This window comes from Leucopleurus acutus (assembly GCF_964270905.1).
Source record: "Leucopleurus acutus genome assembly, chromosome: 20".
In the NCBI taxonomy this organism is placed as follows: Eukaryota; Metazoa; Chordata; class Mammalia; order Artiodactyla; family Delphinidae; genus Leucopleurus; species Leucopleurus acutus.
The window spans coordinates 53635545-53694387 of NC_139162.1; the positions used below are offsets into that span (position 1 = coordinate 53635545).

Here is a 58843-nt window from a genome sequence, read left to right on the forward strand (position 1 = left end):
GGCACCGCCACCTGCAAGGGCCCCACCAACCACTCCGGTCAGGGATGCCGGTTTCCCTGCAGAGGAGAGGGCTGTGAGATGAGCTCACTCCCAAGATTCAGTCTCTTGCCTTCCCACCTCCTTGCAGAACTTGCTGGAGAACCCCTTCAGGTCTGAGATGGGGCACCCTGTCCTAGCAACCACCTTCTGTCCAGGCCCCAGCCCCTCTCCCTCCAAGCATCATCTTCTAGGACCTTAACTCCTTTCCCCCTAAGCCTCTGCCCTCAACAGGTCCCCTAACCTGGCAGCAGCAGGACAGTGGCGCTCTGGGCCCCGTGGACGTTCAGGGCCTCGCAGCTGAGTCTGAGGCCAGAGCTGAGCCCCTCGCGGAGGCACAGGGAGCTGTTGGCCCAGGGCCCAGCCGAGCTGGAGGTGACCTTGAAGGAGGCGTTGCTGAAATTCCCCTCCAGCAGCCCCTCCCCCAGCCGCCAGCGCAGGGAGGGGGCCGGCTGGGCTCGGGAGGAACAGTTGCAGTGCAGACCCTCCTCCTCCTGGGAGCAGGAGGGTCCCAGCAGCTGCGGGGGGTCTGTACAGAGGGAGGAGAGTCAGCGGTGCCCCTCCCCTCACCTGGGCCCAGGTGTCCTGCCCCCAGGGGTCCCCGCACTCACAGACCACCGAGAGGCTCAGAGACGTATTCTGGGAGCCCAGAGGGTTCTGAGCTCTGCAGGTGAATTCTCTTTCTGCAGCGCCTAAGCCTGGCAGCTCCAGGATCTTGGTGCTGGAGATGCGGGTGGCGTTCAGGGCTGGGGACGTCCGGAACCAGCTCAGCTGGGCAGGGGGGTTGCTGTCAGCCACACAGAGCAGCTGCAGAGCCTGGCTCTCCGAGATGAGAAGGGATGAGCTGTTTTGTAGAGCCTTGAGGGCTTTGGGGGAAAGTGCAGTGAGAGCTGGGGAAGGCTGAGGTCTCATCCCTCCCGCCTTCCTAGGATCTAGTTGGCCTCTCCCTCTCCTCCCCTGGCCCGCTAGCTTGCTTCGGTGTGGGTTCCAAGGCTGGACCCTCACACCCTAAGGAGGTTGACACAACGTGTCTGGGCCTTGTATCTTCAGGGGAGGCTCAGTGTCTCAATGGGACGTGCCTGGGCTGTTTGGTGGAAAGAGCACAGAGAGCCTCAAGCCTTGGGAAACTGATTCAGTGAAGGCACCAGGAAATGGGACGCAGGCGGTTCTGTGGAGGAAAACCACAGAGCACAACCATGGTGAAGTGAAACGGGCTTTGAACAGAGTGTGTGAGTGCGTATGTGTGTGGTGCGTGTGTGTGTGGCCTGTATGTGTATGTCCATGCGTGTGTGGGTGCATGTGCGTCTGTGCATTTCTGTATGCATCTGTGTGGATGTGTAGAGACGTGGATGTGGATGTGTGTGTGCGTGCATGTGTGTGTGTGTGTGTGTATATGTGTATTGAATCTGTGTGTGGACTAGCGCCTGGGGGGTGGGGGAGAGGGTGGTGATTTTTATCCTCGCTCTTCCCATATGTGACGGCATTCAAGCCCTAATCCCACCCTCTCTGCTTGGAGGTGGTCCCAGGAGCTGGACCCAGCCCCGGAGAAGAGAGGTCCTTTCCTACCTGTGACATTTCTGAAGCAGAGGTTGATACTGAGGTTCCACGGAGCATCTAGGATGGAAAGATATGGCCTTGCTTCAGAGCTGAGCAGTGGGATGGAAACTGACCCAGCACCCAAGGAAGGAAACCAGGAAGTGGGCATGGCTGTCCTCATGGCCTCTCCCCACCTCGGCTCCCAAGGCGCAGATCCATAAAAGAGTGAGCTGGCCCTCGTTCTATCCCTGCCCTCTACACACACACACACACACACACACACACACACACACACAGCCGACTGCCCTCAGGGACCCAGCCCCCCTCCAAACTCACATGACACATTGAGTCGGATGGTTCTCTCCATGGTCACTTGATCTCCTTGGAGTTCCACTCGACAGGTGAGGTTGGTGCCGTGGTCCTGGGGCCTCGGGGTGAAGGTGAGCACCGAGGAGTGGAGGGTCTCTGGGTCCATGGCATCAAGGGCATCCCCCGCCCAGGAGAATGAGAAAACTCTTCCCCCATCACAGACTAGTGACAGGTGGCAAGTCAGGTTTGTGGGGCGGCCGGACTCCAGAGCCTCCAGAAAATGGATGTCAGGTTTCTCTGTTGGGGCTGACGAGAAGAGAGGGAGATGCCTGGGCCCCAGGGGGGTGGGGGCCCAGAATGTGACCCTGAGAGGGACCAGTGCTTCAGAGCCACATCTCACCCCAGGTCCTGTGTCTCTTCTGAACCCCTAAACCCCAAGACCTGGAGTAGGGAGTGGTCCTGTGTCCTGTTCCTGTTCTAATACGGGAGTCTCCACGTCCCAGGGTCCTCTCCTGGGCCCCTGCCATACCTGTCACCTGCAAATTCAGCTTCTTATCTCTGTAGCTGTATTTCCTATCACCTCTCTCCACTCGGAAGAAGTAGACTCCTGTGTCGCTCATCCTGGCATCTCTGATGTTCAGGGAGCAGTTCTTTTTCCTGTGGTCCCGGAGGAGGTGGAATCGGCCCTGGGTCTCTGGCTTCACTTGTCTACCTGGGTTGTCTGTGGCCACAAGATCACTGCGGTGTATGTTGTCCCCTTCCCGGAACCAATAGACGAAGGGTTCTCCATAGGAGTACCACGAACTCCAAGGGTAGGAAAAAGAGCAGGGCACGTAGACATCCAGGCACGCCTGCACCGTCACTGATTCCTGCACTAGGAGCTGGTACCCCCAGTCCTCCTGCAGGGACCCTGGGGGACACAGAGGCTCCGCTGAAGCTCCAGCCCCTCCCCCACCCTTGCCGCCCCTCCTCCCTCGGCCCACTCACCCCCCCAAAGCAGGGGCAGCAGCAGCAGGGGCACCATGTCCGCGTCCGCCAGCGCAGAGCCTGGGTCCAAGTGCCTCAGTCAGGGAAGGAAGCGCCGCGAATGTGGGGAGCGACCGAGGAAGCCCCAACAGGAAGCCAGTGGGTGACAGCGACAGCCTTGGCCAAGCAGAAGGGGAACTTGAACGCCACAGGCCACAGGAGGGGGCAGGTCTCTCCCATTTGCAGCTGCAGACTGCGAGCTACTGAAATGTGAGGCTTGTCTAGGCACCCAAGGCCCCACAGCTGTAGCCCTTCCACTGTTGTCTACACGGGGAAGAGAGCACCACCTGTCCAGCTCCCTGGGGATCAGGGCCTCTGGGAGGTCAAAGAGCAAATTCATTATCACATGTTGAAGGGAGCCCAGGCTGAGGGTCCAGGTGATGGAGGCCTGCCCCCAAGTCAGGAGAAAGGTAAGTTCTCAGCAACAAGCATGTCAGTTGGACATGACTCGGTCCACAGTGGTCACAGAGCTGTGGACACCACCAGTCACCCTGGAGCCTCCTGACCCCATGGAGTTAGGTCCCCGTTCCCATCACTGTCCTCGTCCCAGGCAGCCTCAGACTCTGGTCCTGGTGTTGATGCCCAAAGCAGACCGAGCACAGGGTGTTTCGAATGTGGGAGTTGAAGGCAAGGAGTGCCCGGGTTGGAACCCAGACACCTGCCTACCTACCAACTCACCTGCCACCTGTTCAACTTTACCAAAGTTACTTAGCCTCTCTGTGCCTCAGTTTGCTCATCGGAAAAACAGAGACACTAGCAGAAATGCTGTGTGAGGATTAGATGAGTTCATATGTGTCAAGCGCTTAGGACACAGCCTGGCACCGATACTCGCTCATTCAACTAAGGCTTTGAGGACACCTGCTGTGTGCCATGCCCCCATGTAGCGGCTATGCAGGGGCTGGAGATATAACACAGGATAAGCTCCTAGGTTGGAAAAGGTGAGCCAAAAATCTGAGTGGGGAGACTAACATTTAATAAGAAAATTAAGATACGCAGTCTCAGGGCTTCCCTGGTGGCGCAGTGGTTGAGAGTCCGCCTGCCAATGCAGGGAACGTGGGTTCGTGCCCCGGTCCGGGAAGATCCCACATGCCGTGGAGCGGCTGGGCCCGTGAGCCGTGGCCGCTGGGCCTGCACGTCCGGAGCCTGTGCTCCGCAGCGGGAGAGGCCACAACAGTGAGAGGCCCGCGTACCGCAAAAAAATAAATAAATAAATAAAATAAAGATACACAGTCTCTTGGAGAATAATGTAGTCTAAGGAAACAATTAAAATCAGGAAAGCAGGAACTCCCCTGGTGGCGCAGTGGATAGGACTCCGTGCTCCCAGCGCAGGGGGCCCAGGTTCAGTCCCGCAGGGAACTAGGTCCCACATGCATGCCACAACTAAGAGTTCGCATGCCACAACTAAGGAGCCTCCCTGCCACAACTAAGACCCTGTGCAACCAAATAAATAAATATTGAGAAAAACAGGAAAGCAGAAGAGGAATAATTGAGAACTGCTGAAAGTTTTTAAAACGTGGCTGGGGCAGGCCTCATGGAGAGGGTGACATCTGAGTAAACACATGAAGGAAGTAAGAGAATGACTCCCGTGGGTATCCAGGCAAAAGTGATCCACCCCGAAGGAAGAGCACATTCAAAAGTCCCAAGGTGGGAGCCTGCGTGGTGTGTTTAGCGCAGCTGGATGACGGGGTAGCAGAGTGATTAACGGGGTAAATAAGGAGAGTAGGTCTGAGAGGTATCATAGGTCAGATTATGAAGAAATTTTGAGACTGTTGTAAGAATTTGGCTTTTACTCTGGGTGTATTAGGGTTCTCTAGAAACAGAACCAACAGCATGTGTATACATACATAAAGAGATTCATTATGAGGAACTGGCTCGTGTGATTACAGAGGTTGACAAGTCCCAAGATCTGTGGTCAGCACACTGGAGACCCAGGAGTGCTGATGGTGTGGTTCTAGTTTGAAGGTGTGCAGGCTTAAGACCTAGGAAGAGCTGTTGTTTCAAGTTCGAAGGGAGGAAGAAAACTGATATCCCAGCTGGAATGCATTCAGGCAGGAGGAGTTCCCTTACTCATGGGCGGGTCAGCCCTTTTCTTCTATTCGAGCCTTCAACTGATTGGATGAGGCCCACCCACATTCGGGAGAGCAATCTGCTTTACTCAGTCTACTGATTTAAATATCAATCTCATCCATGGGGTGTATATATATATATATATATATATATATATATATACACACAATGGAATACTACTCGGCCATAAAAAAGAACAAAATTTTGCCATTTGTAGCAACATGGATGGACTTGGAGGGCATTATGCTAGGTGAAATAAGTCAGACAAAGAAAGACAAATACTGTATATCACTTATATGTGAAATCTAAAAAAGAAAACAAACTAGTGAATATAACAAAAAAGAAGCAGATTCACAGACATAGAGAACAAGCTAATGGTTACAATTGCGGGGGGATATAGAGGTGGGGGAGCAGGTTCGAGCCCTGGTCTGGGAAGATCCCACATGCTGCGGAGCAACTAAGCCCGTGCGCCACAACTACTGAGCCCGTGAGCCACAACTACTGAGCCTGCGTGCCACAACTACTGAGGCCCGCACGCCTAGAGCCCGTGCTCCGCAACAAGAGAAGCCACCACAATGAGAAGCCCGTGCACCACAACAAAGAGTAGCCCCCACTCACCGCAACTAGAGAAAGCTGGTGTGTGGCAACAAAGACTCAACACAGCCTAAAAAAAAAAAGGATGTATTGTGCATTATGGAAAATATAGCCAATATTTTGTAATAACTGTAAATGGAAAGTAACCTGTAAAAATTGTATTAAAAATATAAAATTTTTTCAATAAATAAAATAAAATTAAAATGTAAACAAAACAAACAAACAAAAATCAGTCTCATCCAAAAACACCTTCACAGAAACACCCAGAATAATGTTTGACCAAATGTCTGGGCACCTCGTGGCCCAGCCAAGTTGACACATAAAGTGAGTCACCACACTGAGTGAGTTGTTATGATTTCAACAGCGATACTGATGTGTGTGTGTGGTTTTCTTCCACATCACCAAGCGATTAACTCAATTCTGACGCCACCTCCCTAAAGATAGCATCCGATCCCACAGGTTAAGGGCTCAGTCCCACAAAACTGCCTCAACTTCAGACACCAATTACAAGTCCAGGTTGTCACCTGTGCTTCTGATCCACTGGTTACTAGATTATTACAAAGGATATTAAAGGATACACATCAACAACCAGATGAAAAGATGCATAAGGCAAGTTATGCGGGAAGGGGCATGGAATTTCCACGCTCTCCTGGGTACACCATTCTCCCTGAATCTCTACCTGTTCACCGGCCTAGAATCTCTCCAAACCCCATGCTTTCGGATGTTTTGGCGACTTCACTACATAGTCATGATTGATGAAATCAGTGGCCATTGGTCATTGATTCAACTTCTGGGGTCCTCTCTCTTCCCTAGAGGTCAAGGGCATGGGACTGAAAGTTCCAACTCTCTAATCACCTCTAGGGCTTCCCTGGCAACCAAGCCCCATCTTAAGTGCGTCTCAAAAGCGGCTTCATTAAAATAACACAAGACCCCTTTATCCCTCTTATTACTTAGGAAATCCCCAGGTTTTTAGGAGCTCTGTGCCAGAAACAGGGATGAAGACCGAACGTACATATTTCTTATTATAAATCACGATATCGCAGGGGTGAAGGCAGTTCAGGGCTTGAGCAGAAAAGGGGCAGGCTCTGATTTACTTTCACCTGATCACTCTACTTGCTGTTCTGAGCCTAGACTCCTCTGCCAGGGCTGTTGCAAATGCCTGGGATGTGAGATGGGGGTGGCCAGGTCAGACCAGGTGGAGTTGGTGAGAAGCAGACCAGAACCTGAACACCAGAACCCTTTCAGAAGCAAAGGGCCTGTGGTCCAGGAAGATCTGGAGCTGAAGCACCCGTTATATATACCTTACCACAAATGACCTCCAATCCAGACCTCCCCTATCACTGGTTCTGCATACCAACCTCCTCCCCTAATTCATAAAACTTTGACCAAACCCCACTTGGGGAGACAGATTTGAGCTTTGCCTCCTATCTCCTTGCTGGTCGACCACTCAGTCAAGCTTCTTCTTTTCTCAAAAGCCGGTACCATCATACTGGCTTCTAGGTGCATCGAGCAGTGAGAACTTTGCTTGGTTACAGTTGCCGACGTGAAGCCACCATTGCCACAGAGGCAAAGACTTCAAGGGATTTTTTTAAAATATTTATTTATTTATTTTGGCTGCGCCGGGTCTTAGTTGCGGTCCGCGGGATCTTAGTTCCCTGACCAGGGATCGAACCCGGGCCCCCTGCATTGGGAGCACGGAGTCTTAACCACGGGACCACCAGGGACGTCCCTAAGGGATTTTTAAAGAGGATTGGGCGCTCTACTGGGAATGTGTGGAGTGAGAAATGCATATTTGACGCACAAATGGAGAATCAACAGAAGGCACTCATTCTATGAGTCTGGAGTTTAAGGAAAAGTTCTAGCTGGACACACAAACTTGGCCTGTCACCGTGCAGACAGCATTTCAAGTCATGGGCCTAAGAGAGATCAGAGAGGGAGCGAGTTTAATTGGAAAAGATAAGGGAGTTCCCTGATGGCGTAGTGGTTAGGATTCCAGGCTTTCGCTCCTGTGGCCCAGGTTCGGGGAACTGAGATCCCGCAAGCTACACTGCGCTACAAAAAAAAAAAAAAAAAAAAGGAAGAGATGGGGACCATCTCCAGGGGCTCTATGAGCTGCATATCAGACCCAGCTTCCTGCTGAAAATAACTAAAATTACAATTTCATTTTAAAATAAATAATCATTGTAACTGTTCTGAAAATCCTCGAAGCGCTGGCAGGAGAGAGGAATTTTCAGTCCGAAATCTAGGAGAGGGTGGAAATCCAGAGAGGGAACCCAAGTCACACATGCCCTGGGGGAATTCTGAACATGAAAAACTTGAATTTGGGGCTTCATGGACATGAGGATCAAAGTCAGACTAGACGTCAGGGAAGGGAAAAGCGTGGGACTCGCGGTCACACATAGCTTCTGCACACTCTCAGGCTCTGTCTAGGGGGACGGAAACTAGAGCAGGGCCAGCCCTGCAGGTGGGCCTGCACTCCGCACTCCCCCCCCCCATCCCCGGGGTTACCCAGGGCAGAAGCACCTCTAGGCTGGAAGGTCAAGACCCTGCCCTTGAGACACTTGGTGACCTGGCATCTGGAACCTGGGACCATTTACTGAAGTGCTTGCACCTGAAGAAATGTCTCACTGACCAATAAAATACTGAGAAACTATAAGGGACTAAAAATAACTGCATGCATGGGCAAGTGGGGCAAATTATGAACAACAAGATGCAAAAAGACCAAAACCCAACTGCCACTTCTGAGGTGTGGGGAGCAAAAGCAGGGTCCTGCGCACGATCCCTGCACCCAGCACCACCAAGGGGGTGGGCGGACCACCTAAGCTACACCTCTGGCCCGACGCGCCGATCTGCCCCTACCCTCACCCCCTTTAAGGGACCAGCTTGCCCCCTAGAGAGTGAGCAAGGGTACCTTTCTGCAGCACAATAAAGCCCAATACAGCCTTACCTGAATTTCTCATCTGGCCTCTCATCAATTTCTCTTTCTTCTTTTTAACGATTTTTATTTATTTATTTTTGGCTGCCCTGGGTCTTCGTTGCTGCGCGCGGGCTTTCTCTAGTTGCGGCGAGCGGGGGCTACTCTTTGTTGCGGTGCGCGGGCTTCTCACTGTGGTGGCTTCTCTTGTTGCGGAGCATGGGCTCTAGGCGCACGGGCTTCAGTAGTTGTGGCACGTGGGCTCAGTAGTTATGGCCTGCAGGCTCAGTAGTTGTGGCGCACGGGCTTAGTTGCTCCGCGGCATGTGGGATCTTCCTGGACTAGGGATCAAATCCATGTCCCCTGCTTGGCAGGCGGATTCTTAAACACTGAGCCACCAGGGAAGTCCCTCATCAATTTCTATTGATTAAAGGGTCTAAGGACCTGGGTCTACAACACCCTGGTATTACTTCATTCTCTTACCCCATGTTCTGATTCATCTATCAGGAATGGGAGCACAGACACAATCGGTGAGCGGGAAGGAAGCTGCAGCGCATGGACGGAAGGACTAGACGGAAGGATGCTGACTGAACAGAAAAGGAAGTTTCCCCATAACATTGTTACCAAACGCAAGTTCATGTGCCCGATGCACAGTGAAGACAAACCCGAAAGTCAGAGTTTGGAGAAAGGTTTATTCCAGGGCAACGCAGGGCGATGGGTGACTCATGCTTAGAAAAACCTGAACTCCACGGTCTCAGCAAATTTTTTTTTTTTTTTTTTTGCCGTACGCGGGTCTCTCACTGTCGTGGCCTCTCCCGTTGCGGAGCACAGGCTCCGGACGCGCAGGCTCAGCGGCCATGGCTCACGGGCCCAGCCGCTCCACGGCATGTAAGATCTTCATGGACCAGGGCACGAACCCGTGTCCCCTGCATCAGGCAGGCGGACTCTCAACCACTGCGCCACCAGGGAAGCCCTCAACAAGGCATTTTTAAAGGCCAGGTGAGTGAGGGGTGTCCCAGGGTGTGTGATCAGCTCGTGCACAATTCTCTCATCGGTTGATGGTGATCAGTACTTAGGCACCAGAAGGGGGCTACAGAGCTCCTGATCATCAGGTAGTTAATTTCTCCCATTTGGTGGTGGTCTTTAGCATCCGGAAAAACTCAGGAAATATACATGAGATACTATTGTCAGCGTACTTCAGAGAAGAGCTACAGCGGAGGGTATGGGGGAGGGGTCTTTCCCAGGAAGGCCCCGTAGGGTCCTGCTCGGTTGCAACATCTCTGGGGAAGGAAGAGGCTGGACTGGACATCCTCAGAGCTCAATACTTGGCGAGAGCCTGCCTGACAACAAGGCCAGCAAAGCTACAGGGTTAATGATCCTTTTTTCTGTTTTTGGCTGCGCTGCCTGGCACGCGGGATCTTAGTTTCCCCTCTCCCCCCACCCCCTCCCACTCCCACCCTCGCATGGAACTTAGATCCCTAACCAGGGATCAAACCCATGCCCCCTTCAGTGGAAGCACGGAGTCTTAACCACTGGACTGCCAGGGAAGTCCCAACAATTTCTTTTTGAAAATGGAGTTCGATGACACTGACCAAGTTCCGAAACCCTCAGTGCCTGAAGCCAATATACTTCAGAGCTTTTCAAGCGAAGCGAGTCAACACTTGGAGTTGTTTTGTTTTCTCCATCAGGCCAACTTGGGCTGGAACGATCTCGCGTGTGCCTAACACAACCTTGCCCCTCACTGTCAGGCACACACACCCTTACCTACTCTGTCTCAGCCCCTGAAGCTGCCCCAAACCTCCCCGTGAGACTAGTTTCAATGTCCCCGTTCACAGCCCTTCTGTGGACTCCTGGGAAACACGCTGACCTATGTTCATAGTTTTTAGCAACTCCTTCTCTGATGCCCATTAATATAAAATAACAATGACCAAAACCTGCCGTAGAAATAAACAAAGACCAACGTCTTCGTTCAGGCTGCCATAATGAAATACTGGGGGGCTTAAACAAAAGGAAGCTATTTCTCACAGTCCTGGAGGCTGGAAAGTCCAAGATCAAGGGGCAGGCTGATTCGGTTCCCTGGTGAGGAAGACCCATTTCCTGGCTTGCAGGTGGCCACCCTCTCACTGTGTCCTCCTGCAGCAGGAAGAGAGAGATTGAGAGAGCAAACACTGTTCATTCTTCTGATTATAAGGACACTAATTTCATCATGGGGGCTCTACCCTCATGGCCTCACTTAATCCTGTTTACCTCCCAAAAGCCCTACCTCCAAATACCATCACTTCGTGGGTTAGGGCTCCAACATACAGATTTGGGTGGGGAAACAAACATTCAGTCCAAAACAACCAACCAAATGAGAACAAGCAGGGGCTACTTAGAGCTTGCTGTTGTAACTGGAAGTGGGGTCCAGCTGCTCGCCCCTCAAAAGCCAATAAAGAGGTGAGGTTGGTGGAAAGGAAAGTTTGCTTTATTTATTTATTTATTTAATTTTTTTGCTTTATTTTTGATGCTGGTGGGGAGGACACCTGTCCAAAAGCCGACTCCCTGCCTCTGACAATCAGGGGGTGAGAGCTTTTATATACAGAGGGAGGGGGCTACATGCAGAAAGAGCGCTGTCAGCTCGGACAGTCATCTTGAAATTGGTCATCGGTGGTCTGACCAGCATCATCTTAATTGTTTTAGGTAAAGTTAATCTTCAGTTCCAGGGTCGGTTTGTTTCCATTTCTTTGAGGCCAGTTCTCGGAATTGTGGCAGCTTAGGTCATGGCTACAGTCTGGTCATCATGTAGTTCGCTTCTGCCACCTGGTGGGGCTTTCGGTATCTATAAGACAGCTCCCAGGATACGGCTCAGAATGTTACCTGTAGCCCTTCAGGAGGAACTAAAGGTCCTTGACTGTGCTTAATGACTAAACTATTATTATTTGGTCTCCTTCGACTGTCTTCCTTTGTTTCTGCATTTTCTCACTTCTCTGAATAAACTTATTATCTGGCTAAAGTCTTTCCACAGACAAAAGGCAGGTGGAGGACATGGCGGGCATAAACCATAGGGTCCTGCCTCATTTCAAGCAGGGGCTACTTACCCAGAGCTTGCTGTGACAAGGGAGTTGGCCACCAGCAAGTACGTTCTGGCAGACACTCAAAGGCAGACAGAGGAGTGGGGAAGATTCATAGAGGAGAAAAGAGAAGGCTTCAGGTGTGCTCTGATTGGGGCTGTGGACCTGGGGGGCTGCGTAGAAGTGGCGCATGCTCTGTGATTGGTTGGGGGTACATATCTGGCTTGTTGTGATTGTTTCTAACTTGGGAGCAGGGACAAAAACTAGGGAAACTGCCATCAAGTTCTGTCCGTCTGGGGCTGATTGATACAGGGGTTGTTGTTTAGCTTCCTGAAAGGTTGCCAGAGATACGGTCTGACTTTCTACAAGTCTGACTTGTTGATAGCAGGCTGGCCTCATGGGCTGGTTTCTGTAGATGATGGGTTGGTTTCCTGGGCTTGGTGCTGCCCATTGTGCGTTAAGGTTCTATTCTGACCTATGGTCTGAGGTCATCCATTGGTGTATTCAGACTCTCACAGTGTTGTAGAACAAACTCCACATTCCAGAAGAGCTGCAACATCATCTCAGGCAAGGACCTACACGCTTATGTTTTCAAAACAAATCAGTTACCTTCTTGAAAGTCTAAACAGAAGAGGCAGGACTAATCTGGTGGTTGAGCCAAAGAACAGGCTAAAATTTCTCTGCCTGGGCTTCCCTGGTGGTGCAGTGGTGAAGAACCTGCCTGCCAATGCAGGGGACACATGTTCGAGCCCTGGTCCGGGAAGATCCCATGTGCCGCAGAGCAACTAAGCCTGTGCGCCCCAACTATTGAGCTTGCACTCTAGAGCCTGCAAGACACAACTACTGAGCCTGCGTGCCACAACTACTGAAGCCCGTGCACCTGGAGCCCGTGCTCCATGACAAGAGAAGCCACCACAATAAGCCCACGCACTGCAACGAAGAGTAGCCCCTGCTCACCGCAACTAGAGAAAAGCCTGCACGCAGCAATGAAGACCCAACACAGCCAAAAATAAATAAATAATTTTTTTCTTTTTTTTTTTTTGCGGTACGCGGGCCTCTCACTGTTGTGGCTTCTCCCGTTGCGGAGCACAGGCTCCAGACGCGCAGGCTCAGCGGCCATGGCTCACGGGCCCAGCCGCTCCGTGGCATGTGGGATCTTCCCGGACCAGGGCACAAACCCGTGTCCCCTGCGTTGGCAGGCGGACTCTCAACCACTGCGCCACCAGGGAAGCCCTAAATAAATAAATTTTTTAAAATTTCTCTGCCTAATTAAATTATGTGAAGCCTAAGATTATGGCTTAGGGAAAAAAGGCTGGGCAGCGTTGGTCTCAGTGGCAATGGATGGTGGGGACAGGAGCTCATCTTCTTTCACGAGAGATGAGGTCCCAGCAGCATGGTGACAGGAGACTCACAGCTGGTATGGGGCTTCATGGCGTGGAGATGAACAGTGGGGATTAATATCCCATTTAAGTTGCTTCATTTTTTGTGGGGTCATTCCCTGCTGCAGTCCCCAAACTTTAAGTATGTTACACATAATCCCATTGGACTCATAGTGCTGGAGAATGCAAGAAAGAAGTTTTTGTTCCCATATTGGGAGAAAGGACATGGCTGCAGATGATAATTAGGAGAATGATGTCATCCATAGAAATCCTCTCAAATAAGATGCAGGGCTGGCAGTCTTGCATTTCCTGTACTTTTTTGGCATGGGAACTTCAGTTATATTCTCCCGATATTAAAATCCTGGAGGGGGGTTGAGAGTCCGCCTGGTGGCGCAGTGGTTGAGAGTCCGCCTGCCGATGCAGGGGACACGGGTTTGCGCCCCGGTCCGGGAAGATCCCACATGCCGCGGAGTGGCTGGGCCCGTGAGCCATGGCCGCTGAGCCTGCACGTCCGGAGCCTGTGCTCCGCAACGGGAGAGGCCACAACAGTGAGAGGCCCGCGTACCGCAAAAAATAAATAAATAATAAATTAAAAATAAATAATAAAATCCTGGAGGGCTGCAAGATTTGGAGGACCTCGTTTCGTACCATGCATGATGTTAAAATCCCTGAGGATATCGATCTGTAATACGACAATTTGGACATAATTGAAGGAGGACAGAAGGAGAACCAAGAACAAAGGCATAAGCACTGTCTGAGGACATGGTATGATGTAGTGAAGTTAAAGAGTGGGGAGAAAATTATGCAGGGCTCCATTTAGCAAGGATGTCAACCGTGGGAAAGATGGCATCCACACTCGAGCAGCAATGACTCCAGGGCTGAGGAAAAAACGGGGCACCTGTGAAGACCTAGCTCTGATTTGGCTTCTGGTGAACAGGCAAGGTCTATCTCGTATTTGTGTTTCATTTGGCTGAAACAGTTTGGAAACATTTTAACTAAAAAACGTAGAATATTTAAACATTGGGAAATAGCTCACCATAACATGAAAGCCTTCTTGAAAAAATCGGAAGGTCTGATATTCTCACAGAGTAGCCATCAGCCGAGGCTGAACAATAAATGATCTCCTTTACTTTGCTCTACTCCCCACCATGCACTATTGCCTCCCTCCACTAAAGCCAAATCCAGGTACCATTTGTCAGAACACGTGCCCAGTTGTCTTCCTTACACTAGTCTACTTCACTCATTTACCATAGCTGTCTTGTCCACGTAGAGATTTGATCTGGGAGGCCCTAAACCTACCAAACAAAAATCCCACAAGCTGTAAGGTGTCTCTAACTGGATTTAGCCAAGGTCAAGCACTCCTTGAGAAAGGGGAAGAAACCAAAGTTCAAGGGCTCCCCCTGCTGGACTTGAGGAACTTAGCACTTTTAACATATTTCAGAGGTTAAGTTTAGGGAAACCATGTTCCCAACGTGCAGATGTGATAGGCCCAGCCTCCAACAAAAAGATGACACACACACAGAAAGAGAACAAAAATGACATAGCATAGAGGACTTCTGGTTTCAGTCCTAACATTAAAATTGATTGGAAGTTGTCAATCTCATTCTTACAATGAGAAAAATGTGAACAAACTGGGAATCAGTGATTTTTCTCAGACCCATCAGAGAACTGAGATCACAGAGCAAGCCACCACCCTGAATTCTAGAGAGACTGGAAAATCCAGACAGTTACAACTGAGATCTTTCTCTTCACTTTCTGCTCAGCTTTGCTGTGAACCTAAAACTGCTCTAAGAAACTGTCTATTATAACAACACCACTACTACGGTCTAAAGAGACAAACCAAGCAACAGAACAAGACTCTGAAATGACCCAGATGTTGAAATGATCACACAGGGGATTTTAAATAGCCATTATTACTATGTTAAAAGTTCTAACAGAAAAAAAAAAATAGACAACATGCAAAAACAGATGGTAATGCAGCAGAGAGATGGAAGCTCTAAGATAGAATCAAAATGAAATGCTAGGAATCAATAACACCGTTAACAGAAATGAAGAATTCCTGGTCTGTCTGACTGACAGCAAAGTAATGCCTCCCCTGCAACACTGAGACGTGGGTGCAGGAGAGAAAATCCCTCAGCTCCTCGGGTCCTGGCTTGGGGAAGTATTGACTTTTTGAAAATATTGAATATTCTAATTCATGAGCACGCTATATCTCTTATTTAGGGTTTCTTTAATTTCTCTCAGCAACATTTTCCAGTCTTCAGAGTAACAGCCTTGAAACTATTTGTTAGTTTTACTTTTAGGTATGTTGTGGATTTTCATTCTTTTTCAAAAGATACTGTATTTTTAATTTAATTTTCTGCTGTTGCTAATATGGATATAGAAGTTATTTCTGTGTATTGATTTTGGTTACAGCTACTCTGCTAAATTACCTACTAATTCCAATAGTTCGCTCGTATATGTTGTTTGTTTGTTTTGGTTTTTGGCCACGGCACGCAGCTTGAGGGACCTTAGTTCCCCGCCCAGGGACTGAACCCGGGCCCATGGCAGTGAAAGCTCAGAGTGCTAACCACTGGACAGCCAGGGAGTTCCCTCACTTCCATACTTTGTGTTTTCTCTGTACACTGTCTTGCCATTGGAAACAATGATGTCTTGCTTCTCTCTTTCCAATCACTATGTCTTTTATTCCTTTTCCTGTTTCACTGCACCCTCTAGTAATTTCATTACAATGTTGAATAAAAGTGGTTGGAATAGACATCCTTGTCTTTTTCTTGACCTTAGAGTAAAAGTGTTCAGTATTTCACTATTTAATGTAACTGAAAGCCCATGTTACATAAGTACAGTGAATCCAGGGCTACTCACCAAAAAAAATTCTAGATCATAGTTTGTATTTAGTTTACATACACGTTTTAAAAACTGTTTTAATTCATCAGTCACAGTTTAACACTTGGAGATATCTCGCAACAGTCTGAATGGCTAACGTCTCTTGAAAAATTTAAATATCTGGCATTCCCAAGCGACAGAAATCAGCTGGGGCTGAGTGGGAGCTGCCCAGTTTTATTTTGCCACATTCTCCCCTGCTGTGGTCTCCCCTGCACGGAGGCCAGAGTTCAGGTACCATTTGTCAGTATACTTGTCCTGTTGTTTTTCTAACCCCAGGCCTCCTGCACTCACTTTTTTAATATATATTTTAAAATTTCTTTATTTTCTTTATTTTTTTCCCGCTGCGTCTGGTCTTCGTTGCAGCCCGCGGGCTTCTCTCTAGTTGTGGCTTTTGGGTTTTCTCTCTCTAGTTGTGGTGCCCGGGCTCCAGAGCTCATGGGCTCTGCAGTTTTTGTGGCACGCAGGCACGCGGGCTTGCGGACTCTCTCGTTGAAGGCGTGTGAGCTCAGTAGATGTGGTGCGCGGGCTTAGTTGCCCCGTGGCATGTGGGATCTTAGTTCCCTGACCAGGGATCGAACCAGCATCCCCAGCACTGGAAGGCGGATTCTTTACTACTGGACCACCAAGGAAGTCCCTGCACTCACTTTTATACCTGCTTTTCTACTGTGGGGACTTAATTTTGTATCTCCTGGGAAAATAGATGCACTGACCCATCAAACAAAACTTCCTCCAGCCAGAGGCTTACTCTCTAACTTCATTCCTCAAGAGTGGATTTGCTCAAGCTGAGGTAGGAAAACAATCAAACCGCCCCCTGCTGGACAAGGCTCACTCAGCAAGCTTGACTGGTAAATTCAAGGAGAGACCAAGATCTCCAATTTCTTCCAAAACCCTTTTGACAAAATTCTTTAGAAATTTATTTTATTGAGGTATAGTTGATTTACAATGTTGTGTTAATTTCTACTGTAAAGTGATTCAGTTATACATATATATATTCATATATATTCAGTTATACATATATATACATTCTGTTTCCTATTCTTTTCCATTACGGTTTATCACAGGATACTGAATGTAGTTCCCTGTGCTATCCAGTAGGACCTTGTTGGTTATCCATTCTGTACATAATAGTTTGCATCTGCTACTCCCAAACTCCCGATTCATCTTTCCCCCACCCTCTCTCCACTTTTTACAAATAATAAAATATAAAAGGAATATAGCATGAAAAAATTAGAGAGTATTTTAATTGATTAACTGTATCAAACAAAAAATGGTAGGCTGTAGCAGGTTCCCACTTATTGGAAATTAAAGAAAATTTTCTTTTTAGATATAAGCAATGATAAGACACCAAAATCAAAACAGAACTAGAAAACCTAGGGGAAATAATTAAGGAAAAACAATGACAATTAAAAATTGAAATGGACTTAGGAGAATAAAATACAGTATTTGGCACACAGAAAATAAAAACCAGTGGCGTAGACTCCAGGGTTGGGACAATCACACAGGATGCGGGGGAACGAGCCAAGCGTGAAAATGATGAGAAGACAGGGGATAGCTCTGGAGGAACATAATTACTCGGAGAATTCTTTGTTCGGTTCATTGTTAATAACTAGAAAATTGGGGATAAATGGATGATTTTTCAGGAACATGTAAATTTCAAAAATTCTCAAGAAGAGATGAACATATTAAATAAATTAGTAACTATAAGATGAACTGACAGAATCATTAAATTATTTCAAACTAGCTACAAACAGACAATGCTGATTCAATGTAAACTAAAGATAAAAATGAAAAGTTGGGGACTTCCCTGGCGGTCCAGTGCTTAAGAACCTGTGCTTCCACTGCAGAGGGCGCCAATTCCAGCCCTGGTAGGGGAACTAAGCTCCCACATGCCGCAAGGCACAGCCAAGAAAAGAAAGAAAGAAAGAGAGAAAGAGACAGAGAGAGAGTGAGAGAGAGAGAGGGAGAGAGAGAGGGAGAGAGAGGGAGAGAGGGAGGGAGGGAGGGAGGGAGGAAGAAAGAAAGAAAGAAAAAAGGAAGAAACAAAGAAAGAAAGAAAAGAAAGAAAGGTTTCCCAATGATCTGTATAGAGCCAGCATCATGAAATATAAAAACCTAATATGGTAACATGAAAAGCGTTAACTACAGATGAATCTCCCTTTTGAACATTGATGGGGAAATTCCAAAATAGATAACTAGCAGTAGAAAACTCCAGTAAATTAAAAATATATACCGTGGGGAGTTCCCTGGTGGCCTAGTGGTTAGAATTCCGGGCTTTCACTGCAGAGGCCCAGGTTCAGTGCCTGGTCAGGGAACTGAAATCCCGCAAGCTGTGGGATCACACACACACACACACACACACACACACACACACACACACACATATATATATATATCATGGCTAAATGGATATTACCTAGGAATACTGACATGATTGAATATTTGAATATCTATTAAAATAAATTTTCATTTAAATAGATCAAAGGAGGCTATGCATATCACTGTGTTACATGCTGAAAGGGAGCTATTAAAATTCAGGTATCATCTGCAACAAAAATCCCCTTATATAGAATTATTTTCTTAATCTAGAATTCTATTTACCTACCTACCTATCAAGTCACATAAAACCAAAAACAAGCTAAATGCTTCTATGTAAAACACCGTATTGGCCTACCCTGGGATTTCTCTTTTCAGTCTTTACTCATTTCCAAAGCAACCTCATCTAGTCCGAAGGCTTTAAATACTATCAAATATTGACAACTCCCAAATGTATATCTATGTATATCTTCATCCTAGCCCTCTTTGCAGAGCTCCAGACTTATAATTTTTTTTTTTTTTTGGCTATGTTGGGTCTTCATTGCTACATGCGAGCTTTCTCTAGCTGCAGCGAGTGGGGGCTATGTGGTGCACGGACCTCTCATTGCGGTGGCTTCTCTTTGTTGCAGAGCACAGGCTCTAGGCACATGGGCTTCAGTAGTTGTGGTTCGCAGGCTCTAGAGCGCAGGCTCAGTAGTTGCGGCTCACAGGATTAGTTGCTCCACGGCATGTGGGATCTTCCCAGACCAGGGCTCGAACCCGTGTCCCCTGAATTGTCAGGCAGATTCTTCTTTTGCGGTATACGGGCCTCTCACTGTTGTGGCCTCTCTCGTTGTGGAGCACAGGCTCCGGACGCGCAGGCTCAGCGGCCATGATTCACGGGCCCAGCCGCTCCGCGGCATGTGGGATCTTCCCGGACCGGGGCACGAACCCGTGTCCCCTGCATCGGCAGGCGGACTCTCAACCACTGCGCCACCAGGGAAGCCCTTTGGCAGGCGGATTCTTAGCCACTGGACCGCCAGGGAAGTCCCTGTAGATGTATTTCTGATGTATTTGTGGGGGGAGGTGAGCTCTACATCCTACTACTCTGCCATCTTGATTCTCCCCCCACTTCTCTTCCTCTTCTGATCAGTAGAGCTCAGGTGTGGCAGAGCAAGATAGATACCTGTGCAGAGAGGTGACCTGAAGTGCAGTGTCTCAAACAGAGTGAGGAGAGTGTCTACCCAAGAATATCAGAGAGAAATGTCAGAACCTCACCTAGGCGAGGAGGGCATTTGCGTGTTGAGAGCGTCAGGGTTGGGTGGGGACATCCCAGTAGGGGAAGGGAAGCCAAGCAGGATAAGGACCACTGCACTGGGAAGGAATAGTGGCTGAGATGGGGAACTAGTTACACTCAGAGGAACTAATCAAGGGAATTCCCTGGTGGTCCAGTGGTTAGGACTCTGCGCTTCCACTGCAGGGAGCACAGGTTCAACCCCTGGTCGGGGAACTAAGATCCCACATGCCATGCGGCAGCCAAAAAAAGAAAAAGAAAAAAAAAAAAAAAGAGGAACTAATCAAATAAGTAAACACATTATGGCTAAGGGGAACAGATTTCCCTTTCTCAGGGAAGGGATTTACACATATGGGAAGGCAGAAAACCAGAATGACCCAAGTGGTATTGGGTAGGAACTAGAGGTAAAGGAGTGAACTCATGAATTTCAATATGTGTTTTATGAATAGATTAATGAATGTGTGCAGACGAGAGACTATTTCCAACTAAGTCAGGAACGAGACAATAAGCTCCCACTGACTGTCACAATTATTATTTAACATTCTAACTGTGGGGTTCTTGGTTGTGAAGGAAACCAATTTGGGTTAACTTAAGCAAAAAGGGAATTCATTCATAGGACATTGGGCAGCTGACAGATAGGATGAGAAAGCTTTAGTTCCAAGTTTAGAAAATGGGTCAAAACCCAAGGAAACAATGGAAGGAGAATCATCGCCAAGTTTGCCGAGGGACAGCCTCGTTCAGTGCCAAGGCCATCAGAGGGAGCACAGGACCCTTCATGATGTCTTTATACACTCTCAGTTCATTCAGACATGTGCACACTAGCCACTAGTTTCAGGGAAAGCAAGTATCTAGCCTTCAAGTCCTTGGTGGTGGGAAGTAGAACCTCCCCCAACGATGGAATTCCCAAACAGAGAAATATAGTTCAGCTCCTCAGTGCAAACTATATTTGCACACCCTCGTTGTTCTGAGAGTGCTAGCTAAATGCAATTATAAAACAGAAGCAAATAAGAGGTTTAAATACTGGGAAGGATGTATCCTTATTATTTGCAATTAGTGTGATTATATACTTAGAACATTCAAAAAGTAACTGGAAATCTATTAGAAGCATAGGATGACGCATTAAGGTGTCAAGTTATACCACAGTTTTTCAACTTCAACACTATTGATATTTGAAACTGGACAATCCCTTGTTCTGGGGGGGGGAGAGGGAAAATGTCTTGTAGGATATTTTGCAGCATCTGTCTTCCACTCACTAGATGCCAGTAGCATCCCTCTCCCCGACTCAGTAAGGACAAGCAAAAATGTCTCCAGACTTTGACAAACGTCCCCTGGAGGGAGAACAAAATCACTCCCATTTGCATCCGATTAATTAATTTATAAAAGTCAATAACTTTCATCCATTAAAAAAGGACCAATGGAAAATTCTTTTTGTTCTATCTGGAGTGACATTGTGTATGGTGTGAGATAGGGATCTAATTTTACTTGTTTCTTCATCAGATCTTGATTAGTGTATATAGCTTATATCTTGCCAAGTCAAAGAACTTGATAATGAGTTGTGTTTTTCTGTAAATTCTCTGGGGTTTTCTAGGTAGGGGATCCTATCATCTGTAAAAGATGACAATCTTGTATTTTCATTTCTCACTTATACACTGCTTGTTTCAATTTCCTGTCTAGCTTCCTTCCCTGGTACTTCAGGAGCAATTATAATTGTGTTAATAGAGAGACTCTGCCCCAGTGTTCATAGTAGCACTATTTACAATAGCCAACACGTGGAAGCAACATAAGTGTCCATCGACAGATAAATGGATAAAGATGTGGTATACACACACACACACACACACACACACACACACACACACACACACACACACACAATGGAATACTACTCAGGCATAAAAAAGAATGAAATAATGCCATTTGCAGCAACATGGATGGACCTAGAGATTATTATACTAAGTGAAGTGAGTCAGACAGAGAAAGACAAGTATCATGTGATATCGCTTACATGTGGAATCTAAAAAAGTGATACAAATGAATTTATTTACAAAACGGAAAGAGACCCATAGACATAGAAAACAAACTCATAGTTACCAAAGGGGAAAGGGGAGGGATAAATTAGGGGGGTGGGATTAACACATACACACCCCTATATATAAACTTGATAAACAACAAGGACCTACTGTATAGCACGGGGAACTGAATTCAATACTTTGTAATAACCTATGACGGAAAAGATATAATTGAATCACTGTGCTGTACACCTGAAACTAACACGACATTGTAAATTGACTATACTTCAATAAAATTTAAAAAATAAAAATAGGGGCTTCCCTGGTGGCGCAGTGGTTGAGAGTCCGCCTGCCGATGCAGGGGACACAGGTTCTTTCCCCGGTCCGGGAGGATCCCCCATGCCGAGGAGCCATGGCCGCTGAGCCTGCACGTCCGGAGCCTGTGCTCCGCAATGGGACAGGCCACAACGGTAAGAGGCCCGCGTACCGCAGAAAAATATATAATAATAATTTTAAAAAATAGGGACTTCCCTGGCGGTCCAGTGCTTAAGACTCCGCATTCCCAGTGCAGGGGACACAGGTTCAAATCCCTGGTCAGGGAACTAAGACCCCACATGCCGCATGGCGCAGCCAAAAAAATGAAATAAAATAAAGTAAATTTAAACAAATTTTAAAAATAAAATACAATAAAAATGAAAATAAAACTTTTTCAAAAGATGAAAAATAAAATCTTAGATTCTAATCAGCTCTGTTGGGGGACCACACATGAATGAATGTTCTGTTCGGCCTGTATTGGGTCACATGCCCAAGCTATGTGTTTTGGGGGAGGGAGGAAGGGCGTTTTGCTAGAATATTCTTGTTAGAGTCACCTGGAGTGGTTGTCTCACAGGAAAGACAGGCTCTATTACCAGAGGAAGGGGAAGTGGATGGCTTGAAAAAACGGTACCCACTCCCACTCCAGTCTCCTTGAACCTCAGAACCACCTTCCCTCCGTTTTGCTGAGATGTGTAGAGTGGAGCGGCTGAAGGCTTTCGCCAGATGACTAGAAGGCATGGCCCTAAGGGGAAAGAGTTAGGCTGTGCAGAAACCCTCCCTCAAAAATCACACCAACCCCCCAATCCAGGAAAGGGTTAATAGTGGGAGTAAGATTTGTCATCTTCGTCCCACCCACCACCACCACACACACCAAGGAAAGGTGGCCCTGTCCCCAGTTCCTGCAAGTCCACCAGGGCAAACTGCCACTTGGGATTATTTAACGGCACGATGGGAGTATCTGTTGCATTTGGATCCTCTGGTATTTTCGTGCTCTGCCAGTCTGGGGATCATCGCACCTGCGGGGATTAAGTGGTGCTGCAGGGGATTGTCTTGAGTTTGGAGTTTAACCCTCACATGGCAGCACTCTCTGACGGTGCTGTAGGATTATGTCCGGTTGGGGGTTGATTCCTCCCATGGAAGGCTACTCTGCTACTTGGAAGTTCTTCATAACCTGGTGCCCCCTTTTCTACAGCATTAACAAAGGAGTCCTTGATCCAGACCTACTTCAGGGCGGGTTGAAATGTCTTTCTGGCTAACAGTTCCTGTTCCAGGAATTTGGGGATGGCCTTATGAAGGGTGGGGTGTTTCTATTTTCCATTGGCTTGCTGTTCTGAAGGATAATAGGAAAGGTAGAACTTGTGTCTCAGGAATTGATGGGAATGGTGGTCTACCTGTATCTTAAGGGGATGGGAATTATGGATGTTGGGTACCAAGGTCTGACAAGAACTGTAGTACTTGTGTGCAAACGTCAGATGGGAGTGGTGGATCCCAAGGCTCAGGGGCTAATGGGAATGAATGGTGAATCCTGAGTCCCAGGGGTTTATGGGAATAGTGATCCTGAGTCTCAGGGGCTGATGGGAAAGATGGATCCTGAGTCTCAGGGATTTGTGGGAATTGCAGTAACTAAGTCTTAGGTGCCAAGGGATTTGTGAACCCTGTATATCAAAGAATGATGGAAACAGTGGTTCCTGTGAGTCACTAACCAATGGTGGTGGAGGCCTTATGTTTAAGGAACTAATGAGAATTATGTTCTTTCATCCCAGAGGCTTAAGCAAGTCCCAGCCTAATCCATAAACCATTTGCTTTTCATCAAACCCTCCATTCATTCATTTAGCAAACATTTTCCTGAGTCTCTGCTCTGAGCCACACCCTATGCTGAGTGATACTGAGAACAGAGATGACTCAGACCTCAATGTTGCCCTCACTGAATTCTCAGAGACAGACCCAGACATCGAGAATTACAGCACAATGGCGGAGGGCGGGGTGGGGGGACCACTTCCCTGGCAGTCCAGTGGTGAAGACACTGCACTTCCATTGCAGGAGGCGGGAGTTCGATTCCTGGCAGGGGAACTAAGATCCCACATGCCACGTGGCGCAGCCAAAAAAAAAAAAAAAAAGAGAGAGAGAGAGAAAAAAAAAAATACAGTGGGATCAGGGCCAGTACCAGGAGACAGCAGGGTGACGTGGTTACTATCCTGACCTGACTGCAGGGTATCTGGGGTGAGTGTAGACTAACAGTAATTCTGGATACCAAATCAAGGTACAGGGTGTGACAAAAGGTCCTTTTATCAAACGTGAATTTGTGTGCATGACAAGTCCAACCTCTGCTGGAGAGCAATCCCAGGTGAGCTGCACATTTTCCCAGAGGCAGCCCATCTCCAAAGAAAGGGCATAGAACTTGGAGCCAGAGAGGCGTGGGTTCGAATCCTAGCTCTGCCATTCACTTTGTGAGCTTGGGTAACTCACTCTTCAGAACTCAGTTCCCTCATCCTTACATGAAGATAAAACAGTTCCTAAAAATAAGACTGCTGTGTTAACTGAATGACATAATGTATAACAAATACCCAGCCCAGGGCTTGTCCCTAAGTAGACGTTCAATAAAAGGTATGGTTGCATCATTATTATTCCTATCATTAGTAATTAATGACAAAATTTAAAGGCCCTAGAAGTATTTATCAAATATCTGGGTTCAGCAGCTTAAGAGCATTGTAAGAAGTCAGTTCTTTAAAAAGCCCAGTAATTTGAATATTCATAAGCATTAGTTTCTTTATGTAAAAAAAACCCCTCTTAATTGATTGAATAAGTAGGGCTGAATAAATTTATACAATGGAATACTATATAGCCGCTAAAATGAACGAGGTACCTCTATAAGCTCTGTAGATATAGGAGGATCTTCAGGATATAGTGTTAAAAAAAAAAGCAAAGTATAGAATAATATGATCCCACCTGGGGACAAAAAAGGCGGGGTGGTATAATATATGTGTGTAAATGTATAGACTTTCCCTGGAAAGATACACAAGAAACTGGTAAGCATAAGCTGTCCCCAGAGAGAAGTGGGTGTCCAGGGACAGGGCGGGAGGAAACTGCATTTTTCACCGTCTGAGCTCCAGAACGCTATACCCACCACATGTCTTCCCTAAATGTCCTCTGGCCTTTAATGTCGACAAGGTCCCAAGCTGCACACAGCATCTTCCCTCTCCTGTCCTCCCTTCTTCCTCTTGGTTCCCCATCTGGAACAACTCCTGTCCCCTCAGTTTCAGGGCCAGACTTCTGGCTGTTGTATCTTCTTCACCTCTTCCATCACGCCCCTCACATTCTCTGCCCCACCACCTCCTCTGGGTCCCCAGGGTCCCAGCCCCTGATCAAGCGTCCTCCTCCCCAGCCTCCCAGCCTCCAGTAGTCTCTCCCCCTCATCTCATCCCCCACGGCCCTCAGAGGGGTCTTTCTGACACCCAGCTCTGACCCTGTCCCTCCCCTTGCTCACAGCCCTCCAAGGATCCGGGTCACCCTCACGGGAAAGTTCCCAGCCCGGTCTTCCGAGCGAAGAGGAACCTGGCCCCGCCCACCACCTCGGCCTCCTCTTCCAGGCTCCTGGGCTCCCGTCAGACCTGACTGCCTGCCCTTCCCCCAGAATGGCCCCTGGTTTCCTGCCTTTGGGTCTCCGCTCGAGCTGTGCCCTCTGCCTGGAACGCCCTTACTGCTGTCTCTCTCTCCCTCTCTCTCTCAACAATTCAGATCTAACTTCTCCCAGGTCTTGGAGGTCATAACCACGGCCTTCCCTGGAGGTCCTTTCCTCCCACAGACGCTGGGTCCTCCCTCTGTCAAACCCCGACCGCCCTGAATTGGAACTGTCTGCGTCTGGGTCTGTCTCCTCCGTAAGACTGTGAGCTCCGTCTGCAAGGGCAGATCTGGGTCTGATTCACCCTTCTCTCCCCAGTGGGTGGGTGGGTGGGTGGAGAGCCCGAAGCCGAGGGAGGGGAAGGAGGCTGGGAGAGCAGGAAGGGGGAGAGAGAAGAGGGGGGAGAGGAGCAGACCCTGATTGGGGGGGGTTGATGTAAGGAGAAAGAGAGAGACGCGGAGACGAGACAGAGGGGAACGCACAGGGCCAGGAGGAGGCAGGCGGGCAAAGAGAAGGAAAGGGAGGAGAGGTGGAGGGGACGAGAGAAAGCGGAGAGAGAGGAGAGAACCGGCCCCGGCCGAGGGAGGAGGGAGGAGGGAGGAGTGCGAGCGCTGCCGGCTCTGCAGCCTCCCGGCCCCTTTTGTCCCTTCCCTCCTCCCTGCGTCACGCTCCCCGGCCCGGCCTCTCCTCCCTGCTCCCTCCCCCGCCCCGCTCCTCCTCCCCAGGGCTGGATGGAATTTTTTCCCCTGGACCGGGGCCAGCTCCGAGGCGGGGGGGTGGCGGGGGGGGGGGAAGCCAAGCCGGACTGGGCCTGGCGATGGGGAGGGGCCGGGGCGGGGGCCCCCTGGGGAGGGGGCTGGTCCGGCGGGGTCCCGGGCGGGGGAGCCGGGCCCGCAGAGCCGGGAGGAGGCGCAGGCCGGAGGGAATCGGGGAGGAGGGAAGGAGGATGGCGGGGACGCCGGGAGGAAGAGGAGAGGCCGTCGGGCGGCGGAGGCGGGGAGAGGATGGAGAGCTGTCGGCGGCGGCGGGGCCCGGCTCAGCCCGGCCCGGGCGCTGCCCACCGAGACCCCTTCCCCCCGACGCTGGAGCTGCGGAGCCGTGAGTCTGCGGAGAGGGAGGGGGATGGGGCCCGGGACCCGAACTCCAGGGTCCCTAGGGGGAGGAGGCAGCCGGGGGCCTGGATTTCTGGGTTCTTGGAGGAGGAGGGGGCTGGGAACCCAGACTCCTGAATCCTTGGAGGAGGGGACTGGGGGCCTGGATTCCGGGATCCAGGAGGAGGAGCGGGCGGGGAACACCTCCTGGTTTCCATTGGGAGGAGAGAGATGGGGCTGGGGTAGCTGGGTTCGGAGCTGGAGCCGACTAGGGCGAGATGCCCTCCCGCGCCCTCAGGGGAGGTGGAGGGAGAGAGTCTGGCTTTGGAGGTGCCTGTGGCAACGGAAGGGTTAACGTCTGGCTGGAGGGGAGGGGGAGGGGCAGGGAAGGGGCTGCGGGGCTTTGAGGGGTCAAGGGTGAGCCGTGCAAGTGGGAGGGGGCTGCAGAGGAGTGGGGGAGGCTGTCTGGGCTGCCAGACAGGCCAGGGTCAGCGGCGGGGGCAGGGGATGTCTGGCGGAGGAGAGGCCCAGCATCCAGGCTCCCCTGGGGACCCGGGATTCCAGGCCCCAGCCCCCTCCTCCCTTAGACCTGGGAGTCCGCGACGCAGCCCCCTCCCTCAGAATTCCGAGTGCGAACCCCTAGCCCCCTTTACCCCAAGATCCAGGAGTCTGGGCCTCCAACCTCTCCTCCCCTCAGACCTGGGGCTCCACGTTCCATCCCCCGCTCTCCACGAAAGCCCGGTGTTCGGGCCCCCAGCCCCTTCCTGCCCAGAACCCAGGAGTCCCCACCTCCTCTTTAGCCCCAGCTGGAGTCCAGCCCTCTGGGGGTTAAGGGGGCGGGGCCAACTGGTTGCCATGGTGCCAGACTGTTTGGGTCTGCTCTCTGACCCTTGGGGGCTCCCCAGGGTCTGCAGAGAGGGAGAGGGGGACCCAGACCTGGGGGAAGTCCAGTGCCAACCTTTTCCCCAAATCCGGCCTATGGGCCCAGGGAGTTCGGGCCTCCACCAAGGCCTTGTCCAGTGACCTTGAACAAGTCCTGACCCTTCTCTCTGGGCCTCAGTTTTCCCGAGGAGAAATGTGTGGGAGGAGTGGGGAGATGCTCAGGTCCTGCAAATCTTTAAGATTCTCAGCTTCCCCTCTGCTCTCACCCCCCTCCTCAGGCCCCAGGCAGCCCCGGGGCATGCTGGGAACCCAGGCCTGGGCTCTGGGCCAGGTTGTTGGGTGGGGGGGCGGCGGGGGCAGCCTCCTCCCTTCCCCTTCCTCCCCACCTTGGCCTGACTCTCGCCCCCGCCGGAGGGTCTGGGAGGTTGGGAAGGAGGGAAGGGGAATGAGAGCTGGGACCGTAGACCCGTCTCTGGCCCCTTCCTCCCCCCTTGCCGCCTCCGCCCCCTTCCCGCCTCTCCTCCCCCTCCTCAGTAGGTCGCTACCCCGGCCCTGGGCCCCTTCTCCAGCCACCCCAGCTCCAGACCTGGCTCCGAGCTGCTGCGAGGGGGAGGGAGAGAGGGAAGGAGAAAGGGAGAGAGAGAGAGAGAAGGGGAGGGAGGGAAGGAAGGAGAGAGACCTAGGAGGGAGGGAGGGAGAAAGGGAGAGAGAAAAGGAGAGAGACAGAGACAGAGGGGAGCGAAGGAGACAGAGGGATGGAGAGAAGGCGGGCAGCGAGAGGGAGGCAAACAGGAAAGAGGGGGAGAGGAGAGTGAGACAGGGAAATTGAGGGAGAGAGAGAAGGAGAGGGACAAAGACGGGGTGGCAGGGAGAAGAGGAGGGTGAAAGACAGAAGGGAAAGGAAAAGAAAGAGAAAAGAGAGAGAACCAGGAGGCGGGGAGAGGAGAGAGAGAGGACTCAGCAAGGAGAAGGCCGAGCTGAGGGGGAGGGTGGGCAACGCAGAGCGGGGAGAAGCGTGCAGAGGCTGGAGGAAATGGAGACCAGGTAAGACGGAGACTGAGCCAGCGGCAACACGGCAGGATGGGGAGAGAGAGCCAGAAAGATGGAGATGGAGCCGGAGACAGTGAGAGCAAGACGGACGAGGCGGAGGCTCTCGGGTGCACAGACTCAGCCCAGGGGTGGGGAAGCGTGGGTGCTGGTCCCGCCACCTTGCGGGCCTGGCCCCTCCCACTCACCAGCTGACTGGGGCTCAGCCTTCCCACCTGCAAAATGGGGGTGCTGATGGCACCTTGAGCCCCTGCCTGCCACATGACAGAGGCCTGGGGCGGTATCAGCGCTCAGGGATCCTAGCTGTCAGTGTTGTGCATGATGAGAGGCCAAAGGAAGGGAGGAGAGAGGGGAAAAAATACCCAGAAAGGCACGACGGTTTTGTACCCCGTGGGCGGTCTCCACACCGGCCCTGGATTTCTGAATCTGACAGGTAGGTAGGGAACTGTCTTGTCCAAGGGACCAAACTCCAAAACAGGTGAGGTTCCCTCTGACCCGGGATCCAGGAAGCCAGGCTGTGTCTTCTCCAAGGAGGCAGGCCTGGCCGGACTCCCAGGTCTGAGGGAGGGGGCTGGGGGGCCTGGCTTCCTGGGTCCCCAGTGGAGAAGGGGGCTGTGGACTTGGACTTCTGAATCTGGGGGAGGAGAGGAGGCTAGGGGGCCTGGATTGCGGGGACCTGTGGGGAGGAAGGGGCCTGGGGCCTGAATTCTTGGGTCCCTGGTGAGGAAGGGGCCGAGGGGCTGACTCCTGGGTTCCTTGGGGAGGAGGGGGCCGGGGGCCCGCATTCCTGGGTCCTGGCACCCACCCGTAGAACCGACCTTGCGGGGCCTTCGCCGCACACAAGCTCGTGTCTGTGGGTCCGTGTCGGGGGCTCACCATCGCGGCTGGGGCCTCCCCGGCCCTCCCCGCCCTCCCTGGCCCCCGTCTGTCCGTCCAGTCCATCCGTCTGTCTGTCCACCTGCCGCGCCCCCCGGGCTGAGGTAGGAGGTTGTATAGTTGAGGAGGACACCCACGGAGATCACTATACGGCCTCCTAGCTTTCCCCAGGCTGCGCCCTGCACGGGACGGCCCGGCGGGGACCCCTGACCCCGGTCCCCTGCCCCACCCCGCCAGGCTGGGGAGAGGGGCTGCCGCAGATATCGTGGGAGGAGAGGCTGGGCTGTTCCTCGTGTCCTCGTCCCTACATTCCTTCCTGCCCCTTCCCTCAAAGAGTTTCTCTCCCATCAAGATATCTCTGTTTTGCTTCCTCTCTGTCTCTCCATCTCCGCTGGGTCTCTGCACAGTGACCTCTGAGACCCTGTCTCCATCTGTCTCTTGTGGTGCTTTCTGGGTCTCTGACGCTCCCCATGTCTCTCCATGGCTTGGTTTCTGTCTTTCGGGCCCTCACGGTGTCTCTGTGCCATGTCCATTTCTGCTGCACCCCACTACCACACCCCAGGGCTTGGCGGGCCCCCGCACACCGTACTGCCGGCCTCTGGGTCCCTGAGACCCTTTAACCTGTGAGGACGTCCAGGGTCACAGGTGAGGTTCTTGGGAGCCTGGCATCCGGCCCAGCCATCAGCCTGGGGTCCGACCCCTGACCCCTGACCCAATACACCCTTCCTCCCTGAAAACCCTGGAACCTGACATTGGACTGGAGACTGCAACCTGACCTCTGACCCTGTATCTTGAGCCCCTCCCCCACACCACTGTGACCTCACAAAAGTCTCCAGCTTCTCCACAGGCTGAGACCCTCCGCTATGGCCCTTCTGGCCGCAGGGAGCGCTGTGCCGTCCGCCCTGGTGGCCCTCACGGTCTTCCGGGCCTCTGCCTGGGCCTGTCTCCTCTGCTTCACGTCTTACAATGAGCGCCTCCAAATCTGCCAGATCTTCGTCGGCCTGGAGAGCCCCGACCTTGGGAAGTGTGAGGAGGCCTTAACAGATGCCTTTAAGGGCCTCCAGGACACTGAAATCAGTGAGGAGACACCCCACATCCTCCAGGGCCCCGAGGGGGGCATGTGGAGGGAGGGACCAGAGAGGCCTGGAGAGACTGAGGGGAACAAAGGCTCAGAGACGGGAGGATGGAGACTTTGCGGGGGCCAGAGACTCAGAGACGGGAGGACAGAGGCTTTGCGGGGGCCAGAGGCTCAGAGACAGACGGGAGGACAGAGGCTTTGCGGGGGCCAGAGGCTCAGAGAGAGGCAGAGGAAGGTCCACTTTGGGGATGTGGTGTTGGGGAACCGCTTCGCCCCAGCTCCTGCCTCCGACCCCCAGACTACGAGGAAAGGAGCCATCTGCACGACGCCTTCACCCAGATGACCCACTCCCTGCAGGAGGTGGCCGCTGCCCAGGGTGAGTGGGGCGGGGCTGGCAGCGGCGGGAGATGCGGGCTTGGAGCCCCCAGGAGATGGATGTTTGTGCGGGGAAAGCCCAGAACTTGACAGCGATCTCGGAGGAGGTGACGCTTGGAAGCTGAGGGAGCTGGGCAGCCTTGTCGGGGAGAGGAGATGGGCAGGGGCTGGTGGAGACAGTGCAGAAGTAACTTAGAGTCTCAAGCCAGCTGGGATCAGGGAGATGTGCGTTCTGACCTCACTGTGTGGCTTGCCCTCTTCCTGGCTATGAGATTCTGGATGCATCACGGCCCCCCCGCCCCCCCGGGCCTCAACTTACCCATCTGAGAGATGGGACAATCTCCTTGCCTCCCAGGGTGGCCTCAGAGCTCAGTGAGAGGCAGGGCTTCCCCAGTGAGACAGACTTCAGGGAAGAGATCTTCCTCTAGGATAAAACACACATATTCCCTACAGTTAACAAAGTAATTCCACATTTTTGACATGTGAGGCTATTAGGGGGCCGGAAGACAGGTAGGAACAGGGAGAGAGAGGATGATTCAGGTGACAGCTGTGAAGGGAGACAGGCACACGTGACAGCCTTGGGGTGGGTGAGACACACACTCTAGAGAAACACATGCATGTGCCGGTGGGGAGGGACCTCAGGGCTGGGGCGACCCTTGCAGCAGGCCACCGTGGTCATGTGACACAGGATCCCCCACCCCCACCCCCATGCCCGCAGTGTGCTGGAGACTGGGGATGGGAGCGCTCACTGCTTTGCAGCATAAACCGGCCACGTCAGTGGTCTGGGGGCTCTGCACTTATTTCTACATCTTAGCTGTTACTTCTTTCGCTTCCTGCTCTTGCCACGGAGCTTCTTTGACAAAGATCCCTAAACGTGAGGAGGTTCCCATCTATCCAGGGGGCTCCCGGGGGGTCCAGCATGGAGAAGACTTCAGCTGCGGATCCCCCACCCCCAAAGGGAGAGCTGAGGAACTCAGAGCTGACTGGGGAGGAGGGAGGAAGATTCCAGGAGATGCCTGTTCTCCCCGGTTTAGGCCAACTTGTCACACAAGGTTTTGAAAAGAGCAGAAACAAGTCCAGCTCTGAGTGTAGAAGACCCTGGCAAGGGCTGTGTGTGGGACCGACTGGAGCAGGGGAGAGCGTGGAGGCTGGGAGGCCTGGGTAGAGGCTGCTGTGAAGGAGGCCAGAGCTGGGGTGGGGATTGTGAAGTTGGAAAAGAGGGAATCGGGTAGACAGAGTCAAGGGCAGGAGGGATGGGGCTTGGATCTGATGAGCTCTTCAGGAAAAGGGGAAGAGGAGGATTAGGGGCCGTGTCCGGGGTCTGCCTCCATGCCTGAGGGGGCAGAGGGTCATCCCTGAGACCGGGAGCCTGGGAGGAAGAGCAGGGGTGGGGGCAGATGGCCAGCTGGGCGAGGATGTAATGACTGCGAGGGGCCTGGGGGACATCCAGGGTTCAGCTGGGAGTCAGGGAGACTTGACACTCTGTCCTGAAGGAGCAGGGCTGTGAGCCGGGGAAGGGCAGGGTCAGCTCTGCGTGTAGAAAGATCCTTTGGGGCCACATGGAGGACGGACTGGAGGGAGACTGGAGGCTGGGAGAAGCTGGTACTCCACAGATATTTATTGAATGTGCCAGGAACACCACCGGGGACACAGCTGTGACCAAAACTGCAAGCCACCTGCCCTCAGGTTGCTTATGTTGATTATTAAACATAACAAGTGAAATGCCATTGATGTCAGTTGGTGATCTGTGCTGTGGAGGAAAACAGAAGGGGGACAGAATGGGGTGGCCATTGGGGTGATCAGGAGAGTTGCAAATGAGAAGGTCCAATTGAGCAAAGACTGGAACGAGGGGACAGTGAGAGCCATGCGGATAACCTGGGGAGAGAGCTTCCAGGCAGAGGGGAGAGCCAGTGCAAAGGCCCTGGGGCCAGTGGTTCTCTAGCCCCACAGTGTATGTCAGACTCTCCTGGGAGCTTATTAAAATGCAGACTCCTGGGCCCCTCCCTCTGTTTCTGAGCAGTAGGTCTGAGGTGGGGCCCAGAAATGGACATTGCTAACAAGTTCCCGGGAGCTGCTGCTGCTGTTCTAGGGACACACTTTGAGAACCACTATGGTGGGCCCTTGGTCTGACCTTAGCCAAGGTGGCTCCTCTTTCCAGCTTATACTCAATGACCATCACTTTAGCCAGTCTCTTCGGCTTTTGCTCTTGATATGGGGAAGCCATTGGAAGATTTTAAGGAAGGAGGGGGTCTGACTAAAGCCACGTGGGTCAAGGGCAGAAGCAGAGAGACCAGTGAGGTCAGTGGTGGCTCGGACCAGATGCGGTGGTTCAGGTGGGCCCAGACCAACCTGCCCCTTATATGGAAGATGCTGTGTTTTGTTTATATATTTTTTTGCTGGCCACGCGGTGTGGCATGCGGGATCTTAGTTCCCTGAACAGGGATCGAACCTGTGCCCCCTGCAGTGGAAGCTCAGAGTCTAAACCACTGGACCACCAGTGAAGTCCTGGCAGAGTTACTTGTTAATTATCTTCCTAAAGGATATCCTTGTATCAGCCCTAGGAGGTGGAGTTTTATAGCCCCATTTTCCAGATGGGCAAGTTGGGACTCAGCTAGACAGGGAGGATGCACCCAGGAGATGTCTGGACCAGACATATATGGGGTGAGGGGTATGGGGAGAATCAAGGATGACTCCCGGGTCTCTCCCAAATGGAGGACCTGAGAGATGGACGTGCTGACTCAGAGTGGCTCCCGGTGGTGGCAGGTGACACTGTTAGTGCATATAAACCATGGAATGGATAATATGGTGTCAAGGAGGGCAGTGTGTGTACCACAGGTAGTGGTCGCATGTGGAGGCTCTGGAGTTGGACCACCTGGGTTCAAATCTAGCTATGTGACCTTGGGCTGCCTTCCTAACCTCTCTGTGCCTTGGTTTCCCCATCTCAAACTTGGGGATGGTAATACCAGGAGTTGACCCTTCTATGACACGGTGTGCCAGGCACCATTCCAAGCACTTAGAGACATTATCCCACATGGTCATTAAATGGTACCTGGCACATAGTTTGGAAGGGGAATGCTTTTATGTTGTATGACATTAAATCCTCCCCGCCAACCCTGTGAGGTAGACGCCAATATTGTCCCCGTTTTATGAACGAGGAAACTGAGGATCAGGAAGGTTAAATACTTGGCCGAGGTCACATAGGGAGGAGGATGTGTGATGGCTAGCTCAGGTGTGCGACAGGTGTGCTTATCATCGGAAGAGACAGGACTCAAACCCAGATGATCAGAAACAGTTGAAGTTCCTAATGAAGCACCTCTTTTGGGGGAGACTTTATAACATCCACCCGCGCCCCCTTGTGGTTCAGTGGATATAGCCCCTGCCCCTTGGCCTCTCTGGTTATTTCACTCCATCCCTACTTTACTCCCATGCTTCTCCCCTGCCCCATGGCTGACTTGGTGTATCCCTTCCCCGTGAGTCATTTGGTCTGGTCCACAGATATTCCTTAGATGCCTCCTCCAACATCCTGGCCTCTCATTTGAGCACCCGACTCGGACCACATCCTCCCGACCATCCTGCCATCTCCAGACCACATGCCTGCCTTGTGGCCAAGGAGAGACCACTAAGTCCTCGACCCCTCATTTTGAACCTGCTTCCTGGCTTCAGCGCCCCCTCCAGCTTCTACCCAATGATCATCACTTCAGCCAGTCTCTTGCCAATATTCTCAATTCCGTCCTGTTTTGTACGGTTTTAAATTGCAGAGAAACCTGCACTGGCTTAAGTAAGCTAGAAGTTTATTCCTCCCATAAAAAATAAGTCTTGAGTTAGGCACTTAAGGCTAGTATGGCAGCTCCATTTTCCTGGGAACCCAAGCCCCTTCCAGCTTTCTGCCTTACCATCTTAGGGTATACCCCCTTATCCTCATGGTCCTTTATAACTGCTAGAGCGCCAGCCATCAAATCTAAGTTTCAGGCAACAGGATGGAGGAAGGGGAAGGGGTCAATAATATGTCACCATTTCTCTCTTAAGCCTGCTTTCTGTAACTCACACATGACATTTGCACTTAATCTCAGGGAGCAGAAGTTGGTCATATGATCACAGCTAAGTCACATGACCACAACTAGCTGCAAGGGAGGTTGGGAAATGCAGTCTTTTAGCTGAAGCCGGGAAGGGTGCTTTCTCAGCTAAAATGCAGTATTATGTTACTAAAGAGAAAATAGATATTTTGAGGCAACTGGCAATCCCTGTGTATTTGTTTGCTAGGGCTGCTGTAACAAAATACCACAGACCGGGTGGCTTAAATAACAGAAACTTATTTGTTCACAATTTTGGAGGCTAGAAGTCCAAAATCAAGGAGTCAGTGTCAGCAGGGTTGGTTTCTTCTGAGGCCTCTCTCCTTGGCTTGTAGATGACTGGCTTCCCTCTGTGTCCGTGTCCAAATTTCCTATTCTTCTAAGGACATCAGTCATATTGGATTAAGGCCCACCCTAAAGACCTCATTTTAACCTAATTACCTCCTTAAGACTCTATCTCCAAGTACAGTTACCTTCTGAAGGACTGGGGGTTAGGACTTCAACATATGAATTTGGGAGGGAGACAATTCAGCCCATAGGACCCTGCCACGTTTCTTGATTTCCAAAACCGCCTCCACCTGTAAATCATTCCACCCATCCACTTTGAAAAAGCCCCAAAACATTATAGCTTGGAGGCCATTTCAGTGGTCAAAACTCAAACATCCATAAGGACAGAGAACATAAAAAGAGTGAGGGACTTCCCTGGTGGTTAGGACTCCACGCTTCCACTGCAGGGGGCACAGGTTCGATACCTGGTCGGGGAACTAAGATCCCGCATGGTGCCATGTAGCATGGCCAAAAAAAATAAAATAAAAATAAAGAAGAGAAAGAAAAGAAAGGGGAAAAAAAGGAGTGAAAGAGGGATAGAAATGAAGAGGCTGGGAGCTCTGTAAAAGTGGGTGTGTGCCCTGTCTGAAGGGGGAGGCTGCTACTACGCTCCGGCCAACTGCTGCCTCATGGAAGTACGGTCTCTCTTACAGCTCTTCCAAGTTTCTTAAAGGGATGCCAAACATTTTATGTGACTTTTCCCCAATTTTATATGATGGCAACTGGTTCATTTTAAAAAACACTTTCCAGGCCAAATATAACACATCCAAAGGATGGATCGGGGTCACTGCCTCCAGCTGTGGTCTCCATTCCAGTTGGATCCTGGAATTCATTCTACACATACTTATCTCTAAGACTCAGGGCCCTCTCCTGGGTTCTGAGGACATAGCACTAAGAGACAGACTTAAATGATCGCTATGTATATATAAAATATGTATTTGCGGGCTTCCCTGGTGGCGCAGCGGTTGAGAGTCCGCCTGCCGATGCAGGGGACACGGCTTCGTGCCCCGGTCCGGGAAGATCCCACATGCCCCGGAGCGGCTGGGCCCGTGAGCCGTGGCCGCTGAGCCTGCGCGTCCGGAGCCTGTGCTCCGCAACGGGAGAGGCCACAGCAGTGAGAGGCCCGCGTACCGGGGGGGAAAAAAAAATGTATTTGCAAACTGGTGAGAGCTATAATGGAATGAATGCAGCACTACTAGAGACAAAAACAGGGGACTGGATTAGATTATACTTGTCAGGGAAAACCTCTAAGGAGGTGGCACGAGGTGTGGCATGAAGGATGAGTAGGAGCAGCGGTAGAGACGTGCTGGAAACTGAAGGCGGCACGCGCAAAGGCCCTGAAGTGCTAGAGAATATGGTTCTTTTCATATTAGGGGAAACGAAAGGTGGGTATTAGGGATGGAATAGAGAGGGAGAGTAAGCCAGACCATAGAGCCTCGGAGGCCTTGGAAGACATGTGACCTTTATCCTCCCCTTTCCCCTCAACAAGATAACACAGATGATGCTGAGGGGTTCCATCAGAGAGGTTAGTCCAGAGTCAGCAGAAGGAAGGAGATTTGGGGATCTGTCAGCCTTTGGGGTAGACAGGGTAGGAGGATGTGGCCTATACCAGAGACATGGGGGTGGAGAGGGGTTGGGGGAGGGGCACAGGCACGATGACGGCGAGTTCTGTCAAGCCCGGCCAGCCTTGGGGAAGGGTCTTTACTACAAGGACTCCCTCTACGCTCCAGGGTCCTTTCGGGTTGCCTTTCCTCATGCCGCGGAGAAAATGCAGAAGATTATATTACAGCTTAAAGAAGGTAAAATAGACCATCTCCTTCCCTCAGAAACAGACAATTAGAAAACCCCACTCCCGAGACCCCCATCTGCTCCCTTCAGCGCAAACCCCTGGTCCGATCTCTGAGCCGAGCTTCCGTTGGTGGGTCACTCGGGACACAGCCTCTTCCTCTGCTTGGACCACTCTGGGTCCGGCCCCGCCCCTCCGACGGAAGGTTATCTCTAGCTGGAACGCTTCTTAGGACGGTCCTGTCCCAGATTAGCCCGGGCCTCTTCCTGGATCTCTGTGTCTGGCCCTGTGCACTCTGAAAGGTTTCCTTTCCAACCGGGCCGCCTTAGGGGCTACTTCCAGCCCAACCACACCTCTAACTGGGCCCCCTAGTTAGACTTTGTCCCCTCTGAGCATCGCCCAGGATCTAAGCCCGCCCCGTTTGACGGAATACACCGGAACTGGCCCTGCTTCCTTGGTGAGAGCAGCAGGCCTGCCGCCCTTTTCCCCCCACCCCTTCTTAGACGCTAGCAGCAGGCCTGTGCCTGACCTCTTAGTGGAATGCTGCAGGCCTGGCCCCGCCTACAGGTGGAATGCAGCAGGCTTGGCCCCGCCCCCTAGGTGGACCGCGTCAGGCCTGGCTCTGTCCTCTTGGAGGAATGCATCCGGCCCAGAAACGTTTCCTCTAGGGGAACTTAAGGTGGGCACCTGCCGCGACTTCCAGGGTAGTGACGCTTGCTTTCTCTCCGCAGTCCAGGCCTGCATCCGTCCCTGCGGTAAGCACATCATTCAGAGCTCAGAATTGCGGGGGAAGCGGGGTGGTAGGTGTCGAAACCTGGGACAAATGGGAGAGGACGGGTGGGCCTCTGATCCGAAGGGGGCCAATACGAGCCCCGGGGAAAAGTAAGTAAACCAGGTATTGTTCACAAACCTCATAAAAGGCGGGTCCGAAAACCAAAGCAAACCAATAGGGATCCTAGAGGCTGGAGCGTGGTGAGAGCTGGCCAGTGAGCACAGGGAAGGCGGGGCCCAGATTCTGTCTGGCAGGTAGAATCCAAGGAGGTTAAATAGACCTTAAGGTGGCCGAAGGGACCCGGACTAGGGGAGGCAGATGGAGTCCAGATCCAGCGTTCCCGTCCCATAGGACTCCAGGAGGTCGCCCGGCGTTTCCGCTGCCGAGGATGCTACTCTACGGTCTGCGACCTCCCGTTAGACTGCCCAGGTGAGGGGCGTGGCCTTGAAGGGCAAGAAACCTGAAAAACTGGAAGAGGGAGCTGAGTGCGGAGGAGGCGTGGTCTGGGGGCGGGGCCGGACGTGGGCGGGCCGAGGCGGTGATGAGGACTTGTCTTCAGTTCAGGACTTGACGGTGACTCGGGGTCATCAGGCTATGTTCTTTTGCACTGTGAACTTCCAGCTGCCTAAGGAAGAGATCACCTATTCCTGGAAGTTCGCAGGAGGTGTGAGTCGGGGAGGGTCCAGCATGAAGACAGGAGGCGGGTTATGCTTTACTAGAGGATGGGGAGTCAGGATGCAGAGGGTGGGATTCGGTCTAGATTCAGACTTCGTGCAAGGGGAGGGTCTCGGCATTTAAGGTAAGGGGCAAGCTCACAATGCAGAACCAGAGCTCAGGGGTGGGTTATCCGTAGTTTTCGGCGGGAGAGCAAATACTAGGCCCAAGAGGCGGAGTCAAGACTTAGGAGGCGGGACTATGCGTGAAAGATCGGCGAATAAGAGCTGAGGGTGGGGCCAGGGCTCAGAAAGTCGTGGTCTAGCTCGGGGGCGGGGCTGTACGTTGTGGTTTGGCGAGTCTGGGCGGAGAGAATCTCTTCTGGGCTCGGGGCTGGGGGCCCTCCTCTCGCCGCTCCAGCCCAAGCGTCCCGCAGCTCCGGACTCAGGACCTGTCCTACTTCCGAGAGATACCAAGGGCCCGAGGATACCTGGCTCGGATCCGGCCGGTGCAGCCCACGCACCGCGGCACCTTCTCTTGCGTGATCACACACGACCAGCGGCCCCTGGCGCGGCTCTACTTCTTTCTGAACGGTGCGGGAGGGGCGGAGCTGCGCGGCAGGGGCGGGGCTACGTGAGGGGTGGGGCTCGTGCCCGGCTGACGTGCGCGTCCCCGCAGTGACAGGTCCGCCACCGCGCGGGGAGACTGAGCTCCAGGTCTCTTTTCGGGAAGTGTTGCGCTGGACGCCACGGGACGGGGAGATGATCGAACCCTGGACGCCCAGCCTGGGCGAGCTGCTGGCCAGGCCCGAGGCTCTAACGCCGGGCAATCAGTGCCTGCTCGCGGCCGCTGTGGCCTTAGCCTCAGCCAGTGCGACCGTGCTGGCGTGGTGAGTCCCTGGGACCCCAGAATCCCAGCATCTGGCTCTCCGTTCCCAGACCCAAGAGTCTGGGTCCCCAGCCCCTCCTCCCTCAGATCCAGAAGTCTGAGTCGCCAGACCCTCTTAGGAGTCCAGGCCCCCACCCCGTCCTTCCTCAGACCAGGAGTCATAACCCCCAACCCCTATTTTCTCAGATCTAAGAGTCCAAGCCCTATCACCACCTTTGGGACCTAGGCTCCAGGACCCAGATTTCTGGTCCCCAGCCCCTCTCACACACACACACGAACATCTCCTTTTTTCCCCAGGATGTTTTTTCGATGGTACTGCAGCGGCGACTAACAAAGCTATCTTTTTTATCCTATTTCCATCCCTAAAATAAAGACTCTATTTCAGCTCTCTAGATTCTTTCATCTTCGAAGGTGGTCACTACTAACTTAGGAGGAAGAGCGGCACACCCCAAAGATGCCCAGGTGCCCATGCCCCCATAACGACGGTAATAGGCGCAGCTGTTGCAGTGCAGGGTCCTGTAATGAGGCGTTAGGTGCAAGCCCAGACCCCTCCCCGGATTTCTGGCAGCATCCTGGACATTTCCGCCTGCAGCAGTCACCCTTCAAGAGTCCTTGATATCGCCCTGAAAGGCTGTTCCTCCCCCCAGACTTTCTTGCTGTCATAAAGGGCACCATCATCCACCCAGCTGCTCAACCAGAAACCGAAGTTGCGTTTAATTCCTCCTCCACTTCCAATCTAGTTCCACATCTCAGCCTTTTCAATTCCTAAATATCTCATGGAGATGCTCCCTCTCTGTGGTCTGCCACCGTCTCTTGTGTGGATCACTGCAGCAGCCAGTCCCCACCGGCCTCCCTGGCTCTGCTCAGCCTTGTGCCAGTGCAGTGCATTCTCCACAAAGCAGCCAGAGTGATTTTTTTTTTTGCTACTTTGGCTAAGGTTTTATTTATTTATTTATTTATTTTTGCGGTACGCGGGCCTCTCACTGCTGTGGCCTCTCCCGTTGCGGAGCACATGCTCCGGACACACAGGCTCAGCGGCCATGGCTCACGGGCCCAGCCACTCCGCGGCATGTGGGATCTTCCCGGACCGGGACACGAACCCATGTCCCCTGCATCGGCAGGCGGACTCTCAACCACTGCGCCACCAGGGAAGCCCTAAGGTTTTATTTTTTTTAATTTTTATTAGACTGTAGTTGATTTACAATACTGTGTTCCTACTGTACAGCAAAGTGAATCAGTTATACATATACATATATCTACTCCTTTTTAGATTCTTTTCCCATATAGGTCATTACAGAGTATTGAGTAGAGTTCCCTGTGCTATACAGTAGGTCCTTATTAGTTACCTATTTTATATATAGTAGTGTGTATATGTCAATCCCAATCTCTAGAGTGATATTTTGAAGTTTGTCAGATCAGGTCACTCCTCTGCTCAGAACCCTTCAGTGGCTCCCCATTGCTATTGGAACAAAATCCAGTTCCCTGCGAAGGCCTCCAAAGGCCCCCAAGGTTCTGGTTAACTTTGTCCCACCCCACTCTTCCCCCTTGATCTTTCTATCTTGCAGCTCCTCTGGCCTTTGCTCATTCGTTGTATTCATCATGATTCTTCTCATTCTCTCCAGGACCTGGGTACATACTAGTTTCTGCCTAGAATAATGTTCCCTTTTTTGTCTAGTTAACTCAGTTATGATTTCCCCTGAATGGCCTTTACATGCATTGACCCATTTAATCTCCAGGACAAGGCTGTGTGGGCGGACACTGTGTTTATGTGCCTGACTCCACTTCCCTCTCCTCCCCCTCTTTACTCTCTAGCCCCACTGGCCTTTTTTTTTTTTTTTTGTCCCTTGAACATGCAAAGTACAGTCCTGTCCCTGGGCCTTTGCACATGCTGTTCTTCCTACTTGAAATGACTTTACTCTGAACCTCACAAAGCCACCTCCCTCTCATTGCACAGGTCGCAGCTCAAATGTCACCTCTGATGACTCCCCTCCTCCCACATGACATCCCCCTATTTTATTTTATTTTTTATTTTTTAATTTTTTTTGGCTGTGCCATGAGGTTTGGTGGATCCTGGTTCCTGACCAGGGATCGAACCCGGGCCCTCAACAATGAAAGCACTGAGCCCTAACCACTGGATCACCAGGGAGTTCCCAACATCCCCCTATTTTAGCTTGTGCATTATACGTGTTCAGATCTAATGTAAACTTATTTTTTAATTTGGTTTTGTGTCTTCCCCACTTAAAAGGTAAGCTCCTTTATATTCTTATTCACCGATGTGTTCCCCTTCAATGATTCATTCAATCAGCAAATATTTACTGAGCGTTTACTATGTGCCAGGCATTTTCAAGGCACTGTAGACACAGCAATGAAGAAATCAGAACAGACAAAAACCTGCACCCTCAAGACAGGCGGAGGGGATTAAGAGATACAAACTATTATGTATAAAATAAATACGCCACAATGATGTAATGTACGGCACAAGGAATATAGCCAATATTTTATAATAACTTTAAATGGAGTATAATCTATAAATTATTGAATCTGTTGTATGCCTGAAAATTATATAATATTGTACATCAGCTGTACTTTAATTTAAAAAAAATCTGCACCCTCATGGAGTTTAGATTCTCATCGATGGTCAAAAAATAAACAAGAAAATTATGTAAAAATGTGCACCAAGGCATATGATAATATATGTGATGGAGAAAATAAAGCAGGGAAACGGGATGTTAGGGGGAGAAGGGTAGCAATAGGATCTTTGGAGAAGGCCCCACCCAAGAAGGTGCCCCTAGAATAAAGGCTTGAAGGGGATGAGGTATGAGCCATGTGAATATATGTGTTAAGAGCGCTCCAGGCAAAAGAAACAGCAGGAGCAAAGGCCCTGAGGCAGGGGTGTGCCTGGTGTGTGCAAGAACAGCCAGGAGTTCAATCCACTGGGAGCAGGGCTTTAGGAAATGAGTATGCAGTGAGGTCAGAGAGAACACGGAGGCCGCGGTGGGGGGGGGGGGGACCAGTTCATGCAGGACCTTGGCCACCCTAAGCTCTTGATTTTCCTCCGCATGAGATCATGGTGGTTTTTTTTTTTTTTTCATGGTGGTTTTTGAGCCCAGGAATGTCATGATTTGATTTGATTTACATAGCTCCTGCATGGCTAACAGACCATAGGGGGCAAGGGTGGAAGCAGAGGTCACTGTTAGGTGGTAGGCCAGGCATGAGGTAGCAACTTTAATCCAGGGAAGAGATGCAGCTCGGGGACAAAGCAGTGACAGTGAAGGTGAGGAGCGGTGGTCCTAGATCTGTCATGTAGGTAGAACCAGTGGGATCTACTGACGGATCAGCGTGTCGGATATGAAAGAAAAGACAAGGGTCAGGATCAATGGTCAGGACAGCAGCAATGTCCAGTAGAACTCTCTGCCCTGATGGAAACGTTCTAGACCTGCCCTGTCCAGTATGGCAGCCACCAGCCACATGTGGCCATGAAGCACCAGAATTGTGGCCAGTGCAACTGAGGAACTGAATTTCTAATCTTTAATAGTTTTCATAATTTAAATCGTCCCACCTCTGTGACAACAGAAGTCATAGAGGCATGTGTCTGGGTGTCCTTAACTAGGGATCACAGTCTCTTGGCTTAATTGACTAGGAGCTCCTGGAAGGCAAATTCTGCCTCTTAATTGCTTCTGTATTTGCAAACCTGGCAAAGTGTGTGGAATTCAATAGGAAATTGATAAATGTTTTTGTGGCCGATTGAATCAAAGAATGAATGAAATGAGATGATAGTGTCGGGTACATAGTAGGTGCTCTGTAAGTAACTGAATGAAGAGTTGAGAAATTCCACCCTCAAAACAACCCTGATCCATGGGACTCCTATCACTATGTTCCAAAGAGGGAGTCCAGGCTCCGAGGAAGGAGGGTATCCTGTCTAGTGTCAAACAGCTGGCACCCCAGATGGAGCCACGAGTTCCCAGTTCTCAACCATTCAGCCTCCTTAGTTCTCAAAAAAAATAAAGAAAAAGAAGACGAACGGAGGAGGTAGGCTCGGAAGAAAATAAATAAAATTATTATATCCTAGTCACACAGTACAAATGGGGGTTAAATAAGAACAGGGAGAAATCGGGGGCCCCAGGACAGCATGTGGGGGCCCCTTTCCCCCCCGCCCCTAAAAACCCACACCCTGTTCAATAAATACCCCTCCCAAGAGACCCAGAATTACCAGCCCCCAAAGAGTCCAGGCTGAAGAGTCTTGGGTCGAGCCCCTCACTTCACAGAGGAGGGCAACTGAGGCCCAGAGGGTCACCCGGCAAGTTCGTGGTTCCGGGGACCCTGGTAGGTCTCCTCTGGCCGCCCCCGGACCCCCCTGAGCGGGCGCCCCGCGCACCTGGACTCACACCTGGACGCGGTAGCCCCCCGCTCGCCGCCGGCAGAGCCTCCGCACCCACACCCAGTAGAAGGTCAGCATGATGGCCCAGTAGCCCACGTAGGCGCCGGCCCCCGCGGCCAGGTGGCGGGCCTCGGCCGCGCGGGAGGGCCCGCTCCAGTCGGCCCGGGCCTCGCGCACCACGCTGCGGACCAGCCCCCCGAGCAGCAGCAGCGCCCAGAGGGCCAGCGGCAGCACCGGGACGTAGTTGGCGGCCAGCTGGCGGCGGCCTGACGTGCCCCAGCCGCTCTGGTTCATGGTCGCCAGCGCCAGGAACTTGGCGGGCAGGAGGCCGCCCATGTAGAGGGGCGCGTAGAGCGAGAGCAGGAGCATCCGCAGGCAGCCGCGCAGCCAGGCCGCGAAGGCCGCCTTGGCCAGCGCCACGCCCTGCACGCACAGCAGCACCCAGAGCAGCGCCCACGGGCGGCCCGCGTAGAAGAGCCGGAGCACCGTGGCCGCCACGAAGAAGGGGAAGAGGCCCGAGACCACCGCCTCGTAGGTCATCCACGCGTGGTGCCGGTGCCACCAGAGCGCGTTGTACAGCCACTCGCGGAAGTACGACTTGGACCAGCGCGTCTGCTGGCTCAGCCAGCGCAGGAAGGATGAGGGCGTCTCCGAGTAGCAGCGGGACCGCGAGGTGTACCTGGACGGGTGGGAGGAGGCAGGGCCGTCAGCGCGGCTCTCCTTGGGGCCCCCGGACAGAGAGCGGGAGCCAGAGATGGCCATGGGGCAAGTTTTCTCGACCTCTGTGGGCCTCGGGGTTCTTGATGCCCACCTACGTCCTTGGACTCTTTAATCAATAGAAATTGATAAAAGGCCAAAGGAGAAATTCCAGTAAGGCTTTACTGGGACTCCTGCTGCAAGTAACAGGTTCCCTGGCTCGCTGGGGGAAGGGGGAGGGGACACGGGGACGAGCTGGTCCCTCCCATGGGGTGAAGGTCGGGGCGGATCTGTGGGTGGGCTGGAGGGTGTAGCTTAGGTGGTCCGCCCACCCCCTTGGTGGTGCCCTGGACGGGGATCGTGCGCATGCGCAGGACCCTGCTTTTGCTCCCCACACCTCAGAAGTGGCGGTTGAGTTTGGGCCTTTTTGTATCTTGTTGTTCATAATTTGCCCCAACTGCATACGTGTGCAGTTATGTTTAGTCTCTTATAGTTTCTTTGTATTTTGTTGCTGGAGGAGATGTTTGTTTAGGCGCAAGCACTGCAGTAAAGGGCCCCAGGTCCCAGGTCCCAGCCTGTCTCATTCTCCTTTGTAAAATGGGGTCAATAACGGTTCCTACCTAATAGATGAGGATTAAACGCTAAGTGCTTAGGACCAGCACTCGCTCAATAGATGAGAACGACTACTACTATTTCTATTACGACTAATGTAACTACGGGCGTTACTAATATCACTGCGGTATTACTAATGCTATCACTAATCTATTACGAATACTATTCTTGGCAGGCACCATGGTGAGGAACAAGCTGGGCATGGTTCCTACCCAGGGTAGCCCATGCGTTAGAGCTTCTCAATGGAACCATTAAGCTCCCCTCCAGTGGCTCTGCCAGACATTACTAATCAATCCCTCCCCGGTTTCCAGCCCAGCCCAAGCAAAGCTAGAATGGCTTGTACGGAGCATCACCTTAGGTGGCCTCCAGCAGTCAGTTTGTTAGGAGGGTCTATCCCCGCGGGCACTGTTTGACAGTGTCCAGTCTCCCTCCCCTGTCTCGCTTGGCATCCTCAGCGGCCTCCCTGCTAATCCTCTTCCTCCCTGCAGTCTGTACAGCTGGAGGGATCTTGTTAGAACAACATGCCGCCCCTCTGCTCAAACCCCCTCCTCGTGGCTCCCTCATCTTAGTTCACAGTTCTTACTGTGGCGCACAAGCCTTTCATGCGCGGACACCTCCAACCCCACCCCCGTGGACTCTCTGTCCTCTCCTGACACCCTCTCCCTTGCTGCACTATTTCCCGCCCATCCTTATCTTACCCTAATTTAACATTTCACTCCCTATCTGGAAACTTCCTGGCTTTATGTGTCACCTTCGCATGATCGTTATCTAATACACTATATGTTCTACTCACATATTTTATTTATTGTCTGTCTCCCCAATCAACGTAAGCATGAATTTGCATCTCTTTTGTTTGCTGCTGCAACCCCAGAGCTGAAAACATTGGCAGCACTTAAAGAATATTTGTCAAGCGAATGAATGCCCGGGTTCCCTCGGTATACCCCGAGTTGTCTCTGGTGCTGTCACTGAGTCGAACTTCATAGAAATCCCTTTCCCCTTAACTTCACTGGTCTAGCCCATGCACCCCATGAGCCTCATTGAATCACATCTCTTCTTCCTGAAGCACTTACTAGAGTTGAGGCACTCCCCTCCTCTCCCACTTGAATCTTCTCACTCACTCTCTCACTAGTGAGATCCCACTCCGTTGATCTCTTTCTCTCCCCACAGATTGGGGTAATCTGTGCTCTCTGTGGTAGAGCCATCTTGCCACATCTGAGGTTGTACCTTCTAGGTGGAATTCCTACCCTCACCTTGCCCTGCTTAGAAGAGTCCGCTGGGTCACATGGTTCAATGCAAATGCCCCTATGGTATCTTCCACTCTCCCCTAATGTCTCACAGGGCGTTGCTCCCTGATTCAACACAAATGCCACTTGTGCTCCATAGGGCTTCTTTTCCTCTCCCCTAAAAGCTCACTTGAAATGCACTTTAGGTTTGGAGAGTTTCCAGCACACGCACATGCACACACACGTGTGGATACTCACTGGCCTCTGCACACACTCAAACACCCTGTCCCCTCAGCTTACTTGGTGGCATAGCCCATGCTGAGCATGCGGTTGGTGAGGTGACGGTCATCCCCAAAGGTGCAGTGGGTGCCCAGGAACTTCTGATTGTACCAGGCCTCAAGGAACTGCTGCAGGAGGTTGTTCCTATATAGGCCTAGGTGGGGAAGGCGAGTACAGGAGCATCGGCCTCTGCTGTTGCCAACACCATCCCCAGCCCTAGCTCCAAACCAACTCGTCTCCAATCCCAACCCCATCCTTAACCATCTTAATCCCATTCTCAACCTGTCTCCAGCGACAACTCCAGCCCCAGTCCTGTTCTCAACCTCAAATCCTTCCTCACCCCCACACCCATCCCAAACTTGCCCCAGTCCTGTTGCTGACCCACACCCACTTTGACTGCAAACCCATCCCCAATCTCGCATCCATTCTCAGCCCCATCCGCTACCCATCCTCATCCCAAAACCCATCTCCAACCCTAAACCTAGCACCAACACTGTCCTTGACTCCAAACCCAGCTCTTCCCCTTCCCCAAACCCTCCCCCTGCCCCAATCCCAATCCCCAACCACACCCTTTCTCCAGCGCATTCCCAACACCAGAAACCATCCCCACCTCCAACTTCCAATCCTATCCCTATCCCCAGTTCCTGCCCCAGCCCCATCTTTGTCCCCAGTCTCAATCACGTCTTCAATCCATTCTGGCTCCCCTTCTCCCTTCCCTCTCTGCCCCGTCCATGGCCCTCCCAAGCCCTACCCCTGCTCACCTAGGGGACCACTGATGCAGGACACGCAGTGGAAGTAGCTCTGACAAGCGCGCTCCACGTTGAAGGCCACCCAGTACCGCAGGCTGCTTAGGAAGCTGACCCAGGAGTCCAGAGGGTTAAGGATCCGCACGTCGCCCCCAACGGCCCCTACCCGGGGGTCCTCGTCCAGCACCTGCACCAGCTCCAGCAGTGCCACAGGGTCCAGCCTGGTGTCTGAGTCACAGACCTGGCAGGTGGAAGGGACCAGGGTCAGGTTGGTAATTGAGGGGAGGGCACCAAGGGAAGGGGAGCAGCTGGGACACTCTGCAGCCAATCTGAACACAACTTTGAATGTTTTAGTCACTTTCTTTCTTTCTTTCTTTTTTTTTTTTTTTGCGGTACTCGGGCCTCTCACTGTCGTGGCCTCTCCCGTTGCGGAGCACAGGCTCCGGACGCGCAGGCCCAGCGGCCATGGCTCACGGGCCCAGCCGCTCCGCGGCATGTGGGATCTTCCCGGACCGGGGCACGAACCCGTGTCCCCTGAATCGGCAGGCGGACTCTCAACCACTGCACCACCAGGGAAGTCCTTCTCTTCCTGGTCTTGATGAGGCAGGCTGCCATGAGTTCTATGATGGCAAAGAAACAAATTCTGCCAACAAACACATGAGCTTGGAAGAGGTCCCTGAGCACTAGATAAAACCCAGCTCCAGCTGACGTCATGGCTGCAGCCTGATGATACCGTGAACAGAGGATCCAGTTAAGCTTTGCCCAGACCCCTAACCCATGGAAACTCTGAGATAATAAATGTGTTTTGTTTCAAGTTGCCACATGTGTGGAAATTTGTTATGCGGCAATTAAAAAAAAATAAGGCAGTGCATTAATGAATGAACAACTACATTGAATGGATGAATGAACGACAAAATGAACAAATAAATCTCTATATTGAATAGATAGGTAAATGGATGGGTAAATGAACAAGAGAATCTCAACACTGAATGAATGAAGAAGGGAAGAAACAGAATGAACCAATCTCTACATTTAATGGATAAGTGAATGAATAAATGAATGAATGATCTCCATATTGGATGGACAGATGGATGCATGAATGAATGAGTAAAAAATGAATTTCTACATTAGTTGAAGAAAAGATGGAATCTCTGCATTGAATGAGTGAATAAATAAAGGAATGAATGATCTCTATATTGGCTGATTAGATGAATGAATGAGTGAAGAAAAAAAGGACTACAATGAAAGAAGGAAGGGAAAGAGGGAGGGAGACATTCTATATAGAATGGATGAATGAATCTTTATGTTGAATGGATGGATAAATGGATGGATGAGTGAATGAGTGAGTTAAGGAAAGTCTGCATCAAATGGATGAATGAATGAAGACACGAGAGAAAGAAGGAAGAAATCTCTTCGTTGAATGGATACATGAATGAATAAAATGAATGAGTGATCTCCCTATTGGATAGGTGGATAAATGGTCGTATGAATGATTGAGCGAAGGAAAGAATCTCTCCACTGAATGGGTGAATGAATAAAGGAAGGAAAGAAGAGGTTCATTCTAATCTCTAAATTGAATGAAGGATCCGAGGGAAGTGGGATTCGGGGTGTTAGGGCCACGATGCGGTGCGGGTGCCTTCCACTCACCTGCACGTAGTCCACCGAGTCGCCGAGCGCCTTGAAGGCGGTGTACATGACCTCGCGCTTGCCGCCCCAGCGCTGCGCCACGCACACGCACCTGCGCGTCCTCACCAGCGCCTCCACCGCCAGCCGCCCGGGATCCTCGGCCTCCACCTCCCGGTAGGCGCCCTCGCCCGCCGCGCCCGCCGCCGCAGGTTCCCACGGCTGGTGGTAGTTGCTGTCCCACACGTAGGTGGCGGGGTCCTCGTCGGCGAAGACCTCGCGGAACATGTCGACCATGTAGAGGTCCTCGGCGCGGTTGCCGTCCACCACCATGAGGATGTGCAGCCGCGCACGCGGGTACACGAGGGCGCGCGCGGACACCAGGCACTGGCGCAGGTACGCGGGGTCCTCCTGGTATGCGGAGATGGTCAGCGCCACGCTGCGCGCCGTGGCAGCGTCCGGAGGGCCCCGCGCCGCCGCCCGCCGCGCCGCCGCCGCCACCCGCCGGTGCTCCAGGTACGCGAAGAGGCTCTGCGCTACCAGGTGCACCGAGAGGAAGGCCCCGTAGAGGCCGAAGGCCAGGAGGCCGTAGCGATCCGAGGCCAGCGGCACGCTGGCGGCGTAAGCCCAGGTCATGAGGCCCAGGATGAGCAGCGCGAAGGCGATGGTCAGCACCCTCCGGGCCAGGCCGGAGCAGTGGCGGGCTGCAGGGCTGGGCTTGGGCACGTCCTGCCAGGGAGCGGAGAGAGGGGATAGGAAGGGGAAGAGGGTTCTGAAATGCCTCCAAGGGGAAAGAACCCCCTCCCTGGGTTTTGTTTCCAGGCCAGTGATAACATACCCTTTTCGTAAAGAAAATCCCCTGGGTACTGCAAAGTTATTTTCATTAACGAAAATAAATGTGGCAAACAGTTATCGAGGCTGAATGCCTGCTTCTGTTGATTCTAATACATTTTTTTCACATTTTTAACAGCTTTTAAATCCACGAAGATTACACTCAGTGGAGTGTCACAGTTTAATTAACAAAGGTTTCCCGCCTCCTTCTTAGTGGCACAGAAAATAATGGTTCATCTCATAAAGGTTTCTTAGTGTTAAGATAATACTAGTAATACTAATATACATCTAAAAGAAGAGAATGCAATGTGATATGCGCCAGGCAGTGCTCTAAACCTTTTATAGGAACTAACTTATTTGAATCCTCGCAACAGCCCTGTATTACCCTATTATTACCATCCCCATTTTACAGATGAGGCAACTGAGTCACACAGAGATGCAGCAACCTGCCCAAGGTCTGCCTGGAAAGCAGAGAAGCTAAGTTTTTTGTTTGTTGCATTTAAAAAAATTGTTATTGCAGTATGGTTGACTTACAGTGTTGTGTTAATTTCTGCTGTACAGCAGTGATTCAGTTAAACGTATATATTCTTTTTCATATGTTTTTCCATTATAATTTATCACAGGATATTGAATATAGTTCCCTGTGCTATACAGGAGGACCTTGTTGTTTATCCATTCTATATAGAATAGTTTGCATCTGCTAATCCCAAACTCCCAATCCTTCCCTCCTCCCCCTTCTCTGACAAGTCTGTCAGAGAAGCCAAGATTTGAACCCTAAGAATCCAATCACTAAACCACAACCTTATATACTGGCTTTACTCCTCAGGAGTGCCCCGGGGCACAGATAGTGTTGCCTGCTGTCACCATACAGATGGCAAAACTGAGGATTGATTAGCCAGGAGGAGTGGCTGGCAGGGCCAGGTGTCCAGTACATGTGGCTGGGACAGCTCAGAATCAAAGGGGAGGAGGTGCTTCTGTTTTCTCATCTGTAAAATGGGGGTTTAGCCCCTTCCATGTGCCAAACACTGCTCCATGGGAGGTAGGTACTGTTACCCCCTCCTGTTACAAGTAAGGAAACTGAGGCACCAGGAGGTGTATTCTCTCGTCCAAGGTCGCTAGGCTCCACCGTCCTCTATGTTAAACCGCCTCCTCTGTCACCAGTTCCCATCTCTTGAGCTTATGATGAGTTAAATGAATCACTAAGCTGTAGAGCTGCACTGTCCAATAAGGGACCCACCAGCCACACGTGGCTACAGGACACTTGAAATGTAACCAGTACCACTGAGGAACTGAATTTTTAATTGTATTCGATTTACGTGTTTAAATTTAGATAATGGTCCTTAATTCAATTACTGGAAAGCTTTTATGCCTGTTTGGAACAAGTAGGGTCTGTGCAGCTTCTCTTTCAACTAAATTTTACAAAATCTAAAAATACAGATCAAGTACCTCCAGTGAAAATATAGCATCTGCATGAGGTGTGCCGCACATCTGGATTATGAAGCTGAATGTGGGGAAAAAAAGAAAGTAAAGTACCCCATTCATGTTTTTGCGTTGATTACATACGGAAATGATAATATTTTTGATATATAGTGAGGGTCGGCGTACTACGGCCTCCTTTTTCACTACGGCCCCGCAAGCTAAGATTAGTTTTTATGGTTTTAGAAGGTTGAAAAAAGTGAAAAGAAGAAAAATACTTCGTGGCACATGAAGATTTTATGAATATACACACTATTACGTGTAAAATAAACCACAAGGACCTACTGTATAGCACAGGGAAGTATGTACTCAATATTTTGTAATAAGCTATGTGGGAAAAGAATCTGAATAAATATATAACTGAATTACATTGCTGTACACCTGAAACTAAGAGGACATTGTCAATCAACTATACTTCAATAAAAATAAAGAAATAAGGAGAATTATATGAAATTCAAATGTCAGCATCCTTACATCGTATTATTGGCACACCACGCTCATCTGATTACATATTGTACACAGCTTGATTTATCACTATGCCATAGTGGAGTAGTTACAATACTCAATGGTATGGCCCTCAAAACCCCAAATATTGACTGTCTGGACTGGTACTGAAAAAGTTTGCCGACTCTTGATAGCTTGGGTTAAAGAAAATGTTATTATTAAAATTAATTACACCTGTTTCTTTTTCCCTTTTTAGTGTGGTTACTAGAAAATTTTAAATTATGTATGTGGCTTATATTATGTTTCTCTCTAGGGCAGAGCTAAGGTACAGCTTTTAGCCTGGTTCTAGTAACCGGTCAGTATTAGCAAGTATTATTTCTTCTGGAATCCTCCTTCTCTGTCTCTGCCTGAGTTTCTGGGGGTGGCCCAATTCATGCTGGGGATCAGCGAGATGGCTGGGTATCTGGAGCGTTCTAAACCCAACAACAGTCATGATAACACGTGTCGGCTATGGACGCACAACTCCACACGTATACTCACACATGATGAGAGACACACAGAGCGTGCCCCCATAGGAAAACACTCATGTTCTGAAAGATGACTCCAGACACCTGCCCTTAGAATTTAGTGATCCTGAAACTAACGGACATCAGCCCCCCTCCACCACCACTGACAGCCACACAGGTGAACTCCAGGACACATGTCCTTCAGCAGGAAGGAAAAACACCAGGAAGAGATGCCCAGGCGGCGACCAACACACAGACACCCACCCGTGGGTCTGGAGCAATGGGGCAGATGCAAGTTTCAGAAAAAAATAGTAACCGTTGAGACTGAACCATATGAAATTGCTATTTTCACCAGTCAAAGGAGACCGGAGATTGGCGATTTCATTTGGTTCAACTTCATATTTACTGAACACCTGAAAGTAAAACCCAGAGCCCCGTGTCAAGCAGAGACAGCTCGCTTCTCCCTTTCCTGGGCACACAGACGTACACGGATTCATAGCCAGGTCGACACCGCCAGGCCACATCTGACACGCGTGCAGGCGGGATGGTACACACTCACAGGGTCGCTGTCCTGCACAGGAGCACACGCGAGCTCCCCAGCACTGGCGGTTCCTCACACACACGTGGTCACACACGTGCTGGTGGTCCCCCCAGCCGCAGTCACACACACACGCACTCACACACACACCTGTCTCATCGCTGTGGGTCCGGCGGGCCTCTCTCCTCTCCCGATGGCTGCTCCCCGAGTCTCTCTGCTGCCCGAGAGCTGGGGGGTGATTTGAAGAGAAGCGCGGGCGGGGGCGGGAGGAGGGGCTGACGTCAGGGCTGAGCTGGGCCAGGGGCCCTGAGGTCACGGCGGAGAGTCAGGCAGCCCCACCCGCTTCCCGCTACCACCCGCGCCGCGCCAGGCCTCCCTTCCCAGCGCCTCCATCCTCGCCGCCCTTCTCTCTCTCCCGCTGAGCCCCCCCATCGCACCCCCTCCTTTCCCCGTCTCTCCCCTCGATTTCTTCTCCTCTCTCTCTGCTCTCGTCTCTCCTTCCACTTCTGGATTTCTCTGCATCACTTTCTTTCTCCCCACCTCCCTCTTACTCTCACGACCTCTCTTTCCTCCTCTCTCCCGCGTGGCTCTCTCTTTCCCCCTCTCCCAGACCTCCTCGCCTCCCCCCTTCTCCTCCACCTCAGTCTCCACACACACTGCCCCTCCCGTCGGATCCTCAGAATCCGTCTGGGATTGGGTTCCCCGGGGACTGGTGGTGGCCACTGGCAGATGCAATCAGATGCACACACGTGAGTGCTTGCGGGTGTGACTGTGTGTGCGCTGGCCTGGGAGGCCTTCTGTCTAGAACTGGAGCTGTGAGTGAACGTCTGAACGTTCCGTGCCTAACTGATTCGGGTCCACGTGCGTGTGCTTGTGTGTGTGTGTGTGTGTGTGCGCGTGCCCGTGGCACGAGCGCGTGCATAGGTGCCAGGGTCTGGGACATTGGGATTTGTCTCCTCAGAGCCTCCAGGGTAAACTCAGAGTTGTTGGTCAGCTGCCCCCAGGGAGCCTGGGAAACTGAGTCAGAGCAAAAGAAGTGGACTCGCTCAGAGACCAAAGAGACAGGGGTGCTGGGGTGTCTGAGTCCCCAGCTCCTCAGGGCTAGAAGACTCAGTGATAAATGTCATTGTTTCCATGCCCTTCTTTTCATGATTTAAAGAAAAAAAAAATCTCTGTATCTAGTTCTTTCTCTCTGCTCCTCTTAGTACGAACTGATAACGTCTGTCTCTCTCCCTGTGTCTGTGACTCTGATTATGTATTTCTGTACCTGACCATCTCCTCTCTATTTGTCTCTGTCTTTCTCTGAGTCTATCCTTTTGTCTCTGTCTCCCTGGCTTCGTTTCTCTGTCCATCTCCCTGTCTGGTTCTTTCTCTCTGTGTTCCAGTCTCTCTCCTTGGCTTCCATTTCTACCTGCTTCCTTCTGGGTTCGTGTCTGTCTCTAAATTTCTGACTCTCCATCTCCTGACTTTCTTGTTCTGTGTCCCTCTTTCTTTCTCTCTCTGACTTTTTCATCCTTTTTCTCTCTTTTCTCTCTTCCTTCCTCTGTGTTTCTCTGCCTGTGTCTCTCTTTGTATACTTCTATCTCCTTCTTTCTGTTTCTATCTGTATCCTTAGCTTTTTATTTTTCCCTGTCTCCCAGGTTCTGTTTCTCTGTTTCTCCCTGATCTCTCAGTGGCTGCCTGATTCTCCTTTCTCTGCATCTGTCTGTCTGTCTCTCTCTCTCAATCTCTCTCCTACCTTGGTCTCTCTGCATCTCAAGTGTATCTCTGATGCTCTATCTCTGTGTGTGTTTCTCTCTCTCTGACTCTCTCTCTCTCCCTCTCATACTGTTTCTCTCTGTTTTTCTGTCTCTAAGTCCTCATGTCTCCCTGCTGCTTTATCTCTTCCAGCCTGTTCTGGAGCTTTTCCCCTGCAAGATGCCAAGTCCTCACTCCCTGGGTTTCCCAAGACAGGCAGGGTGTGCTGGGCCCACACCAGGTTGGGTCTCTGCCTGAACCTGGCTGTCAGGGAGAAGAAGGCTAGTTCAGGGCCCCAGTCAGGGGCACCCCGCCCACCTCGCCAGGGCAGGGCCGGCCATTTCTGAGTCTCTGACGCCGTTGCCGGGAGCCTAGGCCACCGCCTGGTATCTGGCTATGTCAGGATGATGGGTCCTCCAGTGGGAGCCCAGCCCAGAGTAGGAGGGGAAGGTGATTCCTCTACCCCAGGATGGGGGGGGTGGCAGCCCGAGCTCCACTCAGAAGCCGGGCAGTTGGCTGCCCAGCCCTCCACCCCGCCCTGCCCGGGTGGAGCAGCTGTATAAAACCAAATGTTTCCAAAACCGGAGTGTGAATGAGGGAGGAGGAACCAGGACTTTAAACCCCAATAGTTTCGTCCACCAGGATCCAGGAGTCCAAGCCCCCAGCCTTTCCTCCCTCAGACCCAGGATCCAGACCCCCAGCCCCTCCCCCCTCAGACCCAGGATCCAGGCCCCCGGCCCCTCCCCCCTCAGACCCAGGATCCAGGCCCCCAGCCCCTCCCCCCTCAGACCCAGGGGTCCAGGCCCCCGGCCCCTCCTCCCTCAGACCCAGGATCCAGGCCCCCAGCCCCTCCCCCCTCAGACCCAGGGGTCCAGGCCCCCAGCCCCTCCCCCCTCAGACCCAGGGGTCCAGGCCCCCGGCCCCTCCTCCCTCAGACCCAGGGGTCCAGGCCCCCAGCCCCTCCTCCCTCAGACCCAGGGGTCCAGGCCCCCAGCCCCTCCTCCCTCAGACCCAGGATCCAGGCCCCCAGCCCCTCCCCCCTCAGACCCAGGGGTCCAGGCCCCCAGCCCCTCCTCCCTCAGACCCAGGGGTCCAGGCCCCCAGCCCCTCCCCCCTCAGACCCAGGATCCAGGCCCCCAGCCCCTCCCCCCTCAGACCCAGTATCCAGGCCCCCCAGCCCCTCCCCCCTCAGACCCAGGAGTCCAGACCCCCAGCCCCTCCCCCCTCAGACCAGGAGTTCAAAAACCTAACCTCTCCTCCCTCAGACCCAGAAGTCCATTCTCCCAGAATGCCTTGCAGGGAGAGATGACCAAGGCTGGGAGCAGCCACGACAAGAGCTGAAAGACAAGGACAGACCAAGTGGGCACTCCCACAGGAGGCAGGGACTGGTAGTGGCGGGACCACCTCCTGCGCCCCTCACTAACAGCCATCTCTCCCAGAATCCTCCACTCCAATGGTGGCTGATCTCAGGTCCCTACCCTGCGTCCACAGTGGCCGTCCCAAGACTTCCATCAACATCGCAAAACCTCAGGCTGTGGTTTACAGAACATAGGACCAAAGAGCGCAAGTGGGGAGATAATAAGGCCGAAATGGAGAAAAGGCAAGGGAAGGAACATTTGTTCCCTATAGGGACATCTCCAGTGCCCCTCGTGGGCCAAGCTCTCAGCTGGGCGATGCTGGGCACACAAAAATGACTCAGACCCGGGCCCTGCCCTTGAGGAGATGCCAGTCTGGTGGAGGAGACAGCTGTGTAAACAGAGGATCACAGACCAGTTCGAGGACAAGGACACATGGACCCAGCAGGAGAGTCAGGGAGGGCTTCCTGGAGAAGGTGATATCCTGGAGGAGGAGAGCCCTGAATGTTGAGAAGTTAGTCAGGGTAAGGATGGCGGCTGTGGGGCTGGGGGTTGAAAGGTAGAACATGAAGGGCATCCAAGACAAGGAATGTCCTAGACAGTCTGGAAAGTACCTGGGAGTTGATGTTGTGGAGGCTGAAAGGGTGACGCACTGGGGTGGGTGCATTGCAGGGTCCACCCCACGCAGGGTTTTGAATGCCAGATTCAGTGGCTGGGACTTTGTCCTGGGTGCTGGGGAGCCATGGGAGGTCTGGGAGCAGGGGAGAGACAGGGTCAGCTCTGGGTGCCTGTGAGGGACACACAGAGTGGAGAGGCTAGGAGCTTTTGGCCCGGGTGTGTGGGTGTCGGGTTCATACCAGGGTCTTCTCTGGGAGAAAGAGAGCAGAGTGTGAGCTTGGATGCAGGCAACAGCGGTGGGACTGGCGGAGTGCTCGGGGACCCGCAGAGTGAGGGAGAACAAAGGCCGGAGAGGAAACCCTGAGGATGGAGGAGACAGGGAGGTGGGCAGCAGATGTGGGGGGCAGACCCACTGAGCCTTTCGTCTGAGCTACTTCTGACTGCCTTTGCCTCCTTTTGGAGCTAGGGAGGGTGAGGATTCTAGGGAAGCAACTTGAAGAAGTCCGTGTTCTGTTAAATGCCTGAGTCCAGGGGTATGATTTCTCTGCAAGGTGTCCTGAGGGGGAGGGAAGTGCTTTGGGAGAATCTAGACACTGAGAGTCAGAGGAGAAAAGAAGAGGGGGAGGAGGTGGGGAGAAGGGAGGGGGAGCGGGGGGAGGGAGGAGGGAGGCTGGCTTACCTGACCACCCTGCTTAATATGGAAACCGGCCCCACCCTGGGACCCCTGACCCTCTCTACCCTCTAATTGTTTTTTCCCCACAGCATTGGTCACCTTCCTACATAAAGTATAACTTGCCCGTTGATTCTCTTTGTATAATATGTGTCTCCCTTGTTAGAATGCAAGCACCACACAGGCAGCAGCCTTTGCCTGTGCTGTTGGTGACTCTGTTTCCTTGGGGTCTGGACCCGTGCCTGGTACACAGCAGGTGCTCAATAGATACGTGGTGAATGAATGAGTGAGATTGGGATGGAGAGTCAGAACGGTCGATGGAGACAGGAAAGAGGAAGAAGAGGAGGAAAAAGGGGGGAGGGGAGGGAAGGAGGAAGGGGGAAGGAGAGAGAGGGGAGGATGGGAAGAGGGGGGAGGGAGAAAGACCAGAGCTGGGATTCTAGCCCCCTCCCCCACCGACTACCCAGCAGCTGAGAGGGATAGGATGGGGAGTTCCCAGGGACGTGGGACCCTAGGTGAGGCTTCCCAGGAAGAGCAAAGATCCCAAATCTGGAAGCAGATTGCCTCTGGACTTCCAGGAATTCCAGGGCTTGTGTCCCAGCACTCTTGGCAAAGCCCTGGACAAGCTGCAGCTGGTTACACAGGGCCATTCCTCCCAAACACCCATGTTCTGGGAAACACCTAGGACTCCAAATTCTGCCGAAATCCTGGGTGGGAGGGAGGGAGGTGATGACTGTTCATCCACCTGCCTCTGGGAAGAAGCTGGGGGGCCTTCAAGGCCAGGAGGAGAAGGACAGCCCTGTCTGGCTGTAACCCCATCCCTCCAGCTGAAAACACCGCCACCCTGCTTCTTCTCTGCTCCTACCCTTCTCCCCAGAGGGGAACAGAGACAGAAAGGGCCAGAGAAGGACTTCCTTTTCAGCAGCTCTATCTTCTGCCAGGGAAGCAAGAGAGGAGTCTCGTTTTCCAAAGAGGGAAACTGAGGCCTGGGAAGAGCTGTTTCCTGGCCAGAGTGATACAGCATGGAGTCAGCAGAGCCAGGTAAGTAGGTCACTGGGGAAAGAGGAGGCTGGGGGCTGGACCCCTGGGTCTGAGGGGGGAGGGGCTGGGGGCTGGACCCCTGGGTCTGAGGGGGGAGGGGCTGGGCACCTGTACCCCTGTGTGTTGTAGAAGATGCCTGGGCCCTGGACCCTCGGGTCCATCACCTTCAGAGCTCTGACAGAAAAATTTTCGAGGCCCGTGTTACTCTTGCATATATGGCTTTGGCTCTGTACCCCTACCCCCATCTCCCTTCCCAAAGTTCCCGTTGTCCACGTTGAGTCCTGGGTCCGCCTCCACAACAGACCAGGGCCTGAATAGCCTCTCGTGGGAGAAACGCAACAGTCTGAGTCAGAAGATGGAAGAGAGGATGATGGGGGGCTGGAGGGATGGGCTGGGACCCCCAGGTAGGAGACGGTTACTTGCGTGTTATTGATTCCCCTGAGCCTCTGTTTCCTCATCTGTAAAATGGGAACATCTCAAATTGTCCCTCACAGGGTAGTCCTTCAGGTTAAGTGAGAGGGTCTGTCCAGCACACTGGAATTTGAGGTGAGTTTTAGCTGTTCCTGAACCAGCAGCAGCTGAGGGTCTGTATGACTGACTCAGGCGGCAACAGGGGGATCCTTGACCTTCCCCGGCGACCTCAGCTCTGACCTGGGGACCAGACCCATTGAGGAAAGGTGCCCAAGGGCACACAGCCAGAAACCTCCTCCACCATCTGCTCTTATCACCTATCCAAGCCTCCTGCGAAAGGGTCTGGGGGCACCAGTGCATCCGAATCAGCTGTGTGCATTTGCTAAAAATAGAGATTTCTGGGTCCCACTCCCATATATTCTGACTCAGTGAGCTCAGGACCCCGCAAATGACTTAAACATATGCCCCCCCCCATGGGGCTTCCCTGGTG

At 52.0% G+C, this 58843-nt stretch overlaps 3 protein-coding genes across 3 annotated transcripts in view; 1 reads left to right on the plus strand and 2 right to left on the minus strand.

The window, feature by feature from the left end:
- The window catches only part of SIGLEC5 (sialic acid binding Ig like lectin 5), a 12067-nt gene extending 9130 nt beyond the window's left edge, over positions 1-2937 (minus strand). The window contains exons 1-7 of the mRNA XM_082863480.1: positions 2869-2937; positions 2411-2791; positions 1909-2187; positions 1603-1650; positions 648-902; positions 281-565; positions 1-56 (exon numbers count right to left, since the gene is read on the minus strand). The exon at positions 1-56 is cut by the window's left edge and continues 44 nt beyond it. Coding sequence (XP_082719606.1) covers positions 1-56; positions 281-565; positions 648-902; positions 1603-1650; positions 1909-2187; positions 2411-2791; positions 2869-2905 — 1341 coding nt within the window. The 5' untranslated portion in view covers positions 2906-2937. The remainder of the gene's footprint in view (positions 57-280; positions 566-647; positions 903-1602; positions 1651-1908; positions 2188-2410; positions 2792-2868) is intronic.
- Positions 2938-30082: 27145 nt separating this feature from the next.
- On the plus strand, positions 30083-39551 carry SPACA6 (sperm acrosome associated 6; the record flags this gene model as incomplete). Its single annotated transcript, XM_082862726.1, has 9 exons — positions 30083-30296; positions 30596-30673; positions 36800-36868; positions 37587-37610; positions 37979-38056; positions 38187-38293; positions 38718-38874; positions 38960-39170; positions 39467-39551. The coding sequence occupies 9 exons, from the start codon at positions 30083-30085 to the stop codon at positions 39498-39500; spliced, it is 972 nt and encodes a 323-aa protein (XP_082718852.1). The 3' UTR covers positions 39501-39551.
- A 3999-nt stretch (positions 39552-43550) lies between these two features.
- Positions 43551-49471, minus strand: HAS1 (hyaluronan synthase 1; the record flags this gene model as incomplete). The annotated part of the gene is made up of 4 exons (XM_082863609.1): positions 48751-49471; positions 47119-47344; positions 46379-46511; positions 43551-44226 (listed from the first exon to the last, which is right to left on the minus strand). Exons 1-4 carry the CDS (start codon positions 49360-49362, stop codon positions 43551-43553), a joined length of 1647 nt encoding a protein of 548 aa, XP_082719735.1. The 5' UTR covers positions 49363-49471.
- Between the last annotated feature and the right edge of the window lie 9372 nt (positions 49472-58843).